Source organism: Oryctolagus cuniculus, chromosome 8 (assembly GCF_964237555.1).
Source record: "Oryctolagus cuniculus chromosome 8, mOryCun1.1, whole genome shotgun sequence".
In the NCBI taxonomy this organism is placed as follows: Eukaryota; Metazoa; Chordata; class Mammalia; order Lagomorpha; family Leporidae; genus Oryctolagus; species Oryctolagus cuniculus.
In genome coordinates this window covers 95,533,523-95,597,079 of record NC_091439.1, presented here as the reverse complement: position 1 = coordinate 95,597,079, position 63,557 = coordinate 95,533,523, and the positions used below count along the sequence as shown (strand labels likewise).

General features: G+C 38.6%; 1 protein-coding gene across 1 annotated transcript; it reads right to left on the bottom strand.

Annotated features, from left to right (window-relative positions):
* Positions 1 to 8,196: 8,196 nt before the first annotated feature.
* Positions 8,197 to 31,480, bottom strand: LOC100350836 (sulfotransferase 1 family member D1). Its single transcript, XM_002717039.1, has 7 exons — positions 31,333 to 31,480; positions 27,806 to 27,931; positions 26,949 to 27,046; positions 20,770 to 20,896; positions 16,701 to 16,795; positions 11,662 to 11,842; positions 8,197 to 8,309 (listed from the first exon to the last, which is right to left on the bottom strand). The coding sequence occupies exons 1-7, from the start codon at positions 31,478 to 31,480 to the stop codon at positions 8,197 to 8,199; spliced, it is 888 nt and encodes a 295-aa protein (XP_002717085.1).
* Positions 31,481 to 63,557: the final 32,077 nt, after the last annotated feature.

Sequence of the window (63,557 nt, the reverse complement as noted above, 5' to 3'; positions counted from 1 at the left end):
TGGAACAATAGCACATTCAATATGTACCAAACACGAACTCATTATTTAGGCAACAGAAACTGAGAAGGCAGAATTGGTGTCTCAGAATGCATTTGGTTTCTGTCTAATTATTTCCACATTCTCTCAGTTCTTCTTCCTTTTTTTTGGGGGGGGGTGTCCCTTGTATGCTGAGTCACATGTCTTCAGAGAAAGAAAAAGAAAGAAGTTAATGGTGTGTTCTGAGGGAAAGAAATGTTGACCCAGACATATGCTTCTGCCCTCCACCCTCACGACCCCTGATACTCTCTATTACCTTTTTTGAATGAGTTCTGTTAAGGGCACTCATCTCAAACTGAAATATAACTAATCCCTTTCCCTGGTGTTCATACCAATGCAGACTTGGGAAGAGTCAGGAAAACCAGAAGGAAAACAACACAAGCATGTTTGGAGACCTGTGAAACCTTATCTCAGGCCCTTTAACAACTTCGTCAGTGAAACAGGTGATTGCACTAACCAGGTCCACTTTGTGAAGTTGGGAAATAGTGGCAGGCACACTGAAAAATGAGGGCGAGGGCGCACAGGCAAGAAGCTGGGCTCTAGAGAAGACTCCCAGCTTCAAGTCCCAAATGCATTTATCAGTTCTTTCAATTAGGGCAGCAATTTTAACCTTTCTAGGGCTGCATTGCCCTACTGAGAGTAATACCACAACATTTTCGGTTTTTTTGTTTTAATCGTGGGAAAGTACATATAATATAAAATCACTATCAACCATTTTTCAGTGTACATTTTATTAGAGTTAAGTATATTTACATTATGAGCACCACTCTACTTCTGTTGCTTTAAATTTATCTACACACCTCATGTAGATAATATGGTGTTTGTCTTTTTGTGACTGGCATATTTCAAGAAATATGAAGTACTCAAGGTTCATTCATGTTATAGCATGTGACAGATTGTCTTCCCTTTTTGGTCTGAAAAAGGGAAGTCAAATTATCCATGTTTGCATATGACATATGTTGTACACAGAAAAATCTAAACACTCCAACAAAAAGCTGTTTGAAATGATAAAGAATTTCAGTAAGGTTACAGGTTACAAAATAAATACACAAAAAAGAGTAATTTTTTATATGCTAATTAACTCACAGAAAGAGAAGGAAAAAAATCCCATTCATAATAGCCACAAAAAACTACAAATACTTAGTAATAACTTTAACCAGAGAAAACTCTCTACAATTAAAATGATCAAGCCTAGATGAAAAGAATCACCAAGCCAAGTGATTTAATACAACAATTATAATATTTCATGGAGAAGTAATTTTATGAACATATTTTAAAGACTAAAACAGGGTATATGACAAAATTTATTTTATGGGTTTAGGGCACCTTTAATCAAAGTAGGAAAATAATAATGTGAGAAAGAAAATATAGAGACCAGTCTCATTAATAAATATAATTGCAAAAAATACCAAATATAGATGCAAAAAATGCCAAAAATGTTGGCAAACAGAATCCAGTAAAATATATGAAAACCAATATTCTTACTGGAATGCAAGTTTGGTTTAAATATAAAAGTCTTATTAAAGTAATTCCCCACATTAGTACTAAAAGTTAGCTAATCTGTTGTGAACATTAGCAGTGACACTTCAGATAAGGACTCTATAACACGAGGACAAGGATATAAATATGCCCACTATGTTTGTGTTTAAAATGGTGAAAATTTCTTGCTGTTCTGATAATAGAAGTAAAAGAGTAAAATGAACAAGGATTAGAAAAAATGAAAAATGAAGACCCAAAAAGCTGTAATGCCAAATTATTATATTAATAAGTTTCTGGGGCTGGTGTTGTGGTGCAGTAGGTTAAGCCACTGCCTGTGACACTGGCATTGTGTGTGGCACTAGATAAAGTCTCAGCTGCTCTTCTTCTGATCCAGTGCCCTGTTATGTGTCCTTGGAAAACAGCAAAAAATGGCCCAAATGCTTGGGCGCTTGTCATTCACATGGAAAGCCCAGATCCAATGCCAGCCTTCTGGCTTCGGGCTTGCTCAGCCTTGTTCATTACCAGCATTTAGGGAGTGAACCAGAGGATGAAAGTTATCTCCGTCTCTGTGTCTCCTCTCTATATATCTCTGTCTTTAAAATAATTAAAGTAAATCATTGAATAAAAGAAGTTCTAAACAGTTTATATGAAAATTTGGGGATAGACATTTGTTGTAGCAATTAAGACACCACCAAGGATTCCCACATCCTTTATTAGAGCGCTGGTGTTTGAGTCCCAACTCCACTTCCAATCCAGCTTCCTGCTAGTGTGCTTTCTGAGATGCAGCAGTGATGACTCAAGTGCACGAGTTCTTGTCACCCGTGTGGGGACCTGCAGTAAATTCTGAATCCCTTGTCTTGACCCAGCCCATCACCAACTGCTGATGCAGGCATTTGAGCATTGAATGGGCTGATGGAGCATCAGTGTGTGTATCTGTCTCTGCCTGTCTGTCTTGCTCTCTCTCTGTCTCTTTGCTTTTCAAAAAAGATAAAATATAAAGGTATAATGATAAGTATACATTTATATATATATGTTTAAAAGATTGCTTACTCATAACAGAATTATAACCATGATGAAAATATCTCCAATATTCTACTACATAAAAATTAAAAATTCAGATTACAAAAAAAGTCATTAAAATAATGGAAAATATGTTAATAAAAATTTAGACACCGTTTACAACATGCACATGGAAAAAGAAATAACCTAAAATAAAGAAATAAACAAATGATTTTGAATAAACAAACATTCCCTGGAAAAAAACATTCTGAGTGAAATAAGCCAGTCCCCAAAATGGCAAATGGCATGTTTCACTGATCTGTGGTAACTAATAGAGTACCTAAAAGGTAATGTATTGGAATCAAGTTATATTTTGACATTTGATGAATTTTTTACAGCCATTGTCTCAACTGTTGAGGAACAGTGTTTTATTTTTTCTTCATACTTTTTGTTGAATTGTTTACTTAATGTAGGGTTAATCTTACAAGTGTAAAGCAAACTGAAAATAAATCTTTGTAAAAATTAAGAGTGGAAGTTGGGGAGGGAGGAGGAAGAAGGGTGGGAGCATGGGTCGGAGGGAGGGTAGTATGGGAAGTATCACTCTGTTCCTAAGTCTCCAAATATGAAACTCAGAAACTCCAATAAAGGAGGTGGTCCATGCCTTAACCACTGATCCAAACTGCTATCCCTTGGTCTAGCTTTAAAGGAAGTAGTCAATATTGTTTGACCTTATTCTAAAAGGCATGCAGTTCAGGAACACAAAATACCTCGTCTATGTAATAGATCTCTATACCTCATCTACGTAATAGATTTTAATTGAAAATAAAATTAGTAAATAAAAACCTGCTACTAATAGAATTATCCACTCCCATATACTCTGGGGGGAAAATACTGTCCCCCAAAACTCCATGTTGAAAATACCTGCCTTGAGTATTCCTCTCAGCAGTACGTAAGTTCATTATATCTACCAGAACAGGTATCACTACCCCTATATACATACCATGAGAGGGGATAAAGATTAAGTGAGTATTGATAAGGGTCAGATGTCCAAGAAATCCCATGATGCACTGTAAGAAAATTATAGAATAAAGGATCAGATTCAACTAGAAAGTATCATGAGTACGATTTGAGGAAGAAGAAATATTTCTGCCACGCCAATTAAAAACACTCTTCTGCAAATGTAGGTTCATTTGAACTAAAATAAGGATAAAATTGTACAAAGCCATAGAAGATGATATTCTGAATCAATATTAAGTCCCATTTGTTTGTACTCGTCCTCCTTATAAGCTATCAATGGCCCTCCATACCCTTCGCATTTAAGTCCAGGCTTCTTCACATAATTTTTGGAGTACTTCAGGAAACTGACTCTGTTAGCGACTCTCCTCCATCAAGATCCACTTCCTCCACCTGCCATACCAGCGTCTGGCAATTTTCCAAGCACATCCACTGTTTCTTCACCCCTAGTTTCCCTGGTGCTGTTCTATTGGCATGGATTTCTCTCCCATGTTCATTCTGTTAGGCAATTCCTCTTCCATCTCCAGTTCAAATGCTTCCCACTGCTGAACTTTCAACACCACCATCACCCTATCTTCCCAATGACACTCTGTCATGGTCACCATAGAACAAATTTCTGTTTATTGTTTTTAATTTTTACTCTACTTATTTATTTGAAAGACAGAGAGGTCTTCCCTCCATGGTTCAGGTTGAAGTCAGGGGTTCAAAATTCCATCCAAGTCTTGCTTGTGCATAGAAGAAACCCAAATGCTTAAGTCATCATTTATTGTCTCCAGAGGTATGCATCAGCCAGAAGAAGTTGGATCAGAAAGGAAACTAGGGGGCCCATGCTGTACCATCATGGGTAAAGCCACCTCCTTCAGTGCCAGCATCCCATATGGGCACTGGTTCGAGTTCCAGCTGCTCCACTTCCAATCCAGCTGTCTTCGCCAGCCTGTGAAAGCAGTAGAAGATGGCCCAAGTGCTTGCGCCCCTGTACCTGCATGGGAGACCCAGAAGTAGTTCCTGGCTCCTGGTTTCGGGTCAGCGCAGCTCCTGCCATTGCAGTCAACTGGGGAGTGAACCAGTGGATGGAAGACTTCTCTCTCTCTCTCTCTCTCTCTCTCTGCTTCTGCCTCTTTGTAAACTCTGCCTTTCAAATAAATAAAAAATCTTTAATATGAAAGTAAAGAAAAAATAAGGGAACCAGGACATCAACTCAAGAACTCTGAAACAGGATGTGGATATCCCAAGTGGTATCTTAACAGCTGTGCAGAGCACCTGCCCCTGTTTAGTGTTTAATAATTGTTGATGCCACAGAATTATGGATATTTTAACAGAAGGGCATATTTATCTCTACATCCTTAGTGCTGCAAATCAAGTGAATGTTACGCACAGATAGTCAAGTGCCAATAATAACCTGGTACTTTTCACTTCAGAACGTCCCTTCAACATGGCCCTATACCAAGTCTTAGATCCCTGTAAATTGCCCTATACCTGGTTTTCTTTGAACAGATTGTATTTCAGGCTGTAATCACCATCATTTGCTTACACTGTTTTATTTTAGCTAAACTTATGAAAATTTATGTTGATTGCATATTCACATGAAATTTAAAGAAATTTTGTAGTGATCCCAAATGCTCTTCACCCAGTTTTCTCCAGTGGTGAAATCCTGCTAATCTATAGTATAATATTTTAACCATAGTGTGAATACAGTTAAAATGAAGACTATTTCTAAAACCACAGAATCCTGCAGGTTCATCTTTTACATATGTGCTTATTCTCCCCAGTCCCTTAAATTCTAGCAACCACTACTTAGTTCTCCATTCAAATAATTTTGTCATTCCAAGGATGGTATGCAAATGGAATCATACAGTACCTGACCTCTTATGATTGACTTTTGCCACTCAGCGTGATTTCATGAAGATATGGCCAAGATGTTTTGTGTATCAGTAGATCATTTCTCTGTATTGCTCAATAGTGCATATTGAATAAACGAGTCTGTGGTTTAACAAGCAACGGTTAGTAACAGAGAGAACAAAGTCATAGCCAAAACAGTAAGAGGTAGTCCAGAAGTCAATTAGAGAACAGCTCTGGCTGTAACATGATCCTTTGTATTTGGTATTTGGAGATCCTGAAAGATGTAACCCATATTGGGTTTGATATTATGGAGAAAATAGTGGCCATTGCCAGGAATATTTTGAGCAACTGTCACCAGCTTATTATTTCATAATTATTTCATAATTTCCATACATGAAATAAATAGTTAAGATGATTGGCTCATACCAACTTCCCTTAGATCATGCAGGATTAGGATTTCTCAATGTTTTAGATACAGCAGAATTAGTAGTGTTGGCCATTTCTTTTAAAATTTGATTTATCTGAACGGACCATAAAAGGGAAATGAGATATTCTGACATAACGAGCTTTATGAAATTGTCTTTGACAAGTAATAATGTCTTAAGACATAAGATAACATCTGACTAAGTGGAAAGATTAAGGAAAATTAGTCATAGGTACTTTGTGCTGATGGTAACCCAACCACTGGAAACAAACAGCATGCTTCAGAAACCTGAGTTGTAACATCATGATGACTAAAAATAAAATGATGAGTAATGCTTAATCACAGGAAGTTAGTTTAATGTGGAGTCTCTAAAAATAATACTAAATTGATGATAAAGAAGTGAATAGAAAACTAGCTGAGCAAGTCTTCCTGGAGTGCAGAGAATAAGTAGAGAGTCGTTATCTGTGATTGAAAAGACTAATCTCCAAAGCATCAAGACTGCATGACAAGGAGTGCTCTAGTTAATGAAATGTGGCTCAAGAAGAAAATATTCATTTATTTTTATTACATTTATGTGTATGTGTATGCAAATATTTATTCAAATATTTTATTTATTTTAAAGGAGTCTTTTGAAAATATTGACTTTCTATGACAAAAAAAAAAATCCCTGTCAAATTGTACGATTTTAGGAAAATCTGATGTAGGCAATGCATGAGCAACCCAGGGATTCATGAAAATTAAATCAAAAGTAAATTAAAAGAAGATATTTTGAAAAACTTGGAAATACTTTTATGGCTTAAGATTCTGTTGGTGAAATGATATAAAAGTATCACTTAGGAAAATTTATACCTACACATTTCACAAAACTGGTGAACAATTTTTTAACTCTCATTCACAATTCTGTTAAGAATAAAATTAAAATACTGCATTAATGATATATTTTGTGCCATGAAGATAGAATGAAGGTAGAAATTCATCAATAAATTTCAGTTGAAAACTTTTTCCTAGTATGGTGAGTAAGGTTGAAACTGAGGGCCAGCGCCGTAGCTCAATAGGCTAATCCTCCGCCTTGCGGCTCCAGCACACTGGGTTCTAGTCCAGGTTGGGGCGCCGGATTCCGTCCCGGTCACTCCTCTTCAGGCCAGCTCTCTGCTGTGGCCCAGGAGTGCAGTGGAGGATGGCCAAAGTCCTTGGGCCCTGCACCTGCATGGCAGACCAGGAGGAAGCACCTGGCTCCTGGCTTTGGATCAGCGTGGTGCACTGGCCACAGCGCACCAGCTGCAGCAGCCACTGGGGGGTGAACCAACAGAAAAGGAAGACCTTTCTCTCTGACTCTGTCTCTTTCTCTCTTTCTCTCTCACTGTCCACTCTGCCTGTCAAAAAAAAAAAAAAAAAAACCTTGTCTTCTAAGCACAGGAAAATTTGCATTTCTTCTGTTTGGGTATTTTTGGGTATTATTTTTTTTCAACATAATAACAACAAAAAAATACTGAAAGAATTTAGAACCACAATCCTAAATCAAAGTGCAAAATTAAGATTTGACAAAATAATGAAATAATTTCAATCACATTTTCCTCATTCTGAAAAATTACCATAAACATATTTTAGTGAAAACAAATGTATGCTATATCATTAATAAAATAATATATTCTAGATTATTTTTTCTGTTTTATCTCATTTTAATATATATGTATATTTCACAGTGTACTTAATGTATTCTTGCAACACACAAATGTGAAACTTACCAAAAAATGTATATATATTATCAGAGCCTACCCAAAACTTTTTCCAAACATTGCAATGCTGAAGATTTTAAAAGATTTGGAGACTGTTAGATTATAACATCAATATGAAATAGCCACAAAGGATGAGATTTGAAAACGTAGATTTTCAATGTTATCATTAGGTAGACATAAGGGAGCATAATTGACCTGCAATGACAGGCATTTGAGAAAATGAGAGACAGAACGAAGGAGGACACACTAGGGAGGTCATATGAAATAAGTTTGAACAACTGAGACCATTAAAATGGAAATGATCAGCAGAATCAGTGGATAGGATTGATCTCTCACTCCCTCTCTCTCTTTATTTTTATCTCTATCTCTATCTCTCTCAAATAAATAAAAAAAAATAAGAAAAACAGAGCAGGTAACTTTATAGATTCAAATTTTATTGTGTGGTTTAATTTTTAGTAAAAACATTGTGGAAAGTAGTTAAAATCCTGGAGACAACATTGGATTGTCCTATGTAGACTTTGAATTGTTTTCATTGTTCTATTATAAACCACTTATTTAAATAAATAAGGAAAATTACATGCAGAATTTTCTTTCACAAAATCTTTTAAGATATTTAGTTTTTCTTTGACTTTAGGTGCCCCCTAAAGGATGAAGAAGAATAAATATTTCTTAGGGCTCTGACCGGAACTGCAGTGTAGACTCTTCCATTTTCTTTGTGTAATCGTCTTCAAATCTCTCATACTGAGCTACAGTGAATTGATTCTTCCAGTCTCCTGAAATACCTGAAAAGAAAATTTAAAATTGAACATTTGAGACTATTGCAAAATTTTTCTTGTAGAACTAGTTTTAACTGGAATCACAACACATCTTTCTAAACATTTTACTTTAGAATCTATGCCATCCTCAAATCTTCACCTCTTATTATGGCACCCCTAGACTCCTACATCTTCTTAGTTCTCCAAAATTCCCCATAGATTTTTCCAGCACTTTATGTAAATAAATAATTATTTTCATAGCTTAAAGGAATGTCACTATGAAAAATCCCAATGTCTCATAATACTGATTCCAAGGTTTCAAGAGCTTGATTAACGAAGGAAACAGAAAAAAATTTAGTAGTCTTAAAATGATAATTTCTAAAGGCAAATGATCATATATGAAACAAAGATTAGAAATTTCTTGACTAAATATAATCAGCTAAATTTCTTTAATAGAAGATGGCTCAGTCTTCAAAATATTAATGACATCAAAAGTCTTTAACAGAATATAGGACACTACATTTGGAATGACTTTCTGGTTAAAAAAATGGTATTTAATAGAATATCCAACAGGATAACATAGAGGACACATTTAGAGACTGAAATTTAGAAGGAAAAAAGGAAGCAAACATGCCACAATAACTAGTCACTCCTCTGTATTCATGGACTGTGGATTCTATCAACCATGGGTTCAAACTATTCATAAAAAATTAACACGCTAAACATGTACACACACTTTTCTTATCGTTACTCCTTAAACAATACAATAGAACAACCGTGTTACTATAAGTAATCTAAAGTATATAGAGGGATGTGTATAGGCTAAATGTCAATACTGTATAATTTTATCACATGGAAGACTGGAGGGCTGGAGCATCCATTTTTCTATCCCAAGGAGTTTCTGGAAGCAATACCCTACAGATATTGAGGAATTACCACATGCCAGTTTGGCTCAGAGTTTCTCAACTTTTCCATTTTATTTGTGTGGCTCTCCATTGTTGACCTCTAGAGCCAGTGAATTCTTCATTGGAGTCAAGAAACCTGTTCTGTGCATGATGGGGTGGTTAGCAGTATCTTTTGCATCTTTCTGTTCAATACCAAAAGCCTAGCTCCAGTTGTGACAATCAGAAATGTCTCCAGATATTGCCAAACAGCCTACTGTGAAGCACAGTCATGACTGGTTGAGATCTGGCTATTCCCAGAAAAATTTATCCACATTCCTGCATATTTCCTAACTATTTTTTAAAATGAAAGCTTTCAGGATCTATGAAGACAAATAATAATTGAAATTACCCTAAATAGTTTCTTTATAGCCTCTCATTACAACACTTGTCTCTCCAAAACTATCTCATATTTTATTATTGTTAATAATTATTCAATCCTCAGCCGGTGCCACGGCTTACTAGGCTAATCCTCCGCCTTGTGGCTTCGGCACACCGGGTTCTAGTCCCGGTCTGGGCGCCGGATTCTGTCCCGGTTGCCCCTCTTCCAGGCCAGCTCTCTGCTGTGGCCAGGGAGTGCAGTGGAGGATGGCCCAAGTGCTTGGGCCCTGCACCCCATGGGAGACCAGGAGAAGCACCTGGCTCCTGCCTTCAGATCAGCGCGGTGCGCCGGCCGCAGCACGCCGGCCATGGCAGCCATTGGAGGGTGAACCAATGGCAAAAGGAAGACCTTTCTCTCTGTCTCTCTCTCTCTCTCCCTATCCACTCTGCCTGTCCAAAAAAACAATAAATAAACAAATAAAAATAAAATAAAAAATAATTATTCAATCCCGGCCGGCGCCATGGCTAAATAGGCTAATCCTCCACCTGTGGCACTGGCACCCCGCATTCTAGTCCAGGTCAGGGCGCCGGATTCTGTCCCGGTTGCTCCTCTTCCAGTCCAACTCTCTGCTGTGGCCCGGGAAGGCAGTGGAGGATGGCCCAGGTCCTTGGGCCCTGCACCCGCATGACCAGGAGGAAGCACCTGGCTCTTGGCTTCAGATCAGCGCGGTGCGGCAGCCGCAGCGTGCCAGCTGCGGCCATTGCGGGGTGAACCAATGGAAAAAGGAAGACCTTTCTCCCTGTCTCTCTCTCTCACTGTCCACTCTGCCTGTCAAAAAAATTAATTGCTCAATCCCTTCTTCACCGTAAGTTTGTCCCTCATCATGTTATATGATTCCTCCTTCCTCATTCACTTTAGACTTGAGATTTCTATGTGCTTTGACCAATGACATTTAATATGTGTGACATATACCACATCTGAAAAGAAACTTTGAAAGACTTTACAAGTTCCCATCAGCCCTCTTGCTCTTCTGCTCAGTTGTGATATTGGACATATCTCATATATGAGCAGCTCTTTCAGTATAGGTTTTAAAAAGATAAGACACAAAAAGCTGATACCAGGAGAACCAAACAAAACTGTAGCAGCCACAGGTGACTGGAATCCACCAACATGCTACTTAAATAAGTCTTGTGTTAAGTCACTGAGATTCTTGGGATTGTTTCTTGTAAGCAACAACATAACTTAAGATTATAAACATTTTTTTTTTCTCCCTCTCTCTCCCTCTCCCTCTCTCTCTTCACTCAACATATATTTATTAAAGATCTATTTTGTGCATGGTGCGATGTGTTGAGTTTAATGGTGATGATGCAATGATTTACACTAACCCTAACAATAACTTCAATAACTTGACATTTAGCTTCATTAATTTAGTATGTCTAAACTAATTTGAGTGAGGTCAGTGTTGTGGTGCAAATCTCATATCAGAGCACTGGTTTGAGAACTGGCTTTCCTACTTCCAGTACAACTTCCTGATAATGTGTCTAGGAAGACAGTAGGGATGGTCCAAGTACTCAGCCCTCTGTTACTCATGTGGGATTTCAGGGTAGGGTTTCTGGCTCCTCGCTTCAACGTGACACAGACGACTTTTGCAGTCATTTGGGGAGTGAAACAACAGATGAAATATTTCTTTCACTGTCCCCCCCACCCTCTGTCACTGTGCTTTTTGAATAAATAAATAACTAGACATCTTTAAAAATAAAATAACTTAAGCTAATTGCTTAGCACAGTAAAATTTTTAAGGAAAAGGAAGAGATCTTGAAAATTTGGAAAAATAAAGGGCGTTCTTCTTATATAACAACAGGTGTCAAGACTCATGCTTTTTGATGCACAGCCTATTGAAGAAGCATTTCAAATCAGATGGCTCATCTTGCATGTTAGACTTGCAGCAGATAGAATGTATTAGCCACATATTTTTTCCCTTAAGGTTTTTAATTTTTTTTCCATTTTCAGCATATTCAATCTCTTTCTAACTCATAATATTCAACTTAGCTGACCACCTACACTTTCCATTATGTGTCCAGAAAACTGAACAGAAACTAGTATATGACATCCTCACCTTTTCTCATGAAAGGAGACACAGAATGATCCATCAGTTCTTTCCCCATTGTAGTATAATTTGCAGTAGGGTTCTGCTTCATCACATTGAAAGAGCTATGATAAATGATTTTATCCACGGTTTCTTCTGGCATGTCTTTCTCTAGAAACTGTAACAACTTCTGAATTCCAAGCTTTGGATCCTAAAGAAATTAGGAAGGGAAAACAATAATTAGTGGTAGATTTGGCCACAGGCAGGAGAATGGTTTTAACAAGGCTCTACATTTGCCATTGTACTGGAGGAGAAAATTTTAGGCTTTGGCATGCACTTTTCATTTTTCTTTTCCAACTATTTATTCTATCCTTGGTTAAACCAGACAACCATGTAACTGAAAGGATATTAAAATTTATTTTAAAAAAGTAAAAAGAGGCGGCGGTGCGGCTCACTTGGCTAATCCTCTGCCTGCGGCTCTGGCACCCCGGGTTTTAGTCCCGGTTGGGGCGCCGGATTCTGTCCCGGTTGCTCCTCTTCCAGTCCAGCTCTCTGCTGTGGCCCAGGAAGGCAGTGGAGGATGGCCCAAGTCCTTGGGCCCTGAACCCGCATGGGAGACTAGGAGGAAGCACCTGGCTCCTGGCTTCGGATCGGCGCAGTGCACCGGCTGCAACACGCCAGCCTAGTGGCCATTGTGGGGTGAACCAACGGAAAAGGAAGACCTCTCTCTCTCTCTCTCTCTCTCTCACTGTGTAACTCTGCCTATAAAAAAAAAATGTGGGGAGCAGCCCGGACTGGACTGAGTTACTGGAATTAAGACTTGTTCTATGCATCTGCTCTCCCACAATATGGCGCTGGGAGAGAAGAAAACAGCTTTTACACAGCTGCCTCCAGTTCAACCAATAAACTGTAGGACTTGCTCCTGATTGGAGAGCAGCGTACTCGGCATGTGGGCAGCCGAGTTAGGATTGGCGGAGCAGGACTATAAAGGAGGAGAGAGACGGCATGCACCAGGAACATCTAAGGGGAACATCTAAGGGAACACCTGTGCAGCCCCCAAGAGAGCCGGCCGGCGGTGTGCCGCTCCCCTGCGGAAGTGGGGAATGTGGCCAGGGGGAACTGCCCTTCCACGGAGGTGGAAGGGATAGTAGCCAATCCGGGAAGAACCAGCAGAAAACCCGGGGAGGGCCGAGCAGACGAAAGAACAGCGCAGGGTCCTGTGTCGTTCCTCCACGAAGAGGGGGAGCGACAAAAAAAAAGTAAAAAGGAAATAAGACTTAATTTTTCACACTCAAAACTAGAATTGACCTGGAGAATAGCAAAAGATAAAGCAAACTACTATTATCCTTAGAAGTAATTTTCAAAATCAGTTGGTATACAATTTTAGCACACCTATCAACATAAATCGATTATCTATAGCAAAAAGTTTCTTATGGAGGAAAGAAGATACTCTTCCTCTCACACTTAGATAGATTTTTGATAATAGTAGATGAGGAGGAAAATAAAACCTTATCAATTCCCCAGCCTAAGGAATGGTGGGGAGGAGAAATCCCTAAGAAATGTTTCTTATTATATCCCTTCTATGTGCTTTGGATTGGCCATGGAAAAGCGTATTAGGTACAATGAAAGGATGGCATTCAGGCCAAAGTGTTGTGTCCTGTTATCCATTAGGAAAGTGTTCTAAGGCAGAGAGGTGTAATCTTAGTAACAAGCAGAACTCAGTCAGAGACAAACAAAAATTTAGCTTTCCTGAATGATCCATGTTGGAGAGGCAGATGAAGGCCCTGGCTCCTGGCTACAACCTGACCCACCACTGGCCATAGATGCCATCTGGCAAATGAACCAGCAGATGGAAGAACTCCCTCTTTCTGTCTCTCCCTCTCTCTGTAACTCTTTCAAATAAATAAATAATTTTTTAAAAGATGCATAAGAAACTGAGAATCTAGCTAAGGAGTTAATTTGGCTGAGTAATGTGATTTCCCTACAGGTTGGACTAGTTTTCTCAACTCAGATATGGATAGGAGACATTTCTTTCTTAACAGAATTTACAAAAACCTATGCTATCAAGATAAGGGTGATTCAAGGCTAGAGATCCCTGACCAAATTTACAAAGATAAATAATGTTTCACCTGCACAGACTTCAGTTTTTACTATGTACATTGATATGATTTGAAATATGACTTGAGGGCCCTCCTCAAGGATAGAAACTAATTCTATGTTGTTTAGGGGTGGGACCTGAAGACAGATATTAGGAATCAATATGTGCATTGGGATAGAGCACCTGTGATTAAATATTGATTAACTTATAAAAATAAGGGAATGGGACCACACTGACACACGGACATACACATGTGCTCCCTGTCTTTTGCTATATGATGTTGTGCCACACCTCAGATCTCTACCAGCAAGAACATCAGAAGTGACCCTTTGACCCTGCACCTACAGAACCATGAGTCAAAAATAAACCACTTCTTTTTATAGAAGTAACCTACTCAAGAATTTCATAATAATAATGGAAACATGGGACTGTTGCTGTAACTCTACCCAACAATGTGAAAGCAGCCTTGGAAATGGATAATTGCAAAAGTTGGAGTAATTTGATGAAGCAGGCTATAAATGTACAGAATAAAGGTAGAGCATCATGGGAAATTCTGAAGAGGTTTTAGAACATCTGAGAGACTGAATAAGTGAACATGGCCAGAACGATGATGAAAATGCAGATTCCAATGGGAATTGGACTAAAGGCATATTGTAACCAGGAACCTGGCTGCACTGCATAAACATACTGAAAGACCTTGTAGAAGAAAACTATAAAATGATAGGCTAATGTATTTGTTGAACCAAATTTCATGGCTGTTCTCACTGACATTTCAAAGGAGAGCCTGGGAAGCCAGCCAGAAGCTGATGCAGGGTTGTCTCCTTCAGAAGGCTGCTGATGGGGCCATCTTAGTAGAGCTGTGGGAATGTAGCTGCCTTGGAGACTCCAGAAAGGTGGAGCACCCAGCAGTGTGCCCAACCACCTGGGAAAGCTGCTGATCGCAGCTTGCATTTGCAGAGAGCAGCCATTTGGCCTGCAACCAGCAAAGCCATGGAGGCAGGATGCCTTCCAAGCCTTCCCCTTGCCACAGTGTGCAAGATTAGGGTTTAATTTTTTTGCCTCTGGGCTTTGGCTTTTCTTGGAGCCAACTACTCCATCCTACTTATATATTCCTCTCTTTGAGAATAGGAAAGTTTTTGCAGAAACAGTCCTACTTTTTATACTGGACATGGATAACATGTTTTAATTTTCCTGCTCACAAATGAAACAAATTTTATATGAAGTCTCATACATGACTTTGGACTCTGAATTAATGCTGGACTGAAATAAGATTTGAGGACTTTTGGAGATGAATGGTTACATTTTACTTTAGGAGAAAGATGTAAAACCCTGGGGACCAGAAACAAAATATTATGATTTAAACATGATTTGAGTATCTTCCAAAGCTTCATGTGTTAAATTTTAATCCTCATTGTAAAGTATTTTTTTTTTTTGACAGGCAGAGTGGACAGTGAGAGAGAGAGACAGAGAGAAAGGTCTTCCTTTGCCGTTCGTTCACCCTCCAATGGCTGCCGTGGCTGGCGTGCTACGGCTGGCGCATCGCGCTGATCCAAAGGCAGGAGCCAGGTGCTTCTCCTGGTCTCCCATGTGGGTGCAGGGCCCAAGTACTTGGGCCATCCTCCACTGCACTCCCTGGCTACAGCAGAGAGCTGGCCTGGAAGAGGGGTAACTGGGACAGAATCTGGCGCCCCGACCGGGACTAGAACCTGGTGTTTCGGCGCCTCAAGGCGGAGGATTAGCCTAGTGAGCCACGGCGCCAGCCCATTGTAAAGTATTAAGAGGATGGAAGGGCAGGCATTTTGGCACAGTGGGTTAAGCTTCTGCTTAGAATGCCCACATCCCATGTAAGAGTGCCAGTCTGAGTCTTAGCTGCTCCACTTCTCATCCAGCTAATTGCTAATGGGTTTTGGGAATCAGTACATGATGATTCAAATGATTCTGTTAGACACTTCAGAGAATGACCCAGTCCTGGCTATTGCAGATGTTGGGGAGTGAACCAATGGATGGAAACATTCTCTCCTCTCTCTTTCTCTCGTCCCGCCCTCCCTTCTTCTATGGCTTTCAAGCAAATGAAAACAAATAAATGTTTTTAAGGAGGGCAGGGACTTGATCCAACTATAGTGTTTTGAGATTGTATCTTTGGAAAGTAGTTAGTTTTAGGTGAAGTCATTAGGGTGTATTCTCCCCTCCCCCCTCTCATTCCAATCAGCACCAGATTCAATTCTGGTGGCTTCATTAGAAGACAAAGAGAAAGCCAACAGACACAAGCACACACATGTGCTATTTCTTGTCATGCATCACCTCACAACTCTGCCAACAAGAAGGACATCAGAAGACTTTTCTCTCTGTCCTTGCATTTCTAGAACCAAGAGTATAAATAAACTTATTTTCTTCAGAACTTACCCAACCTCAGGTAATTCACAGTAGTAACAACAATAAAATAAAAACTTACATACTGTTCTCAACACCAGTAAGAGTCATAATTTCGGTGATAAATACTTTAATCATGAGAAAAGGTTAGTGGGAAAATAATAAAAAGAATATGTCTACTGTAGACTCAACAAGAAATTAGAAGGTGGTACAAGAAGAAGCTGTAGATATAGATGACACTAAATAATGCCAAAGTCTCTAAATTATCTGAATGGCTTTATGTTACAGTATGGACCAAATCCACTGAAAGATAGTAAAAGGAAGTGGATATATGAGCATTCTAATTTAGGTTTTAAAACATCATCTCTGAGTGGATTACAGAAGCAATCTGAGTCGTCCAAGTGAGCTGGGATAAATGTCTGGACTAGAGTGGGAAGCAACAGGGGTAGAAGGAGTAAATGGAAACAAAATCTATTTTTAAGACACAGTTAATGGAGTAGTAGATCAGCCATGTTAATAGACCAACAGGAAGGAATGTGTGATACAAAAATGAATAGTACAGTCTTTCAAAAATAAAAAAAATTCCTCAATTGCTTCTTACCTCTTTCATATCTTCATAAAATAGGTAAAGGATGCGATAATCTTTTCTTTTCTCCCACCAGCCCTTCACGTGGTCATACCAGGAACCAAAGCATACTGAATTTGAAGACAAAATGTTTGTAAAATCACAACTATTTATGGGAAGCAAAACGACAGATGTCACTTTAAGTTATCATTATCAATACACATTGACTACACAGTATTTCAAGAGTGAGGAGTGGTAACTCTGACAGAAGAATGTGGAATAATCTTTTCTTCATTGGATTACAATCTACTTGGACAGAAAAAAAGACTTCTGTTATGGTTTTCACTGTTATGGTTTTAACTGTGTTGAGCTGCTAACTCCTAGTATCTCAGAATGTGACTACATTTGGAGATAGGGTCATAATGGAGATAAATTAGAAATTAGATCCTGAAAATGGGCCTTAAATCAATACAGCTTGTGTCCCTGTAAGAAGAAAAGATTCAGAACAAAGACAGCCATCTACAAGCCCAGGAGAGAGGCCTCAGAAGAAATCAGGCCAGATGACACCTTGATCTTGGACTTCTAGCCTCCAGAACTGTGAGAAAATAACTTATTTTGCTTATATTGAGTTTGTAGAATTTTATTATGTCACCTTTAGCAAACTGGTATGGATTTTGAAGTTTGGAAAGTGAGGTTCTTCTGTAACAGACACCAAAAACTTGGAGGTGGTTTTGAAATTGGATAAAGAGAAGAGAATCTAGAAGAGTTTTGATGGTGGGCTAAAGAATCTCTACATTTCTTTTAAGAAAAAGAAGATTTATTTTTATTTATTTGAAAGGCAGAGATAGAAAAAGAGAAAGAAGAGGAGGTGATGTTCCATTAGCTGGTTCACTCCCCAAATGACTACAATGGCCAGGACTGGGGCAGGCCAAAGCCAAGAGACTGAAACTCTATCCAGGTCTCCCATGTGGGTGGCAGAACTTGGGCTATCTGCTGCTGCTTTCCTAGCTACCATAGCAGGAGCTAGATTGGAAATTGAGCAGCCAGGATTTGAATAGGAGCTCATATGAGAAACTAGTATTGTAGGCAGGGATTTAAGTCACTGTGACAAAATGCAGGTCTATATGGCTTTTAAGACATAGTTGGGCTGGCGCTGCAGCTCAACAGGCTAATCCTCCGCCTACGGCGCCGGCACACCGGGTTCTAGTCCCGGTCGGGGTGCCAGATTCTGTCCCAGTTGCCCCTCTTCCAGGCCAGCTTTCTGCTGTGCCCCGGGAGTGCAGTAGAGGATGGCCCAAGTACTTGGGTCCTGCACCCTCATGGGAGACCAGGAGAAGCACCTGACTCCTGCCATTGGATCAGCGCGGTGTGCCGGCCGCAGCACACTGGCCGCGGTGGCCACTGGAGGGTGAACCAATGGCAAAGGAAGACCTTTCTCTCTCTCTCTCTCTCTCTCTCTCACTGTCCACTCTGCCTGTCAAAAAAAAAAAAAAAGACATAGTTGGTAGAAATATGGATGTTAAACCTTGTGGTGAAGACTCAAAAAGAAAAGAAAGTTGTACAGAAAGCTTCTATTATCATCCGATACATATTTCCTCCTGAACGGAATGTTGGTAAAAAATAGATTAAGTGAAATACTTTGAACATTAAATGCATATTGGTGAAGTCTCAGACTGAGTGAAAAATATGTTATTTGCAAATTAGAAGAAGAAATTATTACAACGTGGAGAAAAAAGAAACCTGGTCAAACTGTGTTCTAGTGTTTCTTAGGAAGTAGAGCTTATAAGTGATGAACTTGGGCATTTAGTTGACTATATTTTAAGCAAAATGTTAAAGGTTTATTTTGGTTTATCCTTGCTGCTTATATAGTATAATGCAGTATGAGAGATATATTATAAAAGGCATTATTAATATAAAATCAGAACTGGAAGATGAAAATTTCTCCATTTATTCATATTACCAGAAAATACATGTATTAAGTGTACTTTACAGAGAACACCAAGGGTACAGCTGGAAGTGGGAAATCTTTATTAATGAGATTAGGGACGTGAACTGCAGATCCAAACAACCATCTCAGTAGAAACTCTGCCAGTCTGGACTGAAGAGGACAAAGGCAGAATGAAATGAGGGAAGACTGGGATTCTACATGCAGTAATAAGCCAGCAGAGCATCCTGGCTTCAACCACGCTTTACCAATCAGAACAAGGAGAGATTGACTGAAGAAGATTCATCAATCATCGGCACTGTCACTGCCACAGTGGGCCCACAGGGCACAGACTCGGGAACATGGACACGGCTGCTTTCCAAAGCTGATGGAGTGGGACCACCACCTCGATGGACCCATCAGGCAGAAGAGACAGTACTGAGTGGGGGAGCATGGGAATGTTTATCCTTTGCCTGTCTTATCCTTGTATTTTGGGAACAGATAACCTGTTATCTGGCTTCACAGATTCGCAGCTGGAGGGGAATTTTGTCTCAGGATAAATCATGCTTTAAGTACCACCCATAGATAAATGTTATTTAGATAAGACGCTGATGTCAGATTGGGCTAAGATTTTCGGGCTTTTAGGATGAGCTGAAAGTATTTTGCGTGTGACTAGAACATGGACTTAGGGTGGGAGGCAGAGGGCAGAGTTCTGTGGATAAAGTATGTCCCTATAAATTTCAATATGTTGAAATCCTAAATCTCAGAACCTCAGAGTGTGACTGTATTTTGAGATTGATTAAGTCATTGCAGAAGTAAGTTAAAATTAGGTCATGAAGGTGAGCACAAATTCAATTTGAACAGTGATGAAATTAGTACATAGGCACACACACAAAGGGAAGACCACATGAGGACACAGGTCAAAGATGGCCATGCACAAGCCAAAGAGAAAGACCTCTGAAGAAAGACATCCTTCAGCACCTTGGTCTTGGACTTCCAGCCTCCAGAAGTGTGAGAAAATGAATTTCTGTTGTTTAAGTCACTCAGTCTACTAAGTTACAGTAGCCCCTATATATAATATATCTTCTATTAAATAAAACTGTAAAATAAATGTGGCAGGTACTGAATAATGCAGACAATGAATGTTATGAAAAGAGGGAGCAGGAAGTCATAAGAATGGAGAAGTTAAGAAAGCGAAGTGGGGTCAGGTTTTTGGTGCAGTAGTTGCCACTACACATGGAATGCCAGCATCCCATTTCAGAGTACATGGGTTTAGACACTGGGTGTACTTCCAATTCCAGCTTCCTGCTAATATATTCTCTTGGAGGCAGCAGGGGAAACCTCATGTAGTTGGGTTCCCACCACCCACATGGGAGGCCAGGATTGGACTTCCAACTGATGGTTTCAGCTTTGCCCAGCCCATGCTGCTGTGTTCATTTAGGGAACAAACAAGAGAATGAAGGATGTCTCTCTGTCTCTGTCTCTCTGCCTTTTGTCTTACAAATAAAATCAAAGTGAATATTTTTTTAAAGTGCTGTGGAGGAAGTGGAGGGTATTTGGAACTAAGAATAATTCACCTTTAATAATAAAAACAATGAGGATGGTATTTTACAGACAAAGGATAGTTCAAACAGTGGCAGGAGTAAATCTATCCAAAATACCACTGACATGTATTTACCTCAAAGAGAGTTTTTATAATACAGTATTTACATAACAATTGTCAATAGGATTACTACCATTGATATGAAAATGTTTTCCTGAATAATAAAATCCAGAAATAGAGGAACAGAATCTTAAGGACAAAACTTACACTCAGAATTTTCAGTTTAATAAATCGAAAGTAGAGAAAAGAGTGTCCAAGAAATATATATAAAATTAAAGTAGTACAATAACAAGGGCAACAAGAAAGGAAAATACTTATCTAAATAGCAGTAATGATTAGTCACTAATGGAAAGATGAGACTAAGGACTAAGAAATCCGAGGTTCACATTGTCCCAAACAGTCCTTTGAAGAAAGAGATGACAATACATTTTGCTTCCTCTATAGTCTCCCAATGCATTAGTGGAGTGCTGGGTACATACAATGTTTATAATAAACACAAGTTTTATATTTAAATTTTGTATCTGAATAAAAGCCATATTATTATAGAACTCCACTATTAAAGGAGGAATTGGACCCACCCTTCCCAGCCATAAATTTGTCCAGGAACTCCTCCCAGGTGCCTGGGTCTGGATGCATTTTTGCCATCTGGTAGAAATAATAGTAAGATACAGCCACATCTTTGGCATTCCGTGCCATGTAGACCATCTGTGGGGAGACAAGAGACATCAGCTTTCATCTCTATTTTCTAATAATATGTAAATTTCTCTTTCATTGATAAAATGTTTATTTCCTTTTTAATTTTACTTTTTTTTTTTTTTTTTTTTTTACAGGCAGAGTGGACAGGGAGAGAGAGAGAGACAGAGAGAAGGGTCTTCCTTTGCCATTGGTTCACCCTCCAGTGGCCGCCGCTGCCGGCACGCTGAGGCCAGCGCACTGCGCTGATCCAATGGCAGGAGCCAGGTGCTTCTCCTGGTCTCCCATGGGCTGCAGGGCCCAAGCACTTGGGCCAACCTCCACTGCACTCCTGGGCCACAGCAGAGAGCTGGCCTGGAAGAGGGGCAACTGGGACAGAATCCAGTGCCCAGACCGGGACTAGAACCCAGTGTGCCGGCGCCGCTAGGTGGAGGATTAGCCTATTGAACCGTGGCTCCGGCCAATATTACTTATCTTGGCATTTATATCTACACCAACATAGCATGAGCATAGCTGTTAATTGATTTAACACAATGAGTTATCCTCACAGCCTTGATTTCTCTTTAGCCTTTGATAACATCTCCTGAAACATGAGAAATGAAGTATAATGAGAATTATGGTTACATTTGTCAGCCTTTCAATGCTGTAATTAATTAAATATCCAAAAGGAGCTTCTTGGGAAAGAAAAGGCTAACTTTGGCTTATGTTATGGAGCTTCAGAGTTCAAATTCAGGTGGACAAGTTCAATTCAAATGGACAAGCAACCACATGGTGAACCAGGAAGCAGAGAGAGAAACTAGGCTGCACTTGTCTTAAATAAACAGGGTAAGTCCTCACCTAAAGACTTTCCACTAGCCACTATAATTAGATCAGGTCCCCGCCTTATCAACCATCAGCATTAATTCATTAGCAATTAGGCTTGGGGGGTTTAAACATTTGTTGAGTCTAGGAAACCAAATCCTGTTTAAACCATGGCACTCCACCCATGACTCCCCAAAACTCATGTCTACCTCACATATAACAATCATCCCATCCCATAAAGTCCAATGTCTTAACTCAGCCCCCCATTAGTTCAAAAGTCTATGGTTCAATCACCTGTCATCTTAGACTCAAAGCAATCTTTCTTAGCTGTGAACCTGTACAATCAAGAGCATGTTACTTCCAAAATTCAATGGTGTCGCAGACACAGGGACTACCTTTCCATTGCAAACAGGAGAGACAGGAAATGGAAAGGACTGAGAAAAAGCAAGAATAAAAATTAGCAGAACAAACATTAAGCCCTAAAGTTCTACATCAAGAATCCCAGACACACACGGTGCTGGGTTCTAGGCTCCCAAAAGATTGGGCAGCCCCACTCCTACAGTTCTACTGGTGGCAGTCCAGGTGTCAGTTGCCACAGGTGGGAGTTTCATCTGTACAGCTCCACCTAGCATTGCCATGGTGCAGACTCTGTGTCAACTCCAATCCTATTTCCACTCTTGGCCTTGTCCTACTGGAGGATCCTTTCCAGTGATTCCAGTGCTTGTCTGAGCCCCCTTTGAAATCTAGGTGAAGGCTCCTGTGCCTCCACAGTTCTACTGGTCTCTGCCCACATGGCTGCTTTCAAAGGATGCCTGCTGATATCGCCTTCTTTCTCAGGCCGGCTCTGCACACTGCCTGTGGTTTTTCTCGGTAACTACATCACTTGGCTGGCACAATTACTTTCCAAGGGGTCCCCGCTGCCACTTTTTCCTCACGGCTCCCCTATACATTACTCCATGCAGGTGCTGCAGTCCTTCAGCAAAACTCCACCTGCCTTCCCAGGCTGACCATTGCAATCTTAGTAGAAGCTGCCATGATCGCTGAACTTTTGCATTCTGCCCTTGTAAAGGACAAGCATCAGATGAGTAATGCCAACATTTGCCACAAATAGGAGCCAACCCTAGACCTGCTTGAGTTCTAGCTGCAGGGGCTTCTGATAATTTTGCCAGCAAGTTTTTCAGAGCTGGATTTCCTGTTGTAGGAGATAATTCTGCTGTTCTAGGCTTCTGAGTCTGTGATGGGATGGACAGCAGGAGATTTTAGAAATGTGATAGAGGTATTTTCCCCATTGTTTTGCCCTTTAATTTGGCTTTAGTATAGCTGTTGGGAATTAGGTTTTCATACAAATCCAGTGAAGTCCATGAAACCTACTTCTTCCAAGAAGCACACTTGTTGCTGAGGACCCTGCCACCATTGGCCGCAAATACAATTTTAAGGGAAAATGTGTTCAGGAAGAAATCTTCTTTCATATAAGTAGGATCAGAGATCTTCTTTCTATTCCAACTAAAAAGCAGAAGACATGGAAGCTTTTATATTCCCAAAGATTGCAATAGGCAGGGACTGGCTGGAAAGAGATTTTCAAAAGATTGAATATAGAGTTGTAAGACTTGAGACTTCTGTTGATGTGATCTTCTAAGAAAACACTAAATCCTATAAACAGTCCTAGATTCTTCCTATTTCAATAGTAAGAGACTACAGCCATGAACTAATCAATGCTTTTCTTTTTTGATCATCCTCACCTACAACTTGTTTACTAAATCTTGGCTTTTCTCAGTGCAGAGGAGGATTTTAGATGATGTCCTCCAGTGCAGCTAATTGCAAGACATGCATTACATGCATTTCTGGGGGTCTGTGTAGGTTTTTACCTCTGAGATTCAAATAATAAGTCATATCCCTACTTCATTACATCTTTTGATTCTTATTAGATTTGGAAGGAAAAAAGTAGATACAAACACATATACAAAATGTCTTCCATAATTACTGCAAGGGTGAATGCAAAATCACCAACTTCTCAAAGAAAAGTCTTTTGGTAAAATCCATAGGCAGGGCCAGTGCCACGGCTCAATAGGCACCGCAGGCAGAGGATTAGCCTATTGAGCCGTGGTGCCAGCACCCCGGGGTTCTAGTCCTGGTCAGGGAGCTGGATTCTGTCCCGGTTGTCCCTCTTCCAGTTCAGCTCTTGGCTGTGGTCCGGGAGTGCAGTGTAAGATGGCCCAAGTCCTTGGGCCCTGCACCCACATGGGAGACCAGGAGAAGCTCCTGGCTCCTGGCTCCTGGCTTTGGATCAGCGCAGTGCACCAGCCACAGCACACCAGCCGCAGCGGTCACTGGAGGGTAAAACAACGGTAAAGGAAGACCTTTCTCTTTATCTCTCTCTCTCACTGTCCACTCTGCCTGTCAAAAAAAAAAAAAAAAAAAGCTTACTAATATAACTTCCCAATCACTTAGTGAGACCAGCATTACCCAAATTCCAAAGATATTATACTTAATAACACAGATATTACAGTAAAAGAAAACTACATTCTAGCATATTTCATGAGCAAAGATGTAACTTTTTTAAAAACCTAAACTGAATCCCAGAGTATATAAAATGCAGTGTATCATAACTAAATGCATGGTGTACAAGTTTGTTTTAACATTTGAAAAAAATGAAATCCGTTATATTAATAAGCCAAAAGAACAAAAGTACTGAATGAACTTTTCCTAACATCAAGGGCAATATATCTGTTCTAGACCTTCTGTCTAGCAATATATTAGTGGTTCATCCATTCAACACATCAAGCTAAAGAAGTAAAATGCATCAATTTTGGGAAAAGGAAATAAAAATATTTTCATTTGTAAACAACATTGAACATTTATATGGAAGATTGAATGGAATATACAAAAAACTAACAGTTCTATTATGTGAATTTAGCAAAGATGCAGGATAAAGATGAAAATATAAAATATATTTCATGCCTATATATGAGCAATAAAAATTTGGAAGATAATGTGTTTGTGTATGTATATATGAGAGAGACAGTGTTACTATTCTATTAGGAATTTTAACAGAAGAAAATAACTAGCACTATTCATGTTACAGATACTTAGGTTTAAATGTGATGACTGAAATAGTAAAGCCCCTAAAAGTAAACAAAAGATAGAATATCTTCATGACTTTGGAAACAGCACCTCTTAAAACTGACACAAAAAGTCCTAATCATAAACAGAAAAGCTGATGAAATGACCTACCTCCAAATTAAGAACTTCTTTAAAATACACTATGAAAAAAGTGACAAAGGAAAAATAAAAGAGTGAGTCAAGTTGTGAAGAAGTGCATTTATATCAACAAAGAACTTATGTCCAGAAAATATATAGAGAAAATATCTCCTTTAATAGTAAAAGGAAGCAAAAGTCTTGAAAAAGTAGTTCAGAAGTCAAGATAGCTAACTGGTCAACAAGACATATAGATGGGCTTCACGTTCTTAACCATTAGAGTAATAAAAAATACAGCCATAAGATACCACAAGACTTCTCCTAGTGGGGCTAAAATTAAATATTTTTAGCTATATGTCATGTTAACCTCAACTGTTAAACAGTGCTGATCAAATTACAAACTGGTGCATATGCTTGAAAAACTATTTGAAAATATCTACTAAAGTTGGAGTACTCTATACTTTGTGTGCCTTTGTGGGTGCAGTCTGTTGAAATCTTTACTTAGCATATACTATGTTGATCTTCCGTATATAAAGATAACTGAAAATGAATCTTGGCCGGCGCCACCACTCACTAGGCTAATCCTCTGCCTTGCGGCACCGGCACACCAGGTTCTAGTCCCAGTCAGGGTGCCGGATTCTGTCCAGGTTGCCCCTCTTCCAGGCCAGCTCTCTGCTGTGGTCTGGGAGTGCAGTGGAGGATGGCCCAAGTACTTGGGCCCTGCACCCATGGGAGACCAGGATAAGTACCTGGCTCCTGCCATCTGATCAGCACAGTGTGCCGGCCGCGGCGGCCATTGGAGGGTGAACCAATGGCAAAAGGAAGACCTTTCTCTCTGTCTCTCTCTCTCACTGTCCACTCTGCCTGTCAAAAAAAAAAAAAAAAAAAAAGAAGAAGAAGAAAATGAATCTTGATATCTTGATGAAGAATGGGATGGGAGAGGGAGTGGGAGATGGGATGGTTGTGGGTGGGAGGGAGGTTATTGGTGGGGGGAAAGCTGCTATAATTCAAAAGTTGTACTTTGGAAATTTATATTTATTAAATAAAAGTTTAAAAAAAAAGATACACAAAGATACACAACCTGGAGAAATTTGTACCTATAAACAATAAATGACAATAAATGACTTGTATAATAATGTGCATAATGACCAACAACTGGCAATAATTCAACTGACAATTGGTAGTACTACAAATCAGAAAGTTGTGAAATTTAACATACACATAGAAGAATGTTTTATATCAGTGATTCTCAAACTTTAGGGGTCTTGTTAAAAACCAGTTTTCTGGATCATACCTCCATAATCTCTGATATAGTAGATATGAATGGAGACAGAGAATATATATGTCTAACAAACTAATTTTGCTCATATTTTGTGACTCAGCAAGTTGCATCAAGTAAATAACACTATAGGAATAGCTCTCACAAATATTATGTCAAATGAAATAAGTTGAATGTTCAGCAGAATATGCTTTATAATTACAGACAAAATCATGATGAAAACATTCAAGATAGTGGTTATGTATAGAGGCAAGTGTTACCGACTGCAGTGTTCAGGAGCAGAGCTTTTAGGGTGCTCGTAGTGCTCCCTTTATTGATCTGTATGCTGGTTTCATGGGCATATTCATCTTGCAAAAAGCCAACAACCTTAAATTTAGGACTTATTCACTTTTATTCCTAAATGTTATGCTCAAATAAAAACGCATATTAAAAAAGCTTAAAGTCAGCCCATGGATTCATCAATACATAGCTATCAATAAACATAATAAACCCATATTTGCAGATTACAATTATGCTGAAATATAGAGAAGCAGTTTTAGTGTTACGTGAATATCTATCTTTAAAGCTAGTAGAAGAGTGATTGAAAAAATTTGGATAAAATGACAGAAAATCTGACAGGGTCTCAAGAGTTTGGGCATGGATTGTAATCCATTGGTGTTATTTTGATGTTTGAAATAAAGGAGACACATTACTAATGTTGCAGTGGCTTATCCAAGGGATATTATGTTTCTGCACAGTCAGTTAAAGAATTTACCACACAATGGATCTTTTTCCATCAAAGTTTACTACCTTGCAATCATTCTTCCAAAATGAAGAAGGGAGAAGTTCAACGGGTAGATGTGTTTTCACTAACCGGGGAGACTGCATGTTGTTCAACTGCTCCACACCTACAAAGAGAAAAATTAGCAAACTACATAAGAAATGGGGAATCATGAGGATTATCTATAATACAATCTAAGTCTTTCTCAACACTAAATCCACTATATGGCTTGATGTAGCCATGTAATTACATAGCTTTATTGCTTCATATATTCCTGAAATCTATAATGAGATAAAAAATTCATTTAAACTATTTTACTGACAATGTACAAAATGGCATTTTAGCTTCATAAATTGGTCAAGAGTCAAGATGGCCAGATTTTTTTCAGTTATCTTCTTTTTTTTTTCATTTATAAGATCACCAACTTTAACTAGAAGTCTTCAGAATCTCTTTCCAGCTCTCTCATATTCAAAGAACAAATTAAGCCATGAGGTGTTTCATTTTAAAAAAATTTGATAATGCATGACCATATTCTTATAACCCACTACCCAGAGTTTGTGAAGAGTAACATATAGAAGTCCAGATGGAATCAAATGCTGAATTTTTCATATTATGATCACAGAATACTTAAATCTTAAATATTTCCACATTCTTATTCAGAAAAATATGATACATCAAAATCTTCTATTATGCAGATAATAAATACCTTTGGGTACCAGAGGAGTATATTATAGTTATTGGCATAACCAAATTACAGTTCTTATATTAATAGATGCTTATGATAAAACTATCTGTTTGTATCATAGTCCATCACAACTCCTCCAGACATCACAAAAAGATAGGGAGATGTACTCTTATAGTGAAAAGAAACATGCAGAGAAAATACCATTTGAGATTCCTGGGATTATAAATTCCATGAAAGGCACTCGTTTATAAATTGCATCCCTTTTACATTTTTCTACATCCCCATTGTTATAGATCAAATCCAGTATTTCACTGATCCAGGTTGTTCCTGTAGGCAAAAGTGAAAGACATTCCAAATTTTCTGTTGAAAAGAGCATAAGAGAAATGAAAGGGCATCTTGTAGATGTTGAGAAACTTTGCAACATCTAAAACACATGTGCAGTTAATTTCTGCTCCCTTTATCTCTTATCTCCTTTCCTAGGAGACATCCTTAACTATCTTGAATATAGAAATACATTTTGTGTGTGTGTGTGCACATGTGTGTATGTAAAATCTAAAACAAATACATGAAAAAAGTAACTAAAAAAGGGGGCAAATAAGGAGCCAACGTATAAATAATGACAGAGCACATTTCTGAGTGAAATGGCACAGGGTTGGGGGAAGCATTCAACTTCAGTGAGACTGATTAATTATATGGAAAAAATAATTGGACATTGGCAATGAGTGCTTCAGATGGAAAAGTTCAACACTTAGTAGAGTGGCTGAAAATGTGAAAAAGCGAAATGAAGAAATGTTGAGATTTCGTATATGGTAATCAGTGTGCCACTTATAAAGATAGTAGATCCTGATTGCCTTGAGTGGATCAAGTCTCTGACCTTTATGATATTGTGTCTCACCAGCCTTTTGATCTAAAGGATATGAAGATTTAGGGTACTTACTTACATATGACATTCAGTTTATTAGGAAATGCTAAAAATAATTAGGAAGGGCAGGTGTTGTGGCATAGTGATGTTAAGCAACTGCTTGTGATGCCTGATCCCATATCAGAGTGCCAGTTCAAGTTCCAGCCACTCTACTTCCTGCTAAATTCATCTTCCTACTAAAGTGCCTTGGAAGGTAGTGGAAGAAGGTCCAAGTACTTAGACCTCTTCAACTTGTTGAAGAGCTGGTCCAATCCTGGCTGTTGAAGAAGTGGATCTAAAATATCTCCTCCTCTCCCTCTCCCTCTCCCTCTCCCTCTCCCTCTCCCTCTCCCTCTCCCTCTCCCTCTCCCTCTCCCCCCTCCTCTTTTGCTCTTGTTTTCACATAAATAAATAAATCTTTTAAAAAACTAATTATGAAATACAGGAGAAAAATATCTTTAACTTTCAGCATTTCTTTTCTTCTTAGCAAATGTGTAATGATAGTCTCTAAGTTGAACAATTATGAATGGCAACTAAAAGTTTAGCTAATCAACTAATCGATTAATTCATATATATAGCAACATTTATGAAGAATGATATACACATAGATGCATGTTTGGATTAGCTCCAGGTGCTAATGTACCTTCAGCCTCCTGTTTAGTCTTTTCTTGTGGTCATCTCTTTCTCCTTCTTGTCCCTAATCATGAGTTTTAAGTAATCTCCTCTATCCTATCATAGACAATTATAATATTTTTTAAAAAGTTGAGCCAAATAAAAACTATTCTTGAAATTTTTCCTTTCTAATGTGGCTGCATCTCAAACAATAATCCATAAAGAGGAGAGAGAAAGAGAGAGAGAGCATGTGCTAAATTCCAAATAAATTGTAGCATATTTCTTCTCCTATCATTGAGTAGTTCAAATTGTGGCTCATGAAATTTGATTGAAAAAGATACCAATTCAGCTCTGAATTAGAACAGCTTGCCATCATTTGTGAAAGAAAAAAAATCAGATGGTGATTTAGTTCATATAAAAGATAATTTGGATCTTTTATAACAAAATTAACAAGGTATTGATATAACTTTTAGATATGTTTTCAACAGCTTGTGGAGAGAATTAAAAAAAAAAAACTATCAAGAAGCATGGGATTAAGCTATGTGTACCATGGGAGACACAGATTGAGTTCTCAGCTGCTGGCTTCTGCCTGGCCCTACCATAGCTGTTTTGGGCATTTGAGAACTAAAACAACAAATGGGAGATCTCTGTCTCTCTGGCTCCCTCTCTGTGTGTTGGTTTTCAAAATAAATAATAAAAAAATCTATGTGTATTGTATACATGAAATATATGAAATTTTTCCCTTTATATAAATAAAATTAATTAAAAGAAGAAAGAAAAGATTTTTGTAGATTGAGGTGAGGAGAGTTAAAGAGAGCAGCAATATTCAAATAGCAACTCAAAGCTAATAAGAAAGTATAATAAATATGTATAGAAGAAAACAAAACACATAACTTTGATATTAATAGAAGCAATAAAATATTAACAATAGTAAAAAAAATCTATGTGTAGCCATGCAGCTTTTATTATGTCCAAAAAAAATGAAGCTCAAAGAGCATCTTTGTAGATGAGCTATTTATATAATGGCAATTTCCAAAGATTGCCTTAATGATTTCCTGTTTTTGATAACATTCCCCAAAGCAAAAACAAAAGAGCATATGCTTCTGTCTTCCCTTCCCTATTTCAACAAGAAAATGCAAATGTTTTGGTCTTAAATAATGTGGAACTGTTGAACTGTTCAGAGAGCTATATAAAGAATTTAAAAAAAAGAAAGAAAGATGTTTTGCCAAAACAAGCTTTTTTTTTTATAGCTACAAAGGCCTATATAGTGCATGTGTTTATTTTCTGGTTTAAGAAGCCATTTCTTATACAGTTTTGTAATTTTGTCAAATTAGAATAACCCACATTTAGGGCTTTCTTCCCAGAAGTTGTTACACTTTGAAATAATTTTGGTACTTTTAATCTAAAAAGAAGCCCTGTAGTCAGTGGACTTATTAAGAACTTCTTCCATTAAAGAATAAAGTAGAAATATAAAGAAAATTCAACTCTAAATAGTTTAGTCATTAAAACAGTTGAATATTACAGATTAAGAAAGTTAATTGAGAGAGTCTTGTCTTTCTTCTGTATCTCTACATCTATCTGTGGATGAATTAGAAGACTCACTCCTAAGTTAATAAGAAGAAAGGAAAACTGTTGATTCTTATTGAGTCATTTCATATTTTCCAAAGATTGCATATTGAAGTCAGAAAATACTTACTTTTATATATATATATACAAAATATTTAGACATTAAAACATATAGAAGGCATATATATTCACATACTTAGTATACCCAATGTTATGATCACACCCTAGAATATATGCAAGGGGTATGCAAAAAACTCATGAAAATAAATATTAGAGAAAAATGCTATGCATGGGTTTTAAAATTCTTTGCATCAATATAAACTTATGTTTTAATTCCATTTTCAATATTTTACATATTGTAATGTATACAAAGCATTTAATTATATGGTTTCAAACATTTTTATTTGAATTTTAAAAGGAGGAAAACATTAATTTTTCTCTCAGATATAATCTCTATCAAATTGCTAGCATTTCAGAATAGTGAATTTGTCTAATTTAAGATGAAGATAATCCAGCAACTACTGTAATGTTTTCTCAACAAATGTTTAATGAATTCAAATTAGACATGACTAGTTACCTGCAGATCAGTGGGTTCATGCATATAAATCATTCTCTAATCATCAAATTCAAACAAGTGAAAATAGCTTACCAGATTTGGGGTAGGTGGAGATCAGCAGGTCATCTGTGCGGGCCTCAAATGACTCTACCTGAGCCCACTCCTCTGCAATGCCCCAGAAGAGGGGGACCCCCTGCACATCCACTAACTCCCTCCTCAAAGCATTCAGATTCCTGTCCATTTGAAAGACTGGAGTTTAAACAAAGTGCATCATTGTTCAAATTAAAAAATAAGCTAATATTTTAACATGCTATCGTTACCCTAGATTTAATTATATCAATTCATAGTCCCACACATCACAAAACACAAGAAGAATATAACATAGGATGAAAGCTACCAGTGTTGCACAATTCTATTCATATGTGCTGTTCATAACCCACATAACTTTAGTAGTTTCCATTTTTGTAAATTTGAAATTTACTCAGGTGAAGGGTTCTGGGTCATAATATTCCTGGACTTTGGAGTCAGGAAGAAAGCATCTTAACAATAATTGCAGTAGAATTTGAACAAGTCCCATAAATGCACTGTGCTTTCTTAACTATAAACTCTGGGCAGGCCTATATTTGCATCTCCTTCCCTTAAATGACAGTGGCCTGGTAAGTATTCTATCTAAATTACCTACAACAGACAACTAGAATGATAGAAAATGTCTATGTGTATGTTTGTGTGTGTGTGTGTGTGTGTGTGTGTGAGAGAGAGAGAGAGAGAGAGGGTTTATGGCAGTAGTTGGCAGCAAGGGTCTAGCAGAGCAACCAACTGGCATGACAGGGTGAAAGAAACAAGCTTGAATTAAGTGAAACCCTTGGCTATCCATTAGACCACTTGCTCTGCAAAATTTTTAACACTAAATTTATGATTATCTGAGGTCGTTTTATATTTTCACCAGCACTCTAACCAAAGACACTTTCATTTGTTGTTTAGCTGTTTGGATAAGGAGTGGAAAAATTTGAAATATACACCATGCCCTACACCAAAGCATGCCCACCACCCAATTTAGTATGAGCTGAGTAATTATTTTCCTTCTCCAAAGTTCTCGTTCTGAAATTTTACCAAATTAGAGACTATCAAGTTAGCTCAGTTACAAGGCTTCCTAAAGCCCCTCATAAGTCACTTAACATCAAGATTTAAAACCAGAAAATCACGGCAGGCATTGTGATTCAGCAGGCTGAACTGCTGCCTGGATACCTGCATCCTGTATTGGAGTGTAGGTTCCAAACCCGACTTCTCCATGCTTCTGACCCAGGTTTCCACTATGCACCTGGGAAGGCAACAGATTATAGGCACTATGGAAGAGACCTAGGTGGAGTTCCAGGCTCCTGGCTAATCTTTAGACATCGCAGGCATTTGGGAAGTGAACCAATTAATGTGAGAGTCTCTCTCTCCTCTCTCTCTCTCCTCTCTCTCTCTCTCTCTCTCTCTGTCACTCTGCCTTTCAAATAAGTAAATTTTAAAAAAATCAGAAAATTAGATGTCCATGGAGTCAACAGATACATATTTGATCCTCTACACCCATAGGTCTACATCCATGGACTCAACTACCTTGGATATAAAATCCCTTTTTTAAAGATTTATTTGTTTGTTTGAAAGTCAGAGTTATACAGAGAGAGAAGGAGAGGCAGATATATAGAGAGGTCTTCCATCCGCTGGTTCACTCCCCAGCTGGCCACAACAACCAGAGCTGTGCCAATCCAAAGCCAGGAGCCAGGATCTTCTTCCAGGTCTTTCCACGTGGGTGCAGGGGCCCAAAGACTTGGGTCATCTTCTACTGCTTTTCCAGGCCAAAGCAGAGAGCTGGTTTGGAAGTGGAGCAACCAAAACGTGATCCGGGCCCATATGGGATGCTGGCACTGCAGGTGGTGGCTTTACCTGCTACGCCACAGTGCCGGCCCTGGATATAAAATATTTTTTAATTATTGCACCTGTACTGGACATGTATGTGATTTTACTTTGTCATTTCCCTACCAATACAATTATTTATATAGTAATTACATTGTATTAATACTACAAGTAATCTAAAGATGATTTAAAGCTTATAGGAGGATATGTGAAGGTTATATGCCAACATTATGCCATTTTATATAAGGGACTTCAACATCTGCAGATGTTGGTGACAGTGTGGGGTCTTGGAACTGATGCTCCAAAACACCAAGGTTCTTGAACCTATCCCATTTCTAAAACGTATTTTCTCATCTTCCTTTGTGTTCAAGTTCTATCAACTTGACCTTTATCCTATCACATATGAATACCCCTTATTTGGAAAGATCTCTGCTTAACAGTTAGTTTCTAATAAAATATAATCCATTTAACAGTGCAAAAAAGTTAATAAAAGTCACAGTTATCCAAAATAACTGAGCATCATAACACAGAAAGCTTGTGAATCTATATAATTTCCCTCAATACCTGTAGCTCCCCAACCTTCACCCCTTCCCCTACCACCAAATATGCTTTTATGTGGGAGGAAAACCACATGGAAGTAAATACCTTTGATATATTAAAATCTTCATTTGTGATCTGATTCTTGCCCGATAGATTGACTTTTCAAAGTAGCTAAGCTTCATAAAATTACTTAATATTTTTGTACTTTGTCCATGGCCATTTTTTCCATGGTTGTCTTAGACAAAGCCTCAGCTTCCAAGTTGTATTGTTTCTTTCCAATTATTTTCACCCTCTCCTTTGTCCAAGAAACTTAGTCAGGCATTGCTTAATGACAGGGATATCTTCTGAGAAATGTATCATAGTAGATTGGGTCCTTAAGAGAGAGCATTATAGGGTATATTTACACAAATTAAGATGCCTTCAGCCAAACGGAGCAGCATATTATGGGACCAATCAAATATACATTCCTTCAATGACTGAATTGTCCTTGTGTGGTTTGTGACTTTAATTAGCAATCTGAAACTAAAACTAAGGTTTCTTTACTCCAAATCAAGATCTTTAAGTTATTTAATCTTGTTTTTCTCCAAGATATTTAAAAAAATGACAAATTTCTTAGGTTATTATTGCACAGTAGGTAAGAAGCTTTTATGAAATCTCCATGGGATGCTGACCATCCCTTTTCCATCCTGCCTTAGCCTTACTGAAACTAATCAGATGTATAACTCTTCCCATTAGTGATAACTCTTTATTCTCTATATCGTGACTACTTTTATACATACACATCAGAAAGTTTATGGGAAATTAAATTTAAATATAACTTTATTTTACTGCAAAGACATTTGAATCCATTCATAGGGATTTTTCAGAAATTTCGTGCAAAATACATATTGTATAAACACTACACATGGAATTCAAAATGTTTTGCAACAAAATAAACTCATCTTTTAATTCCATTTTCAGTTAACATTTTGAAAGACCCTCATATTAAACTGCATGATGATAAAGAAATTCTAGAAAATATTTATATAATCTCCCTGAAGGAAAAAAAAATCTCTGGACATTCTTTCTGTATATATTCACTCTAAAAATTCACTTTACCAGATTCTAGCTGTCTGCCTTATCTGGAATAAACTGACTTCATCTCATCCTTTCTGTATGGTTTCAAAGTTAATGTTTATAATGAGAGAGATAGTAGCAGGCTTCCCAGCCGCATTCTCCACTGTGCCAAACTATATCAGACAGCAAATGCCCAAAAGCACCACGAGGTCTTGGCTTACACTGTGTGCTTTACAGAACAAGATTTCGCTTGTGTTTTCACTACATTCATACATAATGACATAGTTATTTTTATAGTATGCATTTTCTGTGAACTTTTTGAAGATCACTTGTATTGTTTTATTTAATCTTTATAAAAATATTCTGAGTTAAGTCCCATTTAGCCCACTCTCTCTCTCACACACTATAGTGCTTTATACTGAATCACACTAATGATTTATTTTAGTAATATTTGTCTTCTTTCAATACTCATATAGTTTGCCTGATGTTATACAATTTAAAATTTTTGTTTAGGATAATTTGTGAAGGAAAAAATTGTATATCTAAAACCTTGTTTCATGTATGAAAACTGTATCATGTATATCTTGATTTATATACAGTTTTTTGTAACTCCTGGAAGATCCATATTTTTACCAGTATCTTGTGACTATGGATCATACAATAAAGGTGAACAAATGACATCAGTATATGTTTTAATATTTTCTGAGTTAAATGCAAGTTTTGTGTATGAATTATTGACATAAAACCCACAATAAAAATATTTATATAATAAATAATCAAATTGAACTTACTTTTAAGCTCCTAAGAGTTGCAAATGAATACCCTCAGATGATGAATCAGAGCCAAAAAATCACTAAAAGGATGGTGTTGATGAGTGGTGTACAATTTAATATATGAAAGAAAGGGAGTGGTTGAAAGCTAAGAAAATGAAAGAAGATTGTTTCCCATAGGACTCTCCTCTGTTTACATCTTTGAAAAAGTCCCTTGAAATCTAATTATCTTCTATAGAGGATAATTATTAGACTTCAGAAACAATTTAATGGTCTGCATATTGCTAATAGTCGAGGTCAGTCCATGTTTACTTGAACAAAATATCAATTATCCTACCTATTACCAATGTAACTAAGCAAATATTGTGCCTAAACATTGTATATGCTTTATCCATGAGAAAGTGAATAGTAAACTTGTGATGTATTATTCTCCACAAAGTGATATTTTAGGGGTCAGCATTGTGGTGTAGCACGTTAACCCACCGCCTGCAGCACCACCATCCCATATGGGCACCAGTGTGAGTCATGGCTGCTCCATTTCTGATCCAGCTCCCTGCTAACACATCTGGGAAGGTAGCAAAAGATGGCCCAAGTCCTGGGGCCCTAACACTCATGTGATAGACATGGATGAAGTTCCTGGCTCCTGGCTTCAGCCTGGCCCAGCACTGGCCATTGCAACCATTTGGAGAGTGAACCAACAGATGAAAGATTCTTTCTCTCTCTCTCTCTCTCTCTCTCTGTAATTCAGCCTTTCAAATAAATAAAATTTTAGAAAAGAAAATATTTAATACTCAACAGATAACTGACATAGTATGAATTTTGTTAGCTTATTTTATATATGAAAAAGCTAAAATATTTTAATGATAAGGATGCTGTTTTTGTGAGGCTCTTCTGACTTCAGCATTTCCCAATTTTCTCTTTTCTGAAGAGAGGCATTAGGTCAGCTGTTCCACAAATTAGCAGTACTACCCATAGTTTACTTGTTGAAAAATAAAATGGGAAATGTACAAAGTGATAGCTTCAGCTTGTTTCATTCTTTTTTTTTTTAACTTTTATTTAATGAATATAAATTTCCAAAGTACAGCTTATGGATTACAATGGCTCCCCCCATAACTTCCCTCCCACCTGCAACCCTCCCCTTTCCCTCTCCCTCCCCCCTTCCATTCACATCAAGATTCATTTTCAATTCTCTTTATATACAGAAGATCAGTTCAGCATATATTAAGTAAAGATTTCAACAGCTTGCACCCACATAGAAACACAAAGTGAACAATACTGTTTGAGTACTAGTTATAGCATTAAATCACAATGTACAGCACATTAAGGACAGAGATCCTACATGAGGAGGAAGTGCACAGTGACTCCTGTTGTTGACTTAACAAATTGACACTCTTGTTTATGGCCTCAGTAATCACCCTAGGCTCTTGTCATGAGTTGCCAAGGCTATGGAAGCCTTTCAAGTTCACCGACTCTGATCATATTTAGACAAGGTCGTAGTCAAAGTGTACACTATAGAATACTATACAGCAGCAAAAACAATGAAACCCGGTCATTTGCAACAAGATGGAGGAATTTGGAAAACATCATGCTCAGTGAATTAAGCCAGTCCCAAAGGGACAAATGTCATATGTTCTCCCTGATAGGTGACAACTAACTGAGCACCAAAAAGGAAACTTGTTTCATTCTTAATGCATTTTAATAATTAATTAATAATTAATTGCTCTCCTCACCAAACTATATGCTTTAACGAGACAACAGAAACAAAACAGGTATGACTGATTAAATAGGATATTCTTTTATTGTGGAAAAATTTCATCAGGACACCACCAATATTCAAATACTGCTTCACTTTTATAAACACTCATGTTTCACATTTATGAAAATCAAATGATAAAAATATAAAAGTAATACAAATGCTATATTCTATGTTTTCACAGAATCTCTGAAAGTTTCTCTCTCTCATATCCTCCCAATGATGCATATTATTACTCTTGTCATTTGTCATACCTAGCAGTAAATCTATGTTCTTTTCCCACATACTGTGTCTTATAAACATTCTGAGTTCATATTATCAGATTTTATTTGTGTAAGACAACACGGAGCATCATGAAGACATGGGACAGATATGAAGCTAGGATTATCCTTGCATTAGACAGGCAAATTATACATCTTTTGAGTATTTTTCACTTTTCTTCACTTCTCTCCTATAAACTGGTGTTGGAGACAATTCTCCTATCTGTGAATAAATATGACTGTCATTCCATGCTGACAGATACTTTCATTAATGCATATCTGCAAGCATCAGCAGGATGCTCTGTTTCCTCTAATGAAAGCCCAGGTTAGCTGGTGTTCTAGGGACACTTTCAAGTGTGTGTTCAACAATTAGCACAGGGTCAGAGCCAGGAATACATTAAAGCTGTAAGAGTAAAGCAAACTTTAAATCTAATCTCTTTATCTTCATTTTACATTTTCTGCCACATCCAAGAAACATAGTTTAAAATAAGTTTCAAAATTAGTATCTTGAAGTTTGATAAGAATCTGACAATATTAATGAAAAATAAACTTTATATAGTTGTAGTAATTGAACTTTTAAACACATATACAATTACACACTTGTGAATTAAACACATTGAATTACTTGGAGATTCCAGACTTGTCAGACTATGCTTTGGATGCATATTAAAGCTATAATAGTGAGAAATAACTAACATTTAAATATTAATTTTCATTAGTCTCCCATCCATGTGGTCTCATGTAATTGCTGTGATGTAATTGATCTCTTCAACAACTGCATAGGTGGCAAAGTGACTGAATATTAGAATAACTGATTTTATTTAATCACACAAACTTTTAGGGTAAGTACTATTGATATGACCATTTCACAGTAAAGAAAAAAGCCAAGGATTGCTCCATGCTGTAACTATGGGTTTTTAGTCTTGCATTTTATGATTCATGATGACCATTATTCATATACATCTTGTTTCCCAGTTCTGAAATTATATGATTTGTCTTCCTTCTAGGTTTTAAGTTATATAAACAAAGGACATATTTATTTTTAAAAAAATTATTTATTTTCATTTGATTTGAAAGGGGGAGAGAGAGAGAGAGAGAGAGAAGTGAATCCTCTTTCTGCTGATTCACTCCTGAAATGCCTACATCAGCCATGGCTAGGCCAGACTGAAGCCAAGAGCCCATCATTCAAAATAGGTCTCTAATGTGGGAGTACATTAGTACAAGAACGTGAGCCATCGTCTATTGTCTCTCGCAGTTTGCACTGGTAAGAAGCTGCATAAGGAGTGGATCCAGGAGGAATCCAGGCACCTCTCATTATGAAATGCTACACAAATCCTACCCCACAGGATACATGTCTGATTCATTTTGGTTACCTCCATTATATCTGTCCTTGAAAATTGCTTTTTGCATAAGGTATTCAGAAGCCTATGTACTGGGCTGGTGCTGTGATGCAGCTGGTAAAGCCACCATTTGAGACACCAGCTTTCCATATGGGCACTGGTTTGTGTCCTGGCTGCTCCATTTATGATCCAGCTCCCTGCTAATGGCCTGAGCAAAGCAGCAGAAGATGGCCCAAGTGCTTGAGCTCCTGCTACCCGTATGGGAGACCCAGATGAAGCTCCTGGCTTGCCTTGCCCATCCATGGCCACTTAAGAAGTGAAACAGCAGATAGCAGATGGAAGATCTTTCTCTCTCTCTCTCTCTCTCTCTCTCTCTCTCTCTCCTGCCCCATAATTCTGACATTCAAATAAATAAAGTTTTAAAAAAAATTTTTTAGAAAATGAAGACTCTATACTACATAAATGAAGGAAAGAGGAAAAAGAATGGTCCTGTAAACTCAAGCTGGAAATAAAGACAAAGAATACTTGGCATTTTGCAAATTAAGTGGCCTTGGGAGGTCCTGCTGAGTAATTCCATAATTACTTACAGAACTATGAAGTGGTGTGAGGCTTTGATGCTTTGGGATTCTAAGTACAAAAGATGGTTCTACATTTTATGTATGATTTGCTCATCTGACAAATGCAGGGTATGATGCCTGATCAACATTGCCATTACAAGACTTAATTAGGAAAAGTGTAAGATTTCTAATTCCAGGTTGCTCTGTGGTATACACTCAATAACATCACAAAAAATATTTCTCATCCTACTGGCCAGGAAAGGCATATTATTTAAAGGATCAGGTAATTTGCCCATAACAGATATCTTCACTATATATAGGTAGACGTTCCGTGACTGACTGAAATTGCTTAGGAACTTACAGTCCAGTTCCTTCACAAACAACTGAAGGCAAAGATCATCTTATAATTCAGAATATTTATCCTTCAGCTTACACAATGCCAAGAAGCAAGTTGAAATTCTTTGCTATCCTCAAAATTGACAGTGAAGGAGATCACTTCCTCTAAGAAGCCTTCCTTCCATGATTTGGGTATGTATCTCTGTGTGTTTCCAAAGTATCGGGTACTAGTGCTATAAGTACATTAACTGTACTTAAATGGGAGTTGACTGCTTCATGGATGTTGCATTACATTGTGCATTGCCTAAAAGTAAAACTTCACTTGTCTTACAGGCTTTGTGTGCTCAACACTAAAGACTTTTGTACTAGGGCTGGAGTTGTGGTGCAGTGGGTTATGCCATGGCCGGAAGTACCAACATCCCATATGGGAGTCAGCTTAAGTCCTAGCCACTCCACTTCCAATCCAGCTCCCTGCTAATGCACCTGCAAAAGCAACAGAGGATAGTCCAAGTCCTAGGATCCCTGCACCCACTAGGGAGACTCAGAAGAGGCTCCTGGTTTTGGCTTGTCCCAGCCCCGGACATTGCAGCCATTTGGGGAGTGAACCAGCCAACAGAAGATTGATATCTCTCTCCGTCTTTCAGCTCTGCTTTTTAAATAAACAAATAAATCTTTTTTTTTAAAGAAAGATTTTGGTATTAGTCAGTCTTGAATAGGGAGAGTAACTAAAAATGTCATTGAGATGTTAGAAACAGAGGAAGATGAGGATCATATTATGTCAGAGAACTGAAAGACTCAAACTCAATGAGTAATAAGAATATATAGAAAGTCTATGACTGGAATTATAAAATGGTAGAAGCATAATAATAAACAGAAATTGCGGCCAAGGTACAATATCAAGGAAAATGAATAGAGAAGATTAATGTTTATCTTATTTTATTTTAAAAACATTTTTAAATTTATTTTAAAAATAAATTTTTATTTTAAATTTTTTCCTTAATTTTTTTTTTATTTGAAAGCCACAGAGACAGAGAGACAAACAGAGATCTTCCATGTACTTGTTCATTTCTCAGATATTACTACAGCCATGGATGGGCCATGCTGAAGCTAGGAACCCAGAGCTCCTTCCAAGTTCAGGAGCAAAACAATCAAGCCTTCATCACTGCTTCCCAGAGTACACATTAGAAGAATCTTAGAATTAGAAGTGGAGCTAAGATTCTGAACCAGGCACTCTGATCAAAGGTATGGGTGCAAATTTCCAAATGCCTACCCTGGATTCATCATTTTAGCAGATTCTTCATAGAATCTTTGCCACTGTGTCATTCCACAATAATTTAATCTGTAAAAAGATGTAGTATGCTGTCTGGAATGTAGAAATTAACCAATGTACCTTAAATATTACTAAAATTATTTTCATACTGTCATAATTTACTATTTTAACCCTAAGTTTATGCTTTTTTTTTTTCATTTCAACCCTGACCCAAATCAAATGATAAAAAAAAAAGTTCTCTTTCTCTCTGAAAACTATTCTCCATCTTTCACTCAGTTTCATGCAAAAAGAGACTGTGTGTAAGCTATTATATTTAATCAGTTCTTTCTAATCAGTCACAAGCAAGTCATTAACACTGTGTTTGGCCATTTTAACCTTCAAGGGAAGATAATTGCACTTACCTCCTCCATTTCCTGGCTGTATTCTAAGATTAACATAACCTTCCATTTTATAGCCCAGGCAATTAATCATACACATCAAGAAGTAGGATGTCATTTGCTACCAGCCAATATTTTATTCTCAGGGTCCTCTAATGTAGATACTTGAAGGTGAGGAAATGTATTCCGCTCTATTTGTGGGTCCCAAGGGACTCCGGTATCCAGAGAACACTGCCAGAACCATAGTAGTGGAAGATATTGGTTGGATCATTATCTCAGGCACAGAGAGATAAACAACTCTGTGTTATGATAGTTCTTGCCTGCTTTGCAGTTGTAATAAAATAAATTTACAATATACCTTTCAATGTTTTCAATCTAAATGAAATATATGTTACAAATAGGATAAAAATATATTTCACTAAAATATAATTGTATATGCTTGTGTGTGTGTGTTTGTGTGTGTGTTGCTCTATTTCTTTAATGACTTAGCTTTTCCATTATTATGTTTTATCATTATGGTCTGGTTTTATTTTAAATTTTAAATAGGAGATTGAAAACTAGACAATAACTTACATGATTTGCTGGAAGTTTCTTATTTTGTAATATGAAAAGTAGGTCAGGTTAAATGACTACATAAATTACTGATTATCTACTACAGACTTGAGGCCAGGTTTACAAAAATTTTTCATTTGTGATTTTGGATAATTTAGATAGATTTTTTTACCATCATGTCCTCAGCTATGAAATGCCAATAATTTTATATTCCATTGTATTGCATAGTACTAAGAATGAAAGTAAAACACTTAGAATAATGTCTGACACAAAACAAAGATTAAAACAGCTGAGTAGTAATAATAATTTATGTTTATAGTAATTTTGAGGTGTATTATTTATTTTTATAGAAAAAGAAAATAGGGCTTGAAGAAGTTATAAACACTTCTCAAAGTCAAATAGTGTGGAAGTACAGAAGTCAAAATTAAAACTAGTTTTATTAGACTCTGTAAACAATCTGTCTTTTTTTTTCTTTTTTTTTCTTTTTTTAGCTGATCAATTAGTTCATTTTAATGCTTTTAATTCAGTAACAAATAATTTGCCACTGATCATAACTTTGGTCAACTGAAGGAGATTTTTAGCATTTTTCAGGTTTGGCTATTTAGTAGTTAATTTGAGTTTGGTTATATAATGAATTTGCTGATTCCATAGTTTATTTTGAAAAAAATATGGTTTGGACATTATCTATCAAATAAACTTTTCAAAGAAATTTTTAAATATTAAATGGTCATTTTTGAATTTATTTTTTTATTTTTAACTTTTTTAAATTTTATTTTGTTTAAGGAATACAACTCCATGCATTTAATATATACAGATTTGGGAACATGATTATTCTTCCTCCCTACCTCCCTTGCACCTATACTGTGGGGAGCAATCCGGACTGGACTGAGTTACTGGAATTAAGACTTATTCTATGCATCTGCTCTCCCACAATATGGTGCTGGGAGAGAAGTAAACAGCTTCCGCACAGCTGCCTCCAGTTCAACCAATAAACTGTAGGACTTGCTCCTGATTGGAGAGCGGCGTACTCGGCGTGTGGGCAGCCGAGTTGGGATTGGCGGAGGAGGACTATAAAGGAGGAGAGAGACGGCATGCACCAGGAACATCTAAGAGGAACATCTAAGGGGAACACCTGTGCAGCCCCCGAGAGAGCCGGCCGGCGGTGTGCTGCTCCCCTGCGGAAGTGGGGAATGTGGCAGGGGGAACTGCCCTTCCACGGAGGTGGAAGGGACGGTAGCCAACCCGGGAAAAACCAGCAGCAAACCTGGGGAGGGCCGAGCAGACGAAAGAACAGCGCAGGGTCCTGTGTCGTTCCTCCACGAAGAGGGGGAGCGACCTAATGGTGCCGTGACTCGGATATGAAGCCTAGGCAGGGTTCAGTGTCGTTCCTCCACGAAGAGGGGGAGCGACATAATGGTGCCGTGACTCGGATATGGAGCCTAGGCAGGGCTTAGTGTCGTTCCTCCACGAAGAGGGGGAGCGACATAATGGTGCCGTGACTCGGATATGAAGCCTAGGCAGGGTTTAGTGTCGTTCCTCCATGAAGAGGGGGAGCGACATAATGGTGCCGTGACTCGGATCGGAAACCTAGGACGGATAGGAAACTTAGGAGGGAAGAAACGGGAAGAAGTGGAAAATACCGGAGAGAGAGACTAGCAAAGAGCCTAGGGAAAACCGGACAGAAAAGGTGCCGGAAGAAGCTATCGAAAGCCTAGGCATAGACTCGGATACGGACTGTGGGAAAGAAGTTAGGATTTAAAGTGAAAGCAAGAAGAAACTTAGACTCAGATATGGACTGCAGGTTGAAAGTGAAAGTGAAACCTATAAGAAACTTAGACTTGGATACGGACTGTGGGGAGAGGCCAGGAGAAATGAGGGAGGAATATTGTTGGAAGAAAACTTAGGGAAACATACCGGGTAGAGAAAAATGTTAGGGAGGATGAAGCCGCGAGTGCAGGCCGAGGCGGAGACATAAGCCACCTTGGAATTCTTCAAGTCACCCCGGGGAGCAAGAGGCGAAGATCTGGAACCAGAGGCAGAGACGTGGGCCGCCAGGTTGAAATTCGCCAGGTTAGTCCGGGGAACTTGGACTGAATGCCGGTGGTGGCGGAAACATTCGCGGAAGCCGCTGCGTGCAGAGAGAGCACGGGGCGTGAATAGATGGGGAACGCGGGGCTGGCGCGAGGCCGTGGTGCGGGCGCGAAGTGCATGGAGACCGCGGAGCGTGCGCGCAGAGCCGGGAACCCGCCGGCGGGGCGAGGCGCCGGGAAGCCGCGCAGAGCCGGGAACCCGCCGGCGGGGCCAGGCGCCAGGAAGCCGCGCAGAGCCGTGAAGCTGCCGCGGGGGCGGGGCGAGGTGCCGAGAAGCTGCTGCGGGGCAAGGTGCCGAGAAGCAGCCTCGGGGCGAGCGCCGCCGGGAAACCGCGGGGATAAGAGAAGCCGCGGGAAGTTTAGAAGTAAAATGAGAGAAATAGGAATGCTGGAAGATAGAAGTAAAATGGGAGAAATAGGAATGCCCGGAGATAGAGAAATAGAGAAATAGAAAGGCCTCCCTACAACACTGCACTGTGAGAGCTTGGATTCGGTCTGCCTGATTAAGTGAGGCGATGAGCACGATGAGCACCTGCGGCGGCTAGCAGCTTATGCGCCGCAGGTCACCGAAGACAGGCACGAATTAACATCAGTAAGGCTTCCCCACAATACAACAGTTAGGAGGCTTGGATTCAGTCTGCCTGATTTAAGGCGGTAAGCACCAGCAAGCAGCTCGACCAAAGTATGAGCTGCAGGTCACCGAAGATAGGCACGAACCAACACTAATAAGTCTCCCCCACAATACGGCAATGAGAAGGCTTGGATTCGGTTTGCCTGATAGGTTTTGTAAGCACCTGCAGGCAGTTCTAGCAGAGTAGAGCATGCGCTGCAGGGCACCGAACACAGGCACGCATCAGCGCCTAAAAACCTCCTCACAACATGGCGAAGAGAGGACCCGGATTCGGTTTGCCTGATAGGACTTGTAAGAGCCTGTGGCAACTCTAGCAAGTAGAGCAGAGTGTGTGCCGCGGGACACCGAAGACAGGCGCGTATCAACGCCAAAAATAAAAAGAAAGGGGGATCTGTGGGGAGCAATCCGGACTGGACTGAGTTACTGGAATTAAGACTTATTCTATGCATCTGCTCTCCCACAATATGGTGCTGGGAGAGAAGTAAACAGCTTCCGCACAGCTGCCTCCAGTTCAACCAATAAACTGTAGGACTTGCTCCTGATTGGAGAGCGGCGTACTCGGCGTGTGGGCAGCCGAGTTGGGATTGGCGGAGGAGGACTATAAAGGAGGAGAGAGACGGCATGCACCAGGAACATCTAAGAGGAACATCTAAGGGGAACACCTGTGCAGCCCCCGAGAGAGCCGGCCGGCGGTGTGCTGCTCCCCTGCGGAAGTGGGGAATGTGGCAGGGGGAACTGCCCTTCCACGGAGGTGGAAGGGACGGTAGCCAACCCGGGAAAAACCAGCAGCAAACCTGGGGAGGGCCGAGCAGACGAAAGAACAGCGCAGGGTCCTGTGTCGTTCCTCCACGAAGAGGGGGAGCGACCTAATGGTGCCGTGACTCGGATATGAAGCCTAGGCAGGGTTCAGTGTCGTTCCTCCACGAAGAGGGGGAGCGACATAATGGTGCCGTGACTCGGATATGGAGCCTAGGCAGGGCTTAGTGTCGTTCCTCCACGAAGAGGGGGAGCGACACTATACTCCCACTTTTCTTCCTCCTCCCTCTTCATTTCCCATTTATTTTTTACAGAGATCAATTTTTCAGTTAATTTTTATACTCATAGAATTAACACTAAACTAAGTAGAGAGTTCACAGATTAATATGAAGAAAAAACAAAACAAAAGAGACAAACATAAAAAAAAAATTGTTCCTCCACAGTCAAGGCAAGGGCTGTTTAAAATCAATATGTCTCAAAGTGATAGTTTCACTCCTATAGATTACATTTTAGGCACTGTATTAGTTACCACAGATCAGAGAGACCATATGGTATTTGTGTTTTTGTGACCGGCTTATTTTACTAAGTAAAATGGCTTTTAGTTGCATTGATTTTCTTGCAAATGAAAGATTTTCATTTTTTTTAACCACTGTGTAGTATTCCACAGTGTATATATACCATAATTTATTTATCCAGTCCTCAATTGGTGGACATTTGGGTTGCTTCTGTATCTTAGCTATTGCAAATTGAGCTTAGATGAACATGGGGGACAAAAAAACTCTTTCATATGCTGATTTCATTTCCCTAGAGTAAATTCTCAGGAGTGGGATTGCAGGATCACATGATAAGTCTATATTCAGATTTATGAGATATCTCTATATTATCTTCTACAATGGCTGTGCTAGTTTACATTCCCATCAACAATGGATTAAGGTGCCCTTCTCCCCACATCCTCACCAGCATTTGTTGTTTGTTGTTTTCTGTATGAGTGCCATTCCAACAGGGGTAAGGTAAAAACTCATTGTGGTTTTAATTTGCATTTCCCTGATGGCTAGTAATCCTGAGCATGTTCTCATATGTCTATTGGCCATTTGAGTTTCCTCTCTTGAAAAATGTCTGTTCAGCTCTTTTGCCCATGTCTTGACTAGGTTGTTTGTTTTGTGGTTATTTAGTTTCCTGAGCTCTTTATAGATTCTGGGAGTTAATCTTCTGTCAGTTTCATAATTTGCAAATATTTTTCCCATTCTGTGGGTTGTCTCTTCACTTTACAGAGTGTTTCTTTTGCAGTGCATTGGCTTCTCAGTTTGATGTAATCTCATTTGTTAATTTTGACTTTGACTGCCTGTACTTCTGGGGTCTTTTCCAAGAAGTCTTTCCCTATGCCGATGTCTTATAGGATTTCCCCAATGTTCTCTAGTAATTTGATGGTATCACATCATAGATTTAGGTCTCTGATCCACTTTGAGAGGATTTTTGTGTAAGGTGTAAGGTAGGGGTCTTGTTTCATGCTTCTACATGCAGAGATTTAGTTTTCCCAGCAACATTTCTTAAAGAGACTGTCTTACCTCCAGGGATTGATTTTTGCTCATTGTCAGAGATAAGTTGGTTGCAGATGTGTGGACTAATTTCTGGAGTTTCTCTTCTGTTCCCTTTGTGTACATTTCTGTTTTTGTGCCAGTACCAGGCTGTTTTGATTATATTTTGAAGTCTAGTATTGTGATATTTCTAGCTTTGTATTTATTGTTTAAGATTGCTTTAGCTGTTTGGGATCTCTAGTGATTCCATATGAATTTTAGCATCATTTTTTTTCTGTATCTTAGAAGAATATTGTTGATATTTTGATTGGAATCTCATTGAATCTATAAATTTCTTTTGGTAGTACAAGCATTTTGAAGTAGTTGATTCTTCCAACCCATGAACAAGGAAGATTTTTTCACTTTTTCATGTCTTATTCTCTTTATAAAAGAAATATTAATTTAATCTCCTTGTTAATTTTTTGGTACAAAGAATGTCATCATAATTTCTGCATTTAGAATTGGTTCTGATTTTCTGGTGTCATTTTTTCAAGCTAAATTCTGTATAATATAATCATACATATGTATATTTTATATATACATTTATAAATGAATATTTTTAATGTTAAATGTCTTTTTAAATTTAAGGCCTTTGGACAATTCATTGTTGTATGAGATCTCCATCCACATTTCTGTTTCTACCCATTTCTTTCAGAATCATTAACATACCCATAAATTTGGTTTTCTATAATTTAATAAATTTTGTTTGGAATCCTATCTTTCCAATCAAGTTGCTTTCTTTTTGGAGGAGACACTGTATCTGTGACATGTATGTATGTGAATATGTATATGCTCACAAATATATCAATATATACTGTCAAACAAATCTGAGGATACATTTTAATAACAGAATACTTTATCCTTCTTTGTTGACTGTTTTCTTCTTCCTTACTATTCTGAGTGTTTTAACTTTTATGGAAAAATTTGCTTTTGAGGGAAAGAGAAAATTCACCATCTTTGAGAAATAGTGGGGTTTATTCAGGTCAAAAATATTGATAATTTGTACTAAATTGATGTAATAACTGGAGTTAGAGTCCAACTTAAATCCACATTTTAAAAAGATTTGTATATTTATTTGAAAGGTAGAGATACACAGAGAGGAGACTGTGGGGAGCAACCCGGACTAGACTAAGTTACTGGAATTAAGACTTATTCTATGCATCTGCTCTCCCACAATATGGCGCTGGGAGAGGAGAAAACAGCTTCTACGCAGCTGCCTCTTGCCAACTTGAGTGCTGACCTCCAGGAGCTGATCCTGCTCCTGATTGGAGGAGAGCAGCGTACTCGGCATGTGGGCAGCCGAGTGGGGATTGGCGGAGGAGGACTATAAAGGAGGAGAGAGACGGCATGCACCAGGAACATCTAAGGGGAACATCTAGCTGAAGGAACACCTGTGCAGCCCCCGAGAGAGCCGGCCGGCGGTTGCCGCTCCCCCGAGGAAGTGGGGAATGTGGCAGGGGGAACCGCCCTTCCACGGAGGTGGAAGGGACGGTAGCCAACCCGGGAAGAACCAGCAGCAAATCCGGGGAAGGCCGAGCAGATGAAAGAACAGCGCAGGGTCCTGTGTCGTTCCTCCATGAAGAGGGGGAGCGACAGGAGACAGAGAGAGAGAGAGATCTTCCATTTGCTGGTTCACTACCCAAATGGCCATAATGACTAGGGCTGAGGCCAAGCTGTAGCCAGGAAGTAGAAGCTTCTTTATGGTCTCCCACATGAGTAAAGGGCCCAAGGATTTGGGCCATAATCTGATGCTATCCCATGCACATTAGGGTGGAGCTGGATTGGAAGTGGAGCAACCAGGACTTGAAGTGGTGAACTTATGGGATGCTGGTACTGTGATAAGGGGCTAAAGATTCTATGCCACAGTGTTGACTTCTAAATCCATAATTTTTAAGGGTAAAATGACCTGTGATGGGTTGAGTTACACCTAAGAAAACAAAATCAGCCACCATAGATATTTTCAGATTCTTATAGCCAAACTATTTCCCAAATAATGAATTTCTCTTCACTGGGAAAGATTATCTCCACTCCTTTTCCCCATCAATGGAAAAGTCTAGAAACTCCAGAAATCAATCCATGCATCTACAACCAACTTATCTTTGACAGAGGAGCTAAAATCAATCCCTGAGGCAAGACAGTATCATCAACAAATGGTGCTGGGGAAACTGGATCTCCACATTGCAGAAGTATGAAACTAGACCCATACCTTATATTTTACAAAAATCCACTCAAAATGGATCCAAGACCTAAATCTACCACCTGATACCAACAAATTAGCAGAGAACATCGGGGAAACTCTGCAAGACATTGCCATAGGCAAAGATTTCCTGGAAAAGACCCCAGAAGCCCAGGCTATCAAAGCCAAAATTGACAAATGAGATTATACCAGGTTGAGAAGCTTCTGCTCTGCAAAAGAAACAGTCAGCAAAGTGAAGAGGCAACTGGAAGAATATGAATAAGTACTTGCGAAATACACAACTGACAAAGGATTAACATCCAGAATCTATAAAGAGCTTAATAAAATCAACAACAAAGCAAAAAATCCAATTAAGAAGTGGGGAAAGGATCTGAACAGACATTTTTCAAGAGAGGAAATTCAAATGGCTAATAGACACATGAAAAAATGCTCAGGATCACTACCCATTAGAGAAATGAAAATCAAAACCACGGTGAGGTTTCACCTCATTTCTGTTAGAATGGCTCTCATACAGAAATCGACAAATGACAAATGTCGGTGAGGATGTGGAAAAAAAGGTAGCACTGTTGGTGGGCATGTAAACTGGTACAGCCACTGTGGAAAACACTAGGGAGAGACCTCAGAAATCTAAATATAGACCTACCATATGATCAAGCCATCCCACTCCTGGGAATTTACTCAAACCAAAAGAAATCAGCATATAAAAGAGTTCTCTGTATCTCCATGTTCATTGAAGCACAAATCACAATAGCTAAAATATGCAATCAACCCAGATGTCTATCAACTACTGACTAGACACAATGGAATACTACTCAGCTGTAAAAAGAAAATGAAATCTTGTTTTTTGCAACAAGATGGACACAATTGGAAACCATTATACTTAATGAAAAAAGGTAGTCCCAAAAAGACAGTTGTCATATATTTTTCCTGATCTGATATAATTAATAGAGCATCTGAAATGTAATGTAGTGGAATAAAATCAACATTTTTAAGATCTGATGATTGTTTACAGTTCTTATCTCTTCCATTGAAGAACACTGTTTTTTTTTTCCTTCCTACTATTTGTTGAACTCTTTAATTAGTATAAGGATAACTATTCCATTATCAAGTACTTGAAAATAGATCTTTGTAAATAATTAAGAGTGGGAATGTGAGAGGGAGGAGGAATAAGTGTTGGAGCATGGACAGGAAGGAGGGCAGAGGATTAGTGTCACTATGTTCCAAGATCTATATGTATGAAATACAAGAAACTTGTATTACTTAAGTAAAATTTTAAAAAAGAAAAAATCTATTCTCAGGATGTGGTGAAATAGGATGCATGACAAATGTACATTATGCTTCTTGATAAAGGTGCCTGCTGAGTCTTCACTGAAGTAGATGGCTTCCTCCTCTATCTGATATAGGCAGAAAGTTTATTAGCAAGAGGAGCTGGGGTTTTGACCGTACCACCTTGCTGCCTGCTTGCTGCAGCCCTGCTTGTGACAGTGGCAGTTGGCCCAGCAGACAGCCCCTACCAACCTACCATCACAGCATCTCTGGCTGCCCTGTATGTACAAGGCTTACCCAAGTGAGAGCCTGGCCCAGCTTGCTTGACACTCCCATCAACACCATCCAAACTCTTTCTACGCACCAACAAATCCTCTTCCATGCAAACTCCAAGACTGTTCCATCCTCCTGTGTTGCAGAAACCACAAGTTCCACAATGCTACAAACTTAGAATAAATGCCAGCTGAAAATATACAATGTGGCTGTGTCCCTGTGATGCCCTCTATGTCATCATATGTCATTGCTCTAAAATTATCACAGCTGATACTCCCAGTCCCATTTTGTACCTGACACTATGACAGTACTGAGATTTCTTAAAAAGGGTATCAAATTGGGTGACACTCAAGTTCTGCCCCAAACCCAGCCCTTTTTGAATATTCAGTAAGCCCCACCCCAGACACCACCCCTGTGCCTCCAGATCATACAAAAAGACAGATCATTGTCCCTCCAGCTTGCCCACAACTATTCCTTGAGTGTGTGCTTTTGCCTTAAATAAATCTTGTTTCCCATTCACCTTTATCTTCTTTGCTTTTTTTTTTTTTTTTTTTTTTTGACAGGCAGAGTGGACAGTGAGAGAGAGAGACAGAGAGAGAAAGGTCTTCCTTTGCCGTTGGTTCACCCTCCAATGGCCGCCGCGGCCGGCGCACCGCGCTGATCCGATGGCAGGAGCCAGGATCCAGGTGCTTTTTCCTGGTCTCCCATGGGGTGCAGGGCCCAAGCACCTGGGCCATCCTCCACTGCACTCCCTGGCCATAGCAGAGAGCTGGCCTGGAAGAGGGGCAACCGGGACAGAATCCGGCGCCCCGACCGGGACTAGAACCCGGTGTGCCGGCGCCGCAAGGTGGAGGATTAGCCTATTGAGCCACGGCGCCGGCCAATCCTTTATCTTCTTTGAATTCTTTTTCATGTTCAGACAAGTATCTGTACCAAGCCTAGCCAGTGGCCACTCCACAATATAATCATTTGCTTGTGATAGACTGAAACATCTTGGAATTTGGTGGGTCATAAGTCCTTGAAAGTATTCTGAATTTTTATTAAAGACTTTTAAAAGCAATTTCCAATGAATTTACGAATTTAATATCAGAGACTCCTTCAGGATTATTAATATCAAATTTCAGAACACAAAGGAATTTGCTCTTAGAATTTGACAACAGACAAATTTGCTGCTATCCCTGAAAGAATGCAGAATCTATTTGATATTGAAAAACATCCTCTAATTACTCTAGATCATCCTGAAATGCTGAGAGAATCATAAGATTCAAGAAGTAACAAACAGGTTTTATTTTATTTTGGTCACATGAACTCTCTTTTAATATATTTGAAAATTTGAAATCCAGGAACAGTACAAAGTGGCTTCAACTAAAATAATATTATCCCCATTTTACCCTGGGGATATCAAGTTATTAAAATCAATTGTAGCCTTATACATGCTGATAGTTGACAAATTTGTATTTCAATAAAAATTGAATAATTTCAGAATAGTTTTATATCATTGGCTTACAAGTTTCCAATTTATGAATTTTCATATGTCTGAGAAAAATATTTAGACCTGTATATAAGAAAATTGTAATTATGAAATGTTTGTCTTTTGAAAGAACTGATAATGACTGTTCACAGGCATTAGCCTGAATAGATTAAACTGACTTACAACTGTTTTCATTTAACATATTCAGATTTTAAAATGCATTTACCCTCTTATGTTTGTTGTTAAATTACAGCAGTAAGTATTCATGTCACTATAATAAAAAATGGCATCACGGGACGTTATTTACCAGAAGTTTTGTACTAATGTGTCTCCTTTTTATTAAACTGAAAGCAAAACACAGGAAAGTATAAAAGACCATACAGAGTGATGATTCATTACAACGATGATAGCGATGTACACTTGAGAAATATTAACAGCTCAAATCCTGTTCAAAGACTATCCAGAAATCAAGGAACACTTTATTACAGAGATTCTGGCTTCAATGATTTACAACAAATATGCATGGATCGACATAGAAAATAGTCAAAATATTTTAGGGAAGCAAAATAAAGCAGTGAGTCATGACAAATGCATTTACCTAGCATCTGCACAACACAATATTTTGAGGACTCTGGAGAGGTACACAAAACCAGACTGTTAAAATCGTATCCTTGCCTAGATCTGGTTTCTCATAGTCTTAAACATTTATTTTCTTAAAAATCAGCTTTTCAGTGGACTATGCAAGAATATTACTTGGAAACAAACGAAACTATTGAGAAGGTAAAAGAATAATGGCCTTTATATTACTTTTTTGCACTATAACATTCAGTACTACAGACTAATCTACATAGTTTTAAATGCAAAAAGAATTTTTTAAAAGTTTTTGAAATATTTTAATGTAAACAAAGAAAGTTTTCAATTTTATTTAAAACAAAATATAAATAATTACCCTATAAATGTGTTAAGATGTATTTAATTGAAAGTCAGAATGATAGTTACCCTTTATCACAAACTCACAGCCACCATTCACTATTACTCTTGCCTATGCTAAGTTTCGCTACTCAGGCCGTTATAACTGATACATTGCACATATATCTTGAGTACTTTGTGATGCTAGAGTTATGTAGCATTCAAATCAGTGTAAACACATATGTCATCTCATTTTATTTTTTATGAAATCTTTCAAAATCCTTTGTTATAGGTTTTTTTTTAGAAAAAGATACAGTACATTATTATTCTGTATAGTCACCCTACTGAGCAAAAAACTATATTCGGATCTAGCAATCCCAAACACTTCCATCTTATGGCAATGCATTCATACTCGATATTTTTGAGTTTCATTGTCTAATTTTTGAATTGTTGAACTTAGTGTTATTTAAAATATGGGCACTATAAAGGCTGACTTGCTAAATTACCTACCTCATGCCTGTTTGAGGACTGCTAGTTCCAGGTTTCTTTTCTACAGCAACTGAGTAACGGAAGTCTCACTCTGTATGTTGTTTCAGTCAACCAAGATGAATTCATTTTTTAATGACTAGAAAGGTATCAGAGGATGTCGCTAGACTGTATGAAGCTGTTGACTACACTGTGAAAAGTTGTTTCGGCTGGAAGCATAAAATGTTCAAGGGAAGGCATTAGGATTGTGGGTTGCAGTATAGACAGAATGGAACAAAGCACCCGTAGAAATTTGCACAATCTAGTATCTATCAAGCTATTATGTTTGGTAAATGAAAACCCTTTTACTTTAAGTGCTTCTGATTATGACTGTAAAAGCAAAGTAAAACACAGACTGTTTCATGGCCCCAGTGCTCCTGTTAGAGATCTCTCTCCCAGGGTGATTCGTCTGCACCTCTAGAACTGACTGGACAAGATGAACAAGCACTAGCACACTTCTGTGAAGGATCAAAGGGAAAAGGACACACAGCCAAAAAGAACTGGAGTACAGTCTGCTCCCTGAACGACACCTGTACCATGAAATGTAATCATCAGCTTTTTTAGCCACCTGTTTCCGTATAGAAACAACTGGCTTGAGATACTTGACATTTTCCATTTGACCAGAATATTTCCTCTGACATAGTTCTTTGTGTCTTTAACTTTTGAATAATGGTGCTGACAAGAAGAAAAGTTTTTAAATCTGTGAGTTTATCAATCTATACAAAAATAGACTTTGAAGCTGAAACCTCCCATTTAACAACCTATGAAGATATAATTGTTTTCTACAATTATCCTCTATGAACTTTCCGAACATTTTCTTTGACTCCAGCAGAAAGATCTTGTTTAAGATTTTTTTCCCTATAATTTGCTTTATGGAAGAAGCCATAAAACAACATGAATGTCAAGATGCTAAAGATCTTCAGAAAGGCAAAACAACTGCAGGCAATGTGATGCTTTTAAAGATTAGTCACAAAAGCAAGTAAAGATTCCTAATTTGCCTCTTCACCTCTACTTCTTGAAGGATATTAGAGTTTGTGTCCAGAAAATTGCAATTAAAATTTATGATTTCAAGTAACTGGACTTAGCTGAAGGAACTGTGACGTAGTGAAAGGAATGGAATTAAGTGATAAGATGCTAAGACCCCTCCAGTTAATTTGTCAGTAGGATGCAACCACCTGATTGGATCTCATGGAAGTTTCGGGCAATAACCAGCTTTGTTCTTCTCTTTCCCTCAGATATCCTTCCAACTAGAAACTGGAGGCCCCAGAATGATGATACAATCCATACACAGCAACCTCCCAGGGCAGAGGGAGAACAGGATGGAAAAATGTGAAGAGTGAGTCTGAGGAGGAAAAAGAAATAGCAGCACCGGATGTCTGAATTATTTGTCAAGAGTCATTTCTTCTCAAACTCTAATTATTAGTATTATTGTTATTCAGGAATTATCAATTTAACTATTAAAAATAATTTAATTTTTCTGTAGAGATAAATATTTATAAAATAAATATTATCTAGGGAAAATGTTACAAATTCCCAAAATCAGTGCATATTATTCATAAACAACATATATGTAAGATGTGTGCATATGTATATATAATATATATAATGTATATATGTGTGTATACTTTTGCAACATATTCTATAAATATCACTTTACACACAGCATATTGATACAAAAAAAAACAAAATTAAAATTAAAGGAAAGACATGCCCTAATCTAAAGTTGGATTATACAAGGAAGAACATTATAGGTTTTTTTTTCCTTTTTTAACATTTTTTAATGAATATAAATTTCCAAAGTACAGCTTATGGATTACAATGGCTTCCCCCCCCATAACTTCCCTCCCATCCGCAACCCTCCCCTTTCCCTCTCCCTCACCCCTTCCATTCACATCAAGATTCATTTTCAATTCTCTTTATATACAGAAGATCAGTTTAGCATACATTAAGTAAAGATTTCATCAGTTTGCACCCACATAGAAACACAAAGTGAAAAATACTGTTAGAGTACTAGTTATAGCATTAAATCTCAATGTACAGCACATTAAGGACAGAGATCCTACATGAGGAGTAGGTGCACAGTGACTCCTGTTGTTGACTTAACAAATTGACAATCTTGTTTATGGCATCAGTAATCAACCTAGGCTCTTGTCATGAGCTGCCAAGGCTATGGAAGCCTTTTGAGTTCACTGACTCTGATTATATTTAGACAAAGCCATGGTCAAAGTGGAAGTTCTCTCCTCCCTTCAGAGAAAGGTACCTCCTTCTTTGATGACCTGTTCTTTCCACTGGGATCTCACTCGCGGAGATCTTTCATTTAGGTTGGTTTTTTTGTTTGTTTGTTTGTTTTTGTTTTTGTTTTTGTTTTTTTGCCAGAGTGTTTTGGCTTTCCATGCCTGTAATACTCTCATGGGCTTTTCAGCCAGATTCGCGTGCCTTAAGGGCTGATTCTGAGGCCAGAGTGCTGTTTAGGACATCTGCCATTCTATGGGTCTGTTGTGTATCTCGCTTCCCATGTTGGATCGTTCTCTCCCTTTTTGATTCTATCAGCTAGTATTTGCAGACACTAGTCTTGTTTGTGTGCTCCCTTTGGCTCTTAGTCCTATTATTATGATCAATTGTGAACAGAAATTGATCACCGGGACTAGTGAGATGGCATTGGTACATGCCACCTTGATGGGATTGAATTGGAATCCCCTGGTATGTTTCTAACTCTACTGTTTGAGGTAAGTCAGCTTGAGCATGTCCAGAATTGCACATCTCTTCCCTCTCTTATTCCCACTCTTATAGTTAACAGCAATCACTTTTCAGTTAAGTTTCAACACTTGAGAATAACTGTGTATTGATTACAGTATTCAACCAAAAGTATTAAGTAGAACAAACAAAAATAATACTAAGAGGGATAACGTATTAAGTTGTTCATCAACAGTCAGGGTGAGGGCTGATCAAATCACCATTTCTCATAGTGTTCATTTCACTTTAACAGGTTTCCTTTTTGGTGCTCAGTTAGTTGTCACTGATCAGGGAGAACATATGGTATTTGTCCCTTTGGGACTGGCTTATTTCACTCAGCATAATGCTTTCCAAATTCCTAACAGGGATCACTTTTCAGTTAAAATTTAAACACCTAAGAATAATTGTGTGTTAATTACAGAATTCAATCAATAGTACTAGAACAAAAAACAAACTAAAATGGATAAAGTATTACATTGTACATCAACAGTCAGGACAAGAGCTAATGAAGTCACTGTTTCTCATAGTGTCAATTTCACTTCAATAGGTGAAACCCGTTGAAGTGAAATTGACATTATAGGTTTTATTTTTAAATTTTGTTTGTTTATTTGAAAGAATGAGTGACAGAGAGAAGGAAAGACAGATTTGCCATCCATGGGTTCACTGCCCAAATTCCCACACAGCTGGGGCCAGCCCAGGCTGAAGCTATAACCCCAGAATGGGTGGCAGGTAGTCAAATACTTGGGTCATCATCTATCATCTTTTGGACCCACCACTGCCCCCCCAACAGACACACACAAGAAAATTAGCAGAGAGCTGTACTGGAAGCTTAGTAGGACTCCAATCAAGGCCCTCTGAAATGGGATGCAGGCATTCCTAGTGGCTGCTTAAACTGATGCACCACAACACTATGGATTTTTGAGGGAAGGGTATGAGTTCAGTGGATTTTGTTAACACTGCCCTGGCTCTACAGAGACTGAACCTAAAAGCAAGGCATAGATCCTGTCTTCTGCTAACTACACAGCTGGGGCAGTAGGGATGTACCTACAGTGATTTGTAAAGAAAGGGGAAATGCAGTGCCTTTTCCATGGTGCAGAATTTTCTCACTTTGGGCCAAACACAGGGAATGTGAGTCCTTCCTGTGGGTACCGTGTGATGAATTCAGCATCTCCACAAGAAGACATGAATAACCAGCTGAGCTGCAGGTGTGGCTGGGGATGAAAAGTGAAGTTGGAAGCACATAAACCTCTGAGAGCTCAGTTCTTTTTGCAAGGTATTACATAGGTGCTGAGTTCTGATGGTGAAAAGCTATATAATGCTAAGATGAGCCAAGAGAGCTGATTGCATCAGTGTTGCAAGCATTCATTGCCCTCTACTTCAGCTGTGAGAAGAGAAATACACAAGCATGCCACAGCCACTCTGGACTTGGTTGGTGCAAGGAGAGCAATAGAGAGAACGTGCAAGGAGAGCAATAGAGAGAACGTGCCAGTGATGCTTCAAGAAGACATTGCTCCCTGTAGTCAATTATCTTGCTCTCTCCCCTACCTTAATGAGCATGTTTCACAGAGGGGCTGCTCCTTCTGCCTGGATTCCAGGATGAAAAACACATGATTCAGTTTCACAGTCTGTCAGAAGCTTGCTGTTGCCCGGTTGTTGCCTAAAAATAACATGAACAAGCAATAACTCTTTGTTGTTGTGAGTGATGAGAGATTTGAGATTGTTTTGTCTCTTCAGCAAGCTAATACAATCACAGACCTTTGCTAAAGTAACCACTAAGTTGGAGACTGTTTTAAATTTAATCCTCTACCTTTGAGTAGTTTTAAATTTGTACCATCAATCTCCACCTCTACAGACAAATTTGGCCTTAAGAGTCAAAGATTTGGAAAAAAGCAAAAGTAAGTACTGAATAGTTCAGTTAAAATTAAGGTTCAATTCTTTCAACAGCTAACATAAATTTGAAAAATAACACTTTATATGTAAGGAACTTCTTTTAAAATTATTGTTATTAACAAAGATTTACAAACATACTTGTACAATTACTTTTTTAAAAGATTTATTTATTTATTTGAAAGGCAGACCTACAGAGAGGCAGAGAGAGAGAGAGAGAGAAAGAGAGAGAGAGAGAGAGGTCTTCCATCCACTGGTTCACTTCCCAGATGGCCACAAGCGCTGGAGGTGAAGCCAGGAGCCAGGAGTTTCCCCCTGGTCTTCCATGCTGGTGTAGGGACCTAAGGCCTTGGGCCATCTTCTACTGCTTTCCCAGACCATAGCAGAGAGTTGGAATGGAAGTGGAACTGGCACCCATATAGGATGCCAGCACCTCAGTCCGTGGCTTTACCCACTACGCCACAGCACTGTGCCTTGGACAATTATTAAGTCATTCTTCTGTTCATTTATTTGTCACATATTTAGGAGTATCTACTGTGGACAAGTCTCTTCTATGCAGTTGATTTTTATGAATAAAGTCTAGAGCCGGCACTGTGATGTAGTAGGTTAAGCCTTTGCCTGTGGTGCAGGCATCCCATAAAGGTGCTGTCTCAGGTCCCAGCTACTTCTCTTCCCTTCTAGCTCCCTTCTGATTGCCTGAGGAAGCAGTGGACGATGATCCAAGTTCTTGGGCCCCTGCACCCAAGTGGGAGACCTGCATAAAAACTCCTGGCTTCTGGCTTGGGATTGGCTCAGCTCCGGTCTTGTGGCTATTTGGGGAGGGAACCAGCAGATGGAATACTTCTCTTTATGTGCCTCCCTCTCTCTATCTGTGGCTCTGCCTCTCAAGTAAATAAATAAATCTTTAAAAAAACAAAAGAACAAATTCTATGACTTCATGGAACTTAATTCTGGGGAGCTGAAGAGAGACAAAAAATAAATATGATATCTTCAGTCACCTGTTTAAGGCAAAGTCTAGAAGTGGTAAGTTTTATCATCTTAATATCACTTTACCCTTTGTAACTGATTGCTTTTTTTTCAGATAGATGCACTTAATTTCTGAAAATATCCTGTTCCACATTGGGTAACAATTTGCCCTAAAATGCAGTCACTTAAAGCAACAGTTATGTATAATCTCACACAGTTCTGAGGATTAGGAATCTGGTGATGACTTAGCAGGGCCTTTCGTGGTATAGTAGTTGAATTGTTGGTTGGAGCTCCAGTTGTTTGAAGGCTTGACTTGTACGGAAGGATTTGTTCTCGAGATGCCTGGCTCACGTGGCTGTTGGCAGCATGCCGCAACTCCACGTCAGCTGTTGCCAGATGATCTCATTTTGTTTCCCCAAGGACCTCTGCACAAGGCTGCTGAATATCCACAGAACCAGATCATTTTATTCATTTGTTTGCAGTGTGTGTGTTTCTTTTCTTTTTCTTACTGCAGTGGGTACAACTACTGGTACTGGGTTGAAAGAGAATGATGAAAAGAGATACCCTTGCCTTATTCATGATACTCGTGGGAAACGTTTCAGTATTGCAAAATAAGTATGATGTTAGCTGTAGGTTTCTGTAGATTCTCTGCATCAGGTTGATGTAGTTCCTCTATATTCCAAACCTGTTTTTTTTTAAGATTTATTTATGTATTTAAAAGTGAGAGTTACACAGAGAGAGAAGGAGAAGGAGAGAGAGAGAGAGAGAGAGAGAGAGAGAGAGAGAGAAGTCTTCCATCCACTGGTTCACTCCCTAATTGGCTGCAATGGCTGGAACTACAGTGATCTGAAGCCAGGAGCCAGGAATTTCTTCCGGTCTCCCATGTGGGTGCGAGGGCTCAAGGACTTGGGCCATCTTCCACTGCTTTCTCAGGCCACAGCAGAGAGCTGGATAGGAAGTGGAGCAGCCAGGACTTGAACCGGCACCCATATGGGATATTGGCACTGCAGGCAGCGGCTTTATCTGCTATGCTACAGCACCAGGCCCTCCAAACCTCTTGAACTTGTTTATCATCCATGAGTGCTGGATTTTAGCAAATCCATTTATCTATTAACTAATATTATCATCTGATTATTCTTTTTTAGCATAGTAGATTACTCTGATCAATTTTAATTGTTGAAATAATCATATAGTTGAAATAAATTCCAATTTCTCATAATGTGCAATTCACTTGATTCAGCTTGCTAATATTTTTGTTAAGGATTTTTTTAAGCTGTTAGTAGAGATACCGGTCTGTACTTTTCATTTTTCATACTATCTTTGTTTGGCTTTGATATCAGTATTTTACATGGTTCCCAGCTTGCAACAAATTGGAAATTATTCTCTTCTCTTTAATATTCTGGAAGAGTTGTAAACTTAACTTTCACTCTCTTTAAGTGTTTGATAAGATTTTCCACTGCAGCCATCTAAGTCTGAAAATACAGGGCTAGATTTCTTTTTCAGAAATTTTTGGATTTTAATTCAATTTGTTTAATGGCTATAGTATTATTCAGATTATATATTTTCATTTTGTTTGTTAGTATGCTACTTTTTTAAGGACTTGGACCAGTTTTATAAATTGTCAAATTTATTAACATAAAACAATTTATAGCATCTTGTTATCTTCTGCATGGCTGCACACTCTGTCATAATAGCTACTGTTTTCATTGTTAATTTTAGTTATTTCCATCTTTTATCTTCTCACGTTTGTCAGTCGATAAAAATTTATCAATCTATTATTTTTTTTGAGAACTTGTTTTGGTTTATTAGTTTTCTCTATAATTCTTCTGTATCCAATTTCCTTTATTTCTGTTTTTATTTTGTTTTACCTCCTTTCTGCTTATTTGGTGTTTATTTCATTTTGTTGAACTCAACAGAAAATTAAAAGCTATTGGGCCAAAATCCAAAAAAAAAAAAAAAAAAACCTACAAAAATCTAGAAAATTAAATATTTTTATTACATGGAGACATCTTTAATTTCCCAAATGTTGTCTGGAAAGTGGAGGAGAGATTTTGGAAAATTTTATGGGTTTAGAAAGATAAAAGCTAAATTCCAGTTACCACCAGGGGATAGGGTGTGGGTGGGAAGGGGTCTTTTATGACCCCATGTTTCTTATTGTATCCTGAAGACATTGAATCTCAGAAGTACAGATTCTTCATTTTCTTTTTCCTTTTTTATATTTTCTATTTATTTATTTACTTATTTATTTTGTTTTGTTTTCCTTTTCCTTTTCCTTCCTCTGTCTTGGAATTGATAGCACGACAAAGAGTGTGAGCAGTTTCTGGGGCCCAACAGACAATAGCGTACCTGGGGGCAGCTGTGAGTGTGAGTACAGAGGTCAATAGGCAGCAAGACAGGAGTAGGTAATCAACATAACTAGGAATTGGTTATATACGACAAGGATTGGATAAAGTAAACAAGTAAATAGTCTATGGTGATGGGAACAAAATGTAGAAAGTTTGAAGAGGCAAAGGCCTGATAAAATCTCTGCTTTCAGATTGAATTGGAATATTAGCTATTGGTACAAACCTGCATTTTGGCATATATGTAGATAGATAAAGAAATCACATATCTGTGTATGTTTAGAAGGAGAGATGTTAGATAGTTACAGAGAGAGATAACTTCACTAAAATGGTCCAGAAGTAAGGACAGCCCAGTGACAATGAGAACACAAAGTACTGAAGTCTTGATTTCGGAATGTTCAGAAAAGGAGCTGAACATGTCCACTAAAAGGAGCTGCAGTTCCCTGGGAAACCAACATGTTCCAGGGTGGGGCTCAAAAATACATGATGCATCAAAGTAAAGGAAGTTCTCCAAAAAGTCAAGATGACACAAAACCAATGTGAAAGGGCTCCACTGCCTAGTTATGGAATATTTGCGTATAAAAATCTTCTGTATAAAGTCTTTCAGTTTGGGTTTGTTTAATGTTCAGTTCATAGTCAGACATTTTTGGGAGAAAGGTCATAGAAGTAAACTGCCATTCTTATAACATATCTTGGGTATCACTATCAACATGTCCTATCACGGATAATGTTTTATTTTTATTTTTATTTTTTTTGACAGGCAGAGTGGACAGTGAGAGAGAGAGACAGAGAGAAAGGCCTTCCTTTACCGTTGATTCACCCTCCAATGGCTGCTGTGGCCGGCAGCGCACTGCGGCCAGCGCACTGTGCTGATCTGAAGCCAGGAGCCAGGTGCTTCTCCTGCTCTCCCATGCGGGTGCAGGGCCCAAGGACCTGGGCCATCCTCCACTGCACTCCTGGGCCATAGCAGAGAGCTGGACTGGAAGAGGGGTAACCAGGACAGAATCTGGTGCCCCGACTGGGACTAGAACCCGGTGTGCCTGCGCTGCAAGGCGGAGGATTAGCCTATTGAGCCATGGCGTTGGTCTACGGATAACATTAACCCAGATTACCTGGCCAGGGTAGAGTATGCCAGGGCTCTCAACAATAAAATTGCTCTCTCCTTCACACTCTATTCCTCAGCCTTTCCACACTTCTTACAGGCAAGTCACTGTGCAAATGCTAAGTTTTAGAGATAGAATGAGGAACTATATGTAATTAATTGAATTCTGTTGTGGATATATATCAATTTTCCCTATTAATTATGTAATCAATAATTTATTTATATCAGCATGAACTCATGGATGTGTATTTTATACTATGGTTTGTGATCCTGTATAACTTATTGTATTCATAGACATTTTGATGATTGAAAGGAGCTCTGTGGTATGGCTCCAATTATGAGCAACCACCATTCTCACACATGCTTACCAAGAACTTCCTGGTCTTGATGTGGTATCAATCAATGAGTTAGTCAACAAACATCTTAAATGCCCTTCTGTCTATATAGCTGAGCCTGAAAGCATTGCTATAGAGATCTAATTGTTAGAAATTTTAGACATTGTATTGCTGAAATTTGTATTTTTCCTAGAATCAAATCTACTTAGGCCATGCCTGTGCACTTTACCACATAATATTGTACAAGGTCTTGTTCACAAAAACTGTGCACAGCTCAGGGGAGATGCCAAAGAATCAAAGGAGCCTTGAAGTTCCTATTTGAAATTAAAGCTAGATCCTAGTCCTCTGCTTTCTCCAAAGAAGTTACAGAAATTTTGTGGCAAGCTGAGGGGAAAAGCCGTTATAGATTCTGGGGCCGGTGCCGTGGCGAAGTAGGTTAATCCTCCGCCTGCGGCGCCGGCATCCCATATGGGTGCCGGTTCGAGACCTGGCTGCTCCACTTCCAATCCAGCTCTCTGCTGTGGCCTGGGAAGGCAGTGGAGGATGGCCCAAGT

Bases quoted from the DNA above. Each gene is read 5' to 3' on its own strand.
- LOC100350836 (XM_002717039.1), bottom strand. From the start codon at position 31,480: ATGGACAGGAATCTGAATGCTTTGAGGAGGGAGTTAGTGGATGTGCAG. The intron at 27,047-27,805 runs GTATTTTCTCTG...TTCTCTTTGTAG, and splicing joins AATCCCAGGAATCTCAAATG to GTGTGGAGCAGTTGAACAAC. The intron at 16,796-20,769 runs GTGGGTCCAATT...CTTCAAATTCAG, and splicing joins CAAATTTATGGCTGGGAAGG to TATGCTTTGGTTCCTGGTAT.